General features: G+C 44.2%; 2 protein-coding genes across 3 annotated transcripts; one reads left to right on the plus strand and one right to left on the minus strand.

Moving 5' to 3' along the window:
• Positions 1-6,052: 6,052 nt before the first annotated feature.
• LOC107326422 (uncharacterized) lies at positions 6,053-13,498 on the plus strand. Of its 2 annotated transcripts, XR_015797787.1 has the most exons (3): positions 6,053-6,455; positions 8,247-12,049; positions 13,106-13,498. XR_015797787.1 is itself a non-coding variant. In XM_088150385.1 (2 exons), the coding sequence occupies exon 2, from the start codon at positions 8,465-8,467 to the stop codon at positions 10,334-10,336; it is 1,872 nt and encodes a 623-aa protein (XP_088006511.1). In that variant the 5' UTR covers positions 6,053-6,455; positions 8,247-8,464; the 3' UTR covers positions 10,337-13,498. The 2 variants fall into 2 exon arrangements, 1 of the variants encoding a protein (XP_088006511.1); XM_088150385.1 differs by having other exon boundaries at positions 8,247-13,498.
• Positions 13,499-17,222: 3,724 nt separating this feature from the next.
• Positions 17,223-40,250, minus strand: GHRHR (growth hormone releasing hormone receptor). Its single transcript, XM_088150518.1, has 13 exons — positions 40,191-40,250; positions 35,312-35,414; positions 34,077-34,184; positions 32,399-32,496; positions 29,024-29,121; positions 28,386-28,518; positions 26,920-27,073; positions 24,474-24,534; positions 23,058-23,127; positions 22,084-22,175; positions 21,078-21,207; positions 19,058-19,099; positions 17,223-17,935 (listed from the first exon to the last, which is right to left on the minus strand). Exons 1-13 carry the CDS (start codon positions 40,248-40,250, stop codon positions 17,801-17,803), a joined length of 1,284 nt encoding a protein of 427 aa, XP_088006644.1. The 3' UTR covers positions 17,223-17,800.
• Positions 40,251-57,156: the final 16,906 nt, after the last annotated feature.

Genomic DNA, 57,156 nt, shown 5'->3' on the forward strand with positions numbered 1-57,156 from the left:
CAGAATCCAGGCAAAGCAGGGCCCCTGGGGGTGCCTCGTCTGTCTGCCGAAGCGAGGCTCCTCCTGTTTTGGAAAAGGTTCCATCGCCCTAAACCAGGGCTGTGCAACATCTCAGAGGGAGGAGGGCTACCAGATCGGGACCGCTAAACTCCTGATGACCTCTAAATGCCGCAGTATTCCTTTTATACCGGCAGCCCCTGGCTTCCATCTCAGTGCGGCTGATCCAAGCTGATGTCAGAAGGTAGGAATAATAACCTATCCCCCAGATAGACTGCTACTACTCCCAAGAGGCTCTTCCAAGCAAGTTGGCACTCTGTAATTCTCTAACCTCAGGTGGACCTGCAGACCAGGCAGGTCTCAGAGCTGGAGTAAGGGTCCAACAGTGGCGCAGTGGAGGATGGTTCCAAGAAATGTTAGTCTGATGCCATTAGACCAGATGTGCCAGGCTCTGTACAGAGGACTGGGTCTTTCTCCAGTCCATACAAGAGGATCCATCCAAGGGGACCCTAACAATGGCTGAAGATAAAGAAGTAGACGATCTGGTGTAGAAAGTAAGGAAGAAGACCTGGACAGATATGCAGAAATATGTAGAAATCATTCCCTAGGCAAAAGGGGCTGAACACTTTTTAAGTCCAGAACAATAAGATAATATTCGGGAGTGGCCCCGACAGACACCTCCCTAATTCTTAAGAGTATAAGAAGGGGGAGAAAGCCCAGCACAATCCAGCTTGCAAGATTCTCTGATTCCAGCCAACCTCAATAAAAATAATTTGAGCCTTCCGGTGGAGTTGATCTCCTGGTCAGGGACTGACACCTGATGATGTAATGTGACCCACTTCCAGAAGTGCACCTTCCAGGAAGGGAGGAAAGAGACTCCAGCAACCGGAAGACAGATCATGGTTTCTGCCCAAGACAATCTGATTTCCTCTGAACATTATAGACTCCACAGAATGATCTATGGGGGACGGGGGGTTGATATTTTCTTTCTCCCCTTCTTCCTCCCTGTTGCTTCTTCTCTTCCTTAATGGCCCTAATTTCCCAAGTGGGCTTTTTTTCAAGAGCAAACCGTAAGTAGCTTTTAACTGCTGGCTACATTTTCATTTACCTGTCCAAGTTTTAAAAGCTTTAGTGAGAGGAGAGAGGAGAAAAGGGGATGAAAGAGGAGCTTTTAATAAAGGCGAGACTATTGGAACGATATTCATTTCCCTTTCTCTCTCGGCTTCTTCCACGGCTGTAGAGAGCATGATTTAATTTGATTAATTCATAACTCAAGAGGCAGGGAGCCTTCCCCGCACCCCGCTTGGCATTTCCTTTCACAAAATATCTGAAACAAGGGTGGCCGCTTTCTCTCCAGAGGGCTGAGGACCAAAAGTAGGTCTGGTTGCTCTTCTGACAGCATATCAGGCAGCTAAACCATTAAGAAAAGGGAAATGAGCTTGTAAAATAGCACAAGTAAGCTCGATTTGGGATAGGGGTGTTGGAAATTGTGCAACCCCCTTAGCCAGGAGTCAGGATTAGTAACTAGTCCTCTACCAACTGAAGCATCTATGACAGTTTCTCAACCTTGGCCCCCTTAAGATGTGTGGATCTCAACTCCCAGAATTCCCCATACAAAGGTTGGCCTATTGGAGTGATGTGACATTCCCACCATCTTGCAGGTTTTGACCTCTGAACATCAGGTTTTGTTGGCCCCGACTAGAACATTCTATGAGAAAACACCAATCTGGGGCCTAAATGTGTTAGTTTTCTCCAAGGAATAAGAGTGAAAATAGTAAGAAAGGACCACCAAGGCAAATTGACCCTCTCCACTGAGATTCCATCTGTTTTTGAAGATTTGGAGGAAAGAAGATTGAAGGGCCGTAGGATGACACTCTTCCAGGACCTGAAAGAATGTCACACAGAAGACGTTCAAGAGGTTCTCTCTTGTTCCAGGGCCCAGGACATGGAACAATGTGATTTATATGATAGGAAGAGAGATTCCAGTTGAATGTTAGGAAAAACATTGTAATGAAAAGAGCATCTCAAGGATCCCTTCCAACTCTAGAATACTCTCATTTTGTTCATGCAAGGCTCAGAATCATGAAGGAAGGGAGGCTATACAACAGTGTTTCTCAACCTCAGCAACTTGAAGAGGTGTGGACTTCAACTCCCAGCATGCCCCAACTCTTCAAGTTGCTGAGGTTGAGACACACTGCTGTACAGCAATCTGGCACACTCCTTTTTGGTCTTCTATAACAACTAGGCATGGCAAAGGAAGGTCTGTGGAGATCTAAGAAGCATGGTGCCAGTTCAAGAGACTTCCCTTCCTTTTCATGCATTCAGTTGGTTTGCAAGATTCTGTTCATGTAGCCTTACAATAAAGTAGAATTAGCTCATCTGGTTGTGTTTCCTGTCTGGCTACCTGGGAAGGCTGATACACACATATCTGCCTTGAATCTATCCCCAGGATCTAAGTATGCAGCTTTAAATTATGAGAAGAACCTGAAAAGACTATAGAAATAGGTTTGCTCAAGCTCTGTTTACCCATTTAATATTCACCCACCTTTCCACTCCCAGGGAAGGCACCATGTTATGGTTATTGCCATTTACAAAAAAGTCAACAGGAAAAAAAATGGGGGGTTGCACATTACTGGTGTACCCAGTTAAGGAGTTCCAGGGTCCTCTTCAGTCCATCTGTCAATTTATCTCCCTTTCCTTTTTCAAGTTCTTTTGCAAAAGCTGGTTCCAAACTAGCTGCCACCTTGCTGAGAGAGAAACGCGGTGGCTGTCAACAAATCTTCACAAACCCACAGGTTGCTGAGCTTCAAGGGACAGGTTGCCTCTCTCAAAATCTTACCAGTCCAAGGGTTCTCCTTGAAGAACAGACCACGTGTTGTGCAGTACGGTTTTAAACACAATCTCCGAAAAGAGTGAAGGCTTTTTCTGGAGACCCGATGCAATTTTAAGGAGAAGCCTTGGTCCAGTTCTTCTCTTGCCTTCTCTAGGCACTTGGGAATCAAGGGTGGGGAGGAAAGATCTAGCATCCTCTCCCACCAGGTCCTCCATCACTGACTTTCTTATAGCAGTGGAGAAAAGATCTACTGTGAAATCATAAATATGTTTAGCTCAACCCAGTTGAAGACTTCTGCACAACTGGGGAAACATTGGGCAGGGTGAAGATCCAAGATCTGTGAATGCCCAAGAACCAAATGAAACTGCCAAGAACAAGAGGCTATTCCTCTATAGAAGGAAATTGGAGTGGACCTCAAGACCCATAGACAATAGGCTAGTGGAGTGGGTGGGACTCCCCTTGATTCTTTTTTCTAACAGCAGGGCCCACCTTCACAAAAATCTATCTCATAGTTCAACCAAATAGTTGTAAGGTTTTTGTTCCCACCTTGCTCTCCAAACACTGGACATCTGAAGCTGGAAGAGCATTTCTGTATCTCTTCCTCCTATTGCTCAGTGGTAGATGGATTTGGAAATGGTTTTGAGTTAGTGGTGTTCTAAAAATCATATGAATTTATTGGATTGTCCTGCCTGCTTGGCCTAAAAAAGAACTTCTAACTTGGACTTGTTCTATTGTTGTTATTCAGCAGGCATGACGATCTTACAATCTAACATTCAATTTCAGCATTGCAAAGAGAAGAAAGGAAATAGTGGTTGGAGAAAATTAGGACAAGCACAGGTGGGGGTTGGGTTTTTCTGGACTTACATATGCTTATGGTTAAGTGGAGAAGAAGAGAACTAGATCATCTGGTACCCTCAATAACTTTTGAAGCCGAGGTCCCATCAGCCTCTGGCATGTGGCCAACAGAAAATAATTGGGAGAATTGTAGACTAAAGCAAGTGGTAGATACCAGGTTTCTATCTCTTGAGTAGATTAAGTGAACTAGTCACTGAAATATATACTTTAAGGAGAGAAGTAAAAAAATCATCTTTCTATAGATGTGCTTGGAGGACATTTCAAGTGTAAGGCATGGCAAAGGGAAAAGGGTGAAGTCTTCTGAAGATGAAGAAGAACGTCTAGTGACACTTCTAAAAGACAAGTGGACTAACTAGAGGTATGGTCATCTCTTTACCACCAGCCTATAGAACAGGGATGAAACACCCAAGAACAGATAAGCTGTAGGAGTAGGGGACATCTGGGAGACAGTCAGGAGAAGGGTTGACCCTTTCCAATAGGGTATCCAGTATTGGTAGCCACAATCCACTCAACCACCCCAAACTTGCAAGAGCGGCTACATGAAGTCTGCTCAGAGCTCTAAGGAAGCATGGAGGTAGAAGGTGGGATTCTCCAACATTTGTGAAGACATTGGTATGCTCTGAACTTGTAGCAGGTTTGTCAAACTGTGATCTTCCTTAGCAAAAGGTCTCTGAAAAAAAGTTCCCTATGCAGTTTTTCATCAAGTGAGGTCAAGAAGATGGAAAGAAAGTCCATAATGCATTTATCAAAGTGAGTGATTGGCTCTACTGGTGAAGGACATTTTTGAGAACTGAAAACCAGATGTGACCTGGAGGCTGTGTCTTTGTTTGATTGATCAAGCCCAATTATTTCATTGAGTGGAAGACCAGTTCCATGCTCCTGCACTCATGTCCCAAGTAGTTATTATGAAGCCATTTGACATCCCATGATTTCTAAGAGCTTAATGCTTTTAATCAAAAGCGATTATCACTTCCAGCTCAACTGTCTTTGAAATCCTGCTTCTGAACTCTCTTTTCTGGGGGGAGAAGAGGATAATTTGACGGAAATGGCCACATTGTTGTTGAAGGGCCTGAGACCAATTACAGTTATTTTGCCAGTGAAAATGGGAAGCGAAGAGAGCATTTTGTTTCGTGGTTCATTTTATGGTTTTACTCATTTTGGCTGAACAGAAACCTTTGGGATGTTTTATTCATTAATTTATGTCAGTGGTATCCCCGCCTTTCCCCAAGGGGGAGGGAGGGTCAGTGTCGATACATCGCATCCTCCATGCTGTTCTCCATGGAGCTGCTGCCTAGTTTACTTAATGACGCTGCCTCCAGAACCTTCTCTTGGGGCCTCACAAGTGATACCCACTTAGGCGAACACAATGCAACTAGGCAGCTTTCCAACCACAGCTTCCAAAATGTGCTTCGGTCGCAGCTCTGGTGGGTCTCTGCGATACGAAGAAAACAAGGTCAGTGCTGCTGGAAGGCCAGAGCATCGATGGCGTCTACCATCCTTCGGGGGCTCGGGTTCAGCTGCCTCTAACTGGCAATTTGGAGTATCTTGCCCCTGGAGGTGCGATTGGCCCCCTCACTCCTGGCCTTTCGGAGGGATCTGAAGACCTGGCTCTGCCACCTGGCCTGGGGCGAGGAGGGGGATCATCAAGGGTGGGGTTGGCTAGTCCCTTAGTGGCCTGGCGTCGCTGCCTTGAGCCATCGGCCTCCTGGATTTTTTTCCCTTTTATTTTTGTGAATGTGAATTGTTATAGATATTAATTGTATATTTATTTATTGTTTTAATGTGTTGTGAGCCACCCAGAGTCCCCCAGCAGGGGGAGATGGGTGGGGGACAAATTAAATAAATAAATAGGAAAAGAAGGGGGCCTGCCTGAACAGATCGCCCCCAGGGTTGCTAACGGTCTCTCTTCAATCCTATTTCCAGGGTCCCTCGTTTTGATAGAACAGGGAGTTCTATCCAGAGGACAGGGGTGTTGGCAGAGGGAGGGGGTGCCAAAAAGTCAAGATGGCATTTGCAAGGGTGCAATGAAAAAAGGGGCATCCACTGTGCCCTTTTTCACATGCAGCACATGTAGAAAAAAGAGGCGGGCTTTGACCACGAGGTTGTAGCCCCCAACACCATCTTGACTTGATGCCCCCTAGAGATACCCCTGCCCGGAAGGGTTGCCAGGCGTCCGGCAAAAGGAGGACAGGCCCTCCCTTGTGTCCTTCCGTCTTCTGTCCGGCAGGCGTAGCCTTCAAATCAAACACTGTCCGGCTTTTCGAGTGTCTTTTTTTTTTTTTAATTGGACTATTTTTACAACGGTACGCACTCTGATTTTCTGTGTTTGTCTGCGTATCTGTCTGCGCAAATTGCGTACTTCTGCTTCGTGACCTTGTGAATTGGCGCAGGAGCGGGGTGGGGAGGCGGGCGCGCGGCCGCCGGAGCAGGGGGCTTCTCCGCCGAAGCCTCGCCAGACGCTCGCCGCTGCGGCTCGCCCAGCCCGGTGGGCGAGCGCCCGCGACGCCTCTGCGGGTCCCCGCTCGGCGAGGGCCTGTGCCCGCCTCTTCGGGGCCCTGGGGTGGGGCTCGGGCTCCCCCCCCCAACGCACCCCGGAAGCACGCTGGCGGAGCGGAGCGGAGGGCCGGGCGGCGGCCGGGCGGCCAGCGGGGCTGAGGAGCGCCTAAGCTCGCCGCCGAGCTGGAGGTGGCCGGCGGGCCGGAGCCAGGCGCCGCCGCGGGAGCCGCACCGCGCCTCCAGGCACCGCCGCTGCTTCCCTGGCACGCTGCAGGTTGGTGGTTCTCGGGCGCTGGATCCTCCGGAAGGAAGGAAGGAAGGAAGGAAAAGCAAGAGGAAGGGAGGGAGGAGTGAAAGTGACAGGAAGGAAGGAAGGAAGGAAGGAAGGAAGGAAGGAAGGAAGGAAGGAAGGAAGGAAGGAAGGAAGGAAAAGTGAGAGGAAGAGAGGGAGGGAAAGAGGAAGGAAGGGAAGGAAGGAAGGAAGGAAAAGTGAGAGGAAGAGAGGGAGGGAAAGAGGAGGGAAGGGAAGGGAAGGAAGGGAAGGAAGGAAGGAAGGAAGGAAGGAAGGAAGGAAGGAAGGAAGGAAGGAAGGAAGGAAGGAAGGAAGGAAGGAAGGAAAAGTGAGAGGAAGAGAGGGAGGGAAAGAGGAAGGAAGGGAATGGAGGAAGGAAGGAAGGAGTGAAGGTGAGAGGAAGGGAGGGAGTGAGGGGAAGGGAGGAAGGGCAAGCGGAAGGAAGGTAAGAAGGAAAGGAGGAAGAAAGGAAGGAAACACAGGAGGGAGGGAGGAGATGGAGGAGATGGAGAAGAAGAAAGGAGGGAGGAAGGGAAGGGAGGAAAGAGGGAGTGAAGGTGAGAGGAAGGGAGGGAGTGAGGGGAAGGGAGGAAGGGCAAGAGGAAGGAAGGTAAGGAGGAAGGGAGGAAGAAAGGAAGGAAATGCAAGAGAGAGGGAGGGAGGAGGAAGGAAGGAGAGGGAGAGAGGGAGGGAGGGAGGAGATGGAGGAGATGGAAAAGAAGGAAAGGAGGGAGGAAGGGAAGGGTGAGAAGAAGGAAAGGAAGAAGAAAGGAAGGAAAAGCAAGAAAGGAAGGAGTGAAAGTGAGAGGAAGGAAGGGAGTGAGCAAAAGGAGGGAGGGGAAGGGAGGGAGGGTGAGAGAGAGGGAGGAAGGAGGAAGTGAAAGTGAGAGGGAGGGAGGAAGGGTGAGAAGGAGGGAGGGAGGGAAGGAAGGAGGGGAGGGAGGAGAGAGAAAGGGAGGAAACAGTTTGAAGGGTCCTTGGGTGATCCTGGTAACTGATGCTTCTGGTGTATTTCACAGCCCGGACCTCCAAGCTCAGCCCCCGCCTCCCCTCCCCACCCCCGCTGATTCTGCTCCCTCTCCCCTTGCAGGAGTCAAGACAGTCCTTTGGCTCCAGTCGCTGCTGAAGGTCTGAGCAGGGCTGCCCCCCAGAACTGTTCTGTGGCAACAGTTGCATAATTATAAACAAAATGGAGGGTGCACCTTCCCCCCTCCCCCAGTACTAATAAGGGAATTGCAGCCTCCGAACAAGGTCAGACCCCCAGGCGTCTGGTAACCCTAAGCCCAGGGCGGCCCTAATAAGGGGGTTGCAACATAGTAACCAGCTGAGGAACCCCAACGTTCCATCTGCAATCAGGGACACGCCCCCCATTGTCTCAACATTCCGCCTCCTTAACAAGGGGCTTCCCCCCTCTGTTGCCCTCCTGAAGGGGCTGTTTTGCCTAAGCATAGAGATAACCCCAGATACACCCACAAAGACCTGCCCAGTTTCCCCAAAAATGGCCAGCCAATCAGATCCCTGGGATGTCCCACCTTGTAGACCTCAACTTGTATAAAATCTTTGCTTTCCCATTGTTCGGGGTCCCTCTTTGTTGTAAAAGCTTAGCCCCTATCCTGGTGTCCTCCATCCAGCAGGCACAGCCTTAAAATCGAATATTGTCTAGCTTTTTGAGTGTCTTGTTTTTCTTTCTGGACTGTTTTCACAACTTTCAAACTTCTATGTATCGTGACCTTGTAAACTGTCTGCTTCTTCCTTTCTCTCGTCCGTCAACAGACTCAGCAGCCTGGATTTACGTTACTTCATTTATTTCCTGATTCCAGTCACGGTCTTCAATCCAGCCCCTTCAAATCTACAATTTCTGGAGATCTCATGACTCGTCCTGCGTCTCTCGGGTGAAATTTGAAAAGCGCGTCGTCGATTCTATATTGCCGCTAGCCGTTTTCCTTTCTGTTAATAATAATTAGTATTTTTATACTGCCCTTTGAGTAAAAATGACTTCAGTTAAGAGAAAATGTAAATTTTCAGACAGTATGAAGAGTAAGTACCCCTGTTTCGTTCAAGGACGCAATGAAAACGAAGCAAAGTGTTTGGTTTGTGACAGCTACCTGTCCATTGCTAATAAGGGGTCTGCCGATTTGAGGCGTCACGTTGACACGGAGAAGCACATGGTGAGGGGTTCAGCTTCATCAAGCAAAATAGCATCATTTTTTCAGCCGAAACACTCAGCTGTATTTAAAAAAGTCCTCGCTGCCGAAGCAACGTTAGCATTTCATAGAGTTACGCATCTTCCATCCTACGAATCACTGGAGTGCGCCACTAGTTGGACGTGCGCGTTGTTGGGTGACGCAGAAACAGCAAAAGATAGACCATGCGCTAGAACCAAAATGGAGGCCATTATAAACCATGTCATTGCACCCCATACCATTTCCGAACTCCTAAAGGATTTAAGGGACATGACGTGCTTCGGAATTTCAACGGATGCCAGCAACCACGGAGCCCAGAAGATTTTCCCACTCGTCCTCCAGTACTTCGACTGGAAAGCCGGTGGAATCCAGACGAAAGTTCTCGAGCTCGACACGATCTCGCATGAAACGCCTGCAACGATATCACAGTACCTCTGGCAAACATTGGCGGGATATGAACTGTCCTCAAAATGTGTTGCATTCGCGGGGGACACTGTGAACGTGAACTTTGGAGGGGTCAGTAGGAAAGATGGTAAAAACGTGTTTTCATGCTTGAAGGAAAATCTTAACCAGCCTATCGTTGCTGTCGGGTGCCCGGTTCGTGTCCTCCACAACTGCATTCAACACGGTGCTGATTTGTTGAAAGTCGATGTGGAGGCCGTCGTCTTGAAGATCTTCAATTACTTTTCTGTATATACGGTTCGGACCGAGAGTTTGAAAGACTTTTGCGAATATATAGACATTAACTATCATGAATTATTATCTCACACTAAAACGAGATGGCTTAGTCTGTTTCCAGCCATAGAGGCATTGTTGGAGGTCTTCCCAGCCCTGCAGGACTATTTTCGGTCTGTAACCCAGCCACCAGTGACGATCCAGAATTTTTTCGAGAACGACTTTGCAGACGTTTATGTTTGGTTTCTGCACTCGTTGATGTCTGTCTTCCAGGGTAAAATTGCAGTGATGGAAAGGGAAGCATTGTCAGTCATAGAGGTGGTGAATCTCCTCCAGTCAACGGTTGAAGTTCTGAAAGGCAGATTGAGTGAGACGTTTATGTCTCTGAAAGTTAGAGAACTTGTGAAAAAACTGCACGATCAAGGTCTGGAGAAAGAGTGTGAATATTTCACCGCAGAGATTAAGTTGGTGTATGAAGAGTGCATTAAGTATTTGGAAAGGTGGTTAAAACCTTTAGATGAATTTCACTGTTTTTCCTGGATGTGTTTGGACGCAAGGAAGAACATCTCATTTGACGAGCTGTTACCGTGCATCCTGTATCTGAAGGAAATGGGTATTACTGTGGATGACGTCCAATTATTCGACCAGTACTGCCGTCTTAAAATATTTGTAAAGGAGCAGCAAGACCCCTTCTTTGAAGATCCCTTGCATGTACAGTGGTGCTCTTACTTCAGAAGCTGCAAAAATGCAAGTTGTTTCTCAGAGTTGCTCAAAATTTGTGAATTTTTCTTCTGCGTTCCTGGACACAACGCTAATGTCGAGAGGGTATTCTCTCTGATAAATGCACAATGGACAAAGGAAAGAAACCAGCTATCCATGGGTTCTGTTAAAGGAAATGTTCTGACCAAATACAACATGAAAAATGTTACCTGCGAGGAGTTCTACGCATATGTTCTTGGAAATGAAGATTTGTTGGACAAGGTTGGGTCTTTTGAAAAATATTAAGTTCCATGCGTATGTTCTTGAATAGAAAGATTTGTTGGACAAGGTTGGATCTTTTGAAAAATATTAAGTTCCATGCGAATGTTCTTGAATAGAAAGCTTGTTGGACAAGGTTGGATCTTTTGAAAAATATTAATTTCCATGCGTATGTTCTTGAATAGAAAGATTTGTTGGACAAGGTTGGATCTTCTGAAAAATATTAATTTCCATATTTATATTCTTGAAGAGCAAGATTTGCTGGACAAAGTTGGATCTTCTGACAAATATTAATTTCCATGCATATGTTCTTGAAAAGAAAGATTTGTTGGAAAAATATTGCGAGTGAAAACCAGTCTTTCTGATGCTAGAAAAAGTAATTGCATATACATGTAGATCTTATGTAGATCTAAGTTCATTATTTTGCAGTTTTTCACTGTAATTTTTGTCACAGACGCCAAAAAAGTTTGTGTGTTCTCCTTTTCTCCCCCTTTGTCCTCCTTGACTGTTCAGATATCTGGTCACCCTATTGCCAGGGGACTCTCTTTTGGCAAGACAGAGTTTAAAAAAAAAAAGTTTGCTCATTTTATTTTTAATCCAGTATTTTAGACAACAAAATGTTTTCCAAAGCAAGCAGGGGTCTTCAGATTCATCTCAGCTTTCATTTTAAGATAGGTTTAGTCAGATTCCTTAATGGGTAATCTATAGAGGTATATCACTTGATCTATCAATTATAGATTTATATGTAGAATTGTGTAGAATTCCTTATTAGGGTCATTGACCAACAATAGAAACCAATAAAGCACATAAGGTAGACAGTAGAGCAGTAAGACGACTTTTATTTGTATATTTGGGTCTTTCAGTCAGTCTTGACTCCTGGCCCAAAGTCACCTATAAGGTAAGATTAGCAGATGACACATATTCTGACATTAACTCATTATTAGCCTTTGCTGAATTTTACAAACTATAAGGCTAAAGTTTGCAATGTTTAGGTATTGAGTAAGCTGTGCCTACATTAACAGTGATTCAGAGGATTGGCTTTGGACCATGCTTAAGGACAAACAACATCTCTCTCCACTATTCCTTACATCAGACCTCTTTTTCAGCCCTCTATGTCAGCCTGAAAGGAAAAAAAGAAAAGATGTGTCTGCTGTAAGAGTCACATGACTTGGTCCATTAAAGCAGCCGTAGCTTTTTTCAGGTTCATATAGAAGACTGTGTCCACCGTTCCCAATAAAAGCTGGCTGTTTGGAAGGATAGCAGAGGTGCTATGCTTATGGCTACGTGAGGTGCAAAGCCCTTGCTCTGAATCGTTTTCAATAGCTCTAATATTAACCTGTGTCTCCATTCCTTCCCATTCCTTCCTATTTCTCCTAACATTGATTAATATCTAAATCTGTGTCCTGGGATGCATTTTCTCAAAATCTGGCATTAGACACAGCCTCCTTCAAATCAAGCTGGGTGCCTAGAAGCTTCATGGACATGTCCATGGAGTCCTCCTAGCATCCAGAAAGAAGTAGCTGGCCCTGCTTTCTTCCCAACTGTTTTTTGGCTTCTCCGGCTGGCCCTCATTCCTGGGATCTCCTTGTGGTCTCCCATCCAAGTTCTAACCAAGCCAAATCTGGCCTACCTTCTGATCCCAGACAAGATCAGCGATGTGCTGCCAGCTGCTCAGATGTCCTTAAACGTAATTTGCTTTTGGTGCCAGCTCCAGAGATACATCCAGGAGTTACAGAGCAGGTAAGTTTTCACTGGATTTCTCCAGGACATACTTTTTTCCAAGCTTCCTGTGTTGGGAGCATTTTGAGTTAGACGTGTTCAATATCTTCACAGTCAGTTTGATCCAAAGCCCATCTATCACTTCCTTTAAGTTCCAATTATTATTATTATTTGTCCTTTTTGAGACCATAAAAATACTTTTTAACCACACTCAGAGCAGCACTGAGTGTGTCTTTGGCTGGCCTTCCAGGGGTGGAGGTTTTCATAGGATGAGTCAGGAAAAAGAGGTAAATGACCCCAAACCACTAACCAAATAAATCAATAAATCCCCAGCCTGGCTGGGGAATTCTGGGAGTTGAAGTCCACTCATCTTAAGCTGCCTGAGGTTGAGAAACACTGAACTACATAGCAAAAGCTTGCACCCTCTGATTTCTCATGGAGGAGAGGAAGGAGGGCAAGAGAGGGCAGAGCACAGCGACATGGAGAACAAATCCGTGTCTCACAGCAAGAACATTGCCGAAATAATCTGAACGTTTGTCAGATTTAACGTTAAACTGTCTTAAATGTGCTAGATTCCATGCAAGATACTGAAAGCAAAGAATATTTGCCAGATGCAAAGTTGCATCTCAAGGCCTTCCTTGAAGAAAAGATCTCAGCTGGATGGCGATATAGGTTTGCCTGCCCACTGAACTTCCTTATTTCTAATCTGGGCAGTTTCCTGATGGATTTCAATTCCCAGAATTCTCAGCCATCACCAGGCTGGCTGGGGAATTCTGGAAGTTGAAGGCCCCATATGTGGAAGTTGCTCAGGTTGTGAAATTCTCCCTAGAGTATCCATGCTTTGTGAAATAAAGAGGCCCTTTTTAGAGAGAGGATTAAGATGGGGACAAACATCCCGCCTTGAGAAAATGGGGAAGGAAGATGGGTTTTGTGTTCCTTCCTCCTCTGTACCCCATTCCCTCTTCCCCTCCTGTCCCTAAGGATCCCCCAACTCACCAGTACCGGAGCAACATTTTCATAAGCCCAAGAAGCAACAGGAATTTATTGATAGCATTTCTGTTTTACTTTTTAATCCAGCCAACAACTGGAATTCTCCAGGCAGATCACAAAATGATTTAGACCACTGAAAAACAAACCTTGTGAAGCCCTAACAAGGAAGCAGATGGCTAAATAGCACAGAGAAGATTGGAGAATAAAGATATTTAAAAGCCACAGGAGCAGGATAATGACTATCAAAATGAATTATAAAGATGGTTGGGAGAAGAGTTTTCCCTTGTCTCGTAAAATGCCAACACACGTGCAGATGTTGAGCAGAGCACGCTGCAGAACTCACAGCTGAGAAGAGCCTTTTCTCTGTAACCACCCATTCAACCGGAGCTGGCAGGGACACCCAGAGAATTGCCCGAAAGGGTGACTTCAGTTTTTTGAAAACTAAAAAATAAACTTGAGCTTGACTCTTCAAAAATAGCATTGTCTTGTGCCAGAATGTTTTTGCTTGTCTGCAGCTGTGGGATCCCCTGGTGGTCTCCCCTCCAAATCTAGGATTTTATTCATTCAGCACTTCAATCTAACCAGATCTGACAGTAAGCGTTCATCACTGCATTTTTTTAGATTCAGCCGAGGTTGGCTAGGTGCTATCACCAAGCAATGTGCAAAAGGGCATTATTTCCTTCTGGAATGTCTGGGGTCCCCCCCCCCAATGGAAAGTACATGCTAGGGGCAATTCTGCTTCTAGAAATGAATCTTCCAAAACAGGAAGTGGTTCCTGGTGGGCTTTATTTTATTTATTTGTTTGTTCAATTTATATGGCCAGCCACTTGCCCACTCACTAAGGAACCTTTTAGGATTTTAATGTATTCAATGTGCCAGCCATAGAAGTATTGACTGGATTATACTACAGTGTTTTTATATGCTGCTTTGTCTTCCTAACCATTTCTGGAATTCATAGAGAGCAGCCAGACCAAGTTCCATTGAAATTAATTACTGGAATTAATGATTATAACTACATGCCTCAATAATTCCAGAGATAGCTTGCCCGAATCACTTAATTAACCGAGCACAATAGAAAACTGAAGCAGTTTTTCATGAAAACGGCTGATCTGGAGGAAAGCAACAGCTTCTTGAATAGTTTCAAAATACCAATGCCAGTTGCTTTGATCGAATTCAATTTGCTCTCCGCAGCTGGAGTGCCTTTTCAAATGGCAAAAAAAGTGGGGAGGGGGAGTTACGCTCCTTATTAACTTTAAAGAGGACACTACATTTTAAGCTCAAATGAGAAACCCTGAACATTTTTTGTGGGTTGGGGGGCGGGGGAGAGACAATTTCCCAGGGAACCCCGGCATGCTCCAAGAATGGGTCATGAAAAGAGTGATCCATTCGTTTCATTTAGCATCGTGAAATCACAGAGCATAAGAACATGAGCATAAAAAGAAAGCAGACACCTGAGATCATCTCATCCAATGTGTCTCAGCCTTAGCAACTTTAAGATGTGTGGCCTTCGACTCCCAGAATTCCCCAGCCAGCATGGGTGGACTTCAACTCCCAGAATCCCCCAGCCAGCATGAGTGGACTTCAACTCCCAGAATCCCCCAGCCAGCATGAGTGGACTTCAACTCCCAGAATTCCCCAGCCAGCATGCTGGCTGGGGAATTCTGGGAGTTCAAGTCCACGCATCTTAAAGCTGCCAAGGTTGAGAAACATTGCTCTAATCCAACCCCCTGCCCAGTACGAAACCAATGCTCCGCAGTTGACGGCCCCCAACTTCTGTTCAAGCCCCCCCAGCCAGGAAGAGTTCCTAATTTCTCAATTTGTAGAAAACATATGAATTGATCCCACCAATAAGGATCCTGTTGACTAGATACAGACATAAATCAGCAGGATATTCAGCAGTAAAAGTTGGCTGGCATGAGACGACATCGCCCCTCCAGGCTGGCCAATCAGCAACCACAGACCTCTGCGTCCTTAACCAGAGTCTGTCCACGCGTTCAGTGCCAACTACCTTTTGATATCCCCCAGAAGACACTGACAAAACATCACGCTTGTAATGTTTGTGAGCATTCCGTAACCTCCTTGCAAAGAAGGAACAATAAAGGTCTCGCCCCGTGTCCAAGGGGAGATCTACAGCAAAGAAAAAAACCAGCTTTTCATTCACCACGTGCATGTTAGATGAGCAGAAAGAATTCATCCGTGTCGGGTTTTCCAGCAAAAAACATTTACATCAGACATACATTTTATACGTGAAGATGAAGGGGTTTTTTCACAGTGTTAAATATCGGGTGCGCAGCATCAACGCCATATCCAGTTTAATGCAAGAAAAAAATAATAATTCAGCTAGCTTTTTAAGCAGCCCTGAAGTCTTGCAGGGGGGCGGGGGGGGGGTCCAAAAGAAGTCAAAATAGCGATTGTGACCATGTGATTGAAGCCCCACCCCCTTTTTTACATGCATCGCTGATTGGCCAGGCAGGAGAGCTGACACATGTCCCTGATTGGCCAGCCTGAACGCCCAACTTTATATATGTGCTGCATGTTAAAAAGCAGCAGGACTTCGATCATAGTCCCGGTCACCATCTTGACTTTTTTGACCCTGCAGTGGCCCCTGTTTGGCAGCAAGACTCATCTATTTCCTTGTAATAGCTGAGGTGAGGCAGACTTATGCAAGGCAACACGCATCAAAGTTGGTTGCACGGCTGGCGGTTCGCTCTCCGTTACGTCCTGGCTTGAACTTGGCTGAGTTCAATTCTGAGCTGGCTAAAGTCAGAAGAAATTTAGCAGAGAGAAAAAGAATCAGTACTTGTCAATAATTAGATTACCAGGGTACAATGCTATGCTAATTCAAACATACAAATCAAATTGTGTTGCGTTTTACAGGCAAACTCCCTCCCCCGGACATATCTCTACATTCAGGTGGTTTATAACAATTTGGGCCTTGTCAAGCTGTTAACCCTAACGTATCGCAGGGGGAAAATAATCCTATTGAAGTTGGATCATTTCTTTTTGCAGGAGTTAAAACTCAATTAATTGCCAGAGGGCATAGATTTAATCTGACAAGGTTCCTGAATTAATTCCTGTTCCTTCTACTTCAAACTCACATTATACAAGACCCAGGAAGACTCGTGTTTTCCTCCAAGATATTTACATGAACATGATCAATCTAATGCTTTCCGCCAGCCCAATTTACGCCATTGTCTTCCAGGCGTCAAGAGATGACAATTTTCCACCTTTCCTCCCCTCGTGTCTTCCTAATTATGATTAGTAGTCATGTTGTCTCTGCAGAAAAGCAGAAAATCCTCTGGAGGACACCGTAAGAGATGAGGTTTCCATAACAACGTTGAGATGGAATCCATCAATTCAGAAGTTAAGAAGATATTCTAGTTGCTTCTTTGCACGAAGAGCTGGCCATTCTACACTTTTGGATAGCTGAGAAAATACACGGGGTGACCAGACTCGTGGGAAACCTACTCATTTTAAGGCAATTTGCTCCAGGACCCTGTCAAGTGAGGGGTTCCTACTTCAGTTGCTATGGCTATTCTTGATTCTGCCCCATCCTGAGCATCAAAGATCCTCATGATACAGCAGGATCATGCGGATTCTCAACCTTCAGCTAATATCCATGACCCAGAAATCTTTTGACACACCTTCTGAAATGTTCTAGTAGATGTTGGGAAAGCTTTGCAGAAGGGAGGAGACCAGAAACGGAAGGGTCATCTATGATGTAAATGACCTCCCTCGTTCTTGGAATATACATTTATGGGACATGTGGTTTCAGATTCCTGCACCGCCTTTGTGAATCCCCCTCTATTGTCAAGAGTGACACTATCTCAATCACTTACAAAGGAGAACAAGCTCTTTTGGTCAACTTCTGCTCCACATTAAATGTATCTAGTGTTCATCCTAACGTGATAGAGCTGTCATTTTTGATGCAATCTTCCATCCAGTGGCATCATGTGTGGTGCGTTTGTAGGATTTACCAACTCAAAGGTGACATATTCTTCATTGCTGAAACACTGCACGGAAACCACCTTAATGCAACCGTACTTGTGAGTAATATCAAGGCTACTGTGTTGCAGAGTTTTACCAAAGTTACCTGTATACATCAAGAATACAACGGGGACACATGGAAAGCAACTTTCCAGCAGTTGAGTTTAATAAGGGTCTTTGGGGGGAGGATGGGGAGGAATATTTAACAATGCAAAGATGAGCTCTTCCACATTGTTAAAAATCACACAAAAACAGTCCGAACACAACCAGATTGACTACACACTATCAAGACTACGTTTTTGCAGTATTTATCAAGGTATACCTGTGCTTGAGTAATCCAGTGGGAAAGCATGGGTTGCAATGTTCTGCCTGTTGATCTACCCTTATATTTCCAACTCAGGCTGGCAGCTACACTAAAGCATCGACCTTTCCCATCCCCCTACCACTTGATCCTTTTAACAGAAGATGCCAGGGCCTGAACGTGGACCTTCTCAGGAGTAGATTTATGCTGCCCCACAGAGCAATGGACACTTCCCATAAGAATGTGAGGGGAACAGGGCTGTGTACAACATTTGCAGGTGTAAACAAGAACCATATACAATACTTAATGCACAACTTCAAAAATTGGATCAGGTGATTCAGACGAGAACTTCAGAAACATCTCTGTCAATGAGAGCTACAGCCCTGAAGAAATCATGATGAATCTCGGAGCTCGGAGATGAATCTGGGTGAATCTTTGTCCTTCCCTCACCCCAAATTGGGGTCTGCTATTCATACCTTCTATCACTTCACCAGTTAACTCTTAAACATAGAGGTGGTCACTTTGATTCCAGAACTTGAGGGCATCGTCCACTTTGTCTTCTGCCTCCAAACAGGCATCATAAATCCATAACCGTTGCCTCGCCATTTCCGGCAAATTTCTGCTTGAACCTTGAGAATGAAATTGCTAGCATTACTGAAAAAAATCATTATTGATTAGTTTTGAAAAGGTGGTGGGGGGTGACTTGAACCGATGACAACCAACCCCATAAGGAATTGGGCCAATGGATTGCAAATCAGATATTACACTTGGTTAATTCCCACTTTTTATAAAATTTGATTTGCGTTTTTAAAAGAAAAAAAAAAGATTCCAAATTCAGTTTCCAAAGCAAAAGGAAGCTTGGATATCATTCTGCAGTATCAGAAGCTGCCGTGAAAGCAAGAGATGGTTTGGTGGCACTCGACGATTTCCCTGGAAAACTTGGAATTTCTAGCATTCGTGCAGGAGCAAACAAGTATTATAACCTGCCACATTATTAAATGTGGACCATGGGGTACAAAACACAGAAATGCAATTTTTTCATCTATAATAATATCGACCCATAGAACCCAAGGAGAAAATTGTAACTAGAAGGGACCGAAGTTAAAAAGCAAATATGACTGCTTGCAAGTTGATCGCGTCTTTATGGACCACTCCGTCACTGAATTTGCACAACGCAGCTGATCTAGTTGCAATTGAAGCTCCACGTGTGTGTCTGTGTGTTTGTTTAACATGCAGAGCTTCATCAGGGCCACCATCTTGACCACACCCTGCAGAGACCCCTGAAACTAGATCAGCTGCATTGTGCAAATTCAGTGACGGAGTGGTCCATAAAGACGCGATCAACTTGCAAGCAGTCATATTTGCTTTTCAGCTTCGGTCCCTACTTCCAGTTACAATTTTCCCCTTGGTTTCTATGGATCTATATTATTATAGACAAAAAAAATGCATTTTTGTGTTTTGTACCCCATGGTCCACGTTTAATAATTCTGGGAACTGAAGCCCACCCATCTTAAAGTGGCCAAGTTTGAGAAACGCTGGCTCAGATGGATTTCTTAAGGACAATTTAATTCGCCCTAAATTCTTACAAGTGGAGGGGTCCTCCCGTCCCTGATCGCCCCAGGGACTGATAAATTCACAGAGGGGACAGAGCAACCATTCACACAACCTGCAAAGGGTCATATGGACGGAGAAAAGAAATAATAATTCTCTCTTGCAACCACAGACATTTCAAGAACTATTCAACCCCTTACCTCTTGATTTAGAAAACAGTATAAAACAGCCACAACGAAGCCCTAAACAAGAAAGAACACAGAAGTGAGAAGGTCTCCCCCTCCATCCACACCCACGGGTAGAGAGATAACACAAACACAGAGGAATATTTCTGGTCCTTCTTTCTAGTAATGGTATTGATCCATTTTGTACAGAGCCACCGAGATGAGTTTGGAGGAGTTACGCGGAGGCTGTTAACAAAGCAGGAAAAGAAGAGGAAAAGAAGAGAACGTTAGAAAGAAACTTGAAATGACTCTGCTTTGATTCTCTTTGGTGTAAGAGGGAGGGAAGGAAAATACCATCCAGCTTTCAAAATTCTGTTACTGTAATCTTTATCAATAAAGTAAAGTTCCAGTTATTCTTGGCCTACCTCGCAGGGCTGACATCGAACTTAAAAGCCCGATTGTGTTTTCCCTCCCTCCGGCTTATACCCAAGGCAGAACCAGTTTCTTTCTAATGTTTTCTTCCTGTTCCGGGCTTAAACCATGTTTATTCATTCCTGCCACATATATTCTCCAAGGTCATATCTGTGATTCAGTACAAATACCTAGCTTATGGTGACTTCATGGACTTATTACTCCTTGGCAGGAATAAGGAAGCAGATTGCTATGGGCTTCATCCAACATTTTCTTCTTTTACTTCCCAGTCGAGCCTATAACAGGTTTCCAGGTGGTGTCCCATCCAAGGATTATCCAAATCTGATTCTGCTTCACTTTTTCAGGATTGCAAAGGTCAACCAGAGGCTGCCATTGAAACAGGATAAATAAAGTGTCCCCTGAGTTATGTTCCACTTCATTTTTTCCCCAAGATTTTGCAGGTTTTATTTTTAACTTCCCAGACTATTCGTTGCTATTCCCTGATTATACACATAACCCATTTCAATGCTTCTTAGCTTTCTGAGACCCCTAAAATTAATTTCCAGCAATTATAGCGAAAATTATCTGCCTGGTTTCGATCCAGATCATTCTTACCCGAGAGTTCTCTAGATGTGGCCAGACTATAGCCCCCCATTTGTCCTGCCCGCTGGGGAAAATGGGAGTTGTAATCCACAACATGTAGGCTCTCTGTTGGGAACAGCACTAGATCAAACCCAGAAACTCAGAGCAGAATTTCATGGGATCTTAAGTGCTTTCTAATAAGAATCAGGGATCCTAGGTGGTTTATGAATTGACTGGGTTGGAAGGGTACAAAAAAGAAGCAAATAATCATGGTTCTATTAGCAGCCTTGAAAAATGGTTGGTCAGATGGTTAAAAAAACCACCTTTATATAAGCCTGAAGCATAGGCGTGAGAGATGGAGTGAAGGTCAACAAGAAGCTGAGCAATAGCCCCCCATCATAGATGTCTGAGGGGATGGGAAATAATGTCATGTGCATCATGATGTCATTGCGCAAATGACATCATTTGCATTATTTGTATGATGACACTTTGACACCCATGATGTCATCGTGGCGTCTCTGTTCCCCACCACCGGTTAAAAAGCATCAAGGATCCCAGACTTATTTTGATTCCCTGAGATCTGGAGAGCTGCAGAAATGGGTTAGGATGGCTGACAGTAGAGGAATCTGGGGGACAGGAGTCAAAAAAGACCAGATGGTGGCTTCAATTGCACAATTAAAGCCTCTAATGGTATGTGGGAATGACCTTGGGAGATAGGAGGAAGAGCCACAGACTAGACAATGGACAGATAAGAGGCAGCTGAGCCCTCAGCAGGAATGGGAGTGTGGAAAGCATCTCAGAAGGGACCCCCTCCCCCCAGTTTCTTGGATTGTAAAGGTGAGGGGGGAGATATATTCTTTAAGACTTGCAAGATTCTGTTAATGGAACCTTACAATAAAGTAGAATTAGCCCATCTGGTCATGCTTCCTGTCTGGACTACCTCACAAGGTTGTCAAAGCCCCCTCTCTTTTTAAAAATGCATTGCACATAACAATGCTGCTTTTTAGCAAGGTGGCCCCTTATCCTGCACAGCTTTCACTTCTACCTTCATTCCATACTTTACCTGAAATGATCCGAAGCATAGCTCCAAGTATAGACGGGCACCCATATGGGTGTATTCAGGCAGGAAGTTGAAGATGATGTAATGAGTTCCAAACAAGGGTATGAGAAGCAGAGTTGACTTAGAGAGGCGTCTAGGAAGTGGGGCGGGGGGAGGATTAGGGAAGAAAAAACAAAGTTTACAGCACCAAGGCAAATATAAGTAGCAATGCCCACTAGATGGCACTCGTACCATCTGATTTAGTGACCATCGTCTCATCTATCAGACCATCCTGCATACCTTTATTTTATTTTGTCTTTATTGAATAAAGCAATCTGTTGGTCTTCCTTCCTTCCTTCCTTCCTTCCTTCCTTCCTTCCTTCCTTCCTTCCTTCCTTCCTTCCTTCCCTCCCTCCCTCCCTCCCTCCCTCCTTCTCTCTTTCTTTTCTTTTCTTTCTTCCTTTTTCCCTTCCTTTTTCTTATCTTTTTTTCTGTTCTGGCAAAGAAAGAATGAATAAACAAAACAGTACACATAAAAAGAATGAAACAATAGTGAAAGGAAAAAAAGTACAGAAATCCATGCAACTTCTTGAATTCCTGCAGACTAAAGTTACGCGCTATTTATTTATTAGACGTTTATCCCGCCTTTATTATTTTTTATAAATGAAGCAGAATAGTGCACCTCGTTTTTTTTTCTTTCCTTAAGCCCCAGCCCATCTTTGCATGCTCATGCCAAGAGCGTTTCTCTTTCGTCTCATCTGTTCATCATTTTATATTTATTTGGAAAACGCCCAGCCGCTGAAGCTCTCTGGGTGGTTTGCAATATAGCACGCTCAAAAATACAATTCGTACAAAGACATGCACAATCCCAGCAAATGAACTGGAGAATGAACACACAATGCAAATTAGCCCCCGGCGGTTTTATAAATCTCAGCTTTTCCTCCAAGCTCTTTGGTTCCAGGAGAGAATTTTTTTTTGGAGGGGGAGGATTCCTCAACATGCTTTCTAGCCGCTCCTTCCACCGGCTTACCTGTACTGAAAGGAGTTGTTGAAATTGATTTGTCTGGGATTCAGTTTTTTCAGCAAGATTTGGATGATGTTGATAAAAAGAATGAAGTTGACCTGTTCCAGGGACCAGAGGTGGGGAAGAAAGAGGGAAAAAGAGAATGCACTGTTGGCAGAAAAAAGAGCCAGAGCAATGTTTCTCAAACTCGGCCACTTTAAGACATGTGGACTTCAACTCCCAGAATTCCCCAGCCAGCCTGGCTGGCTGGGGAATTCTGGGAGTTGAAGTCCACATGTCTTAAAGAGGCTCAGCTTGACCCAGCTCAAATGAGTTTTTCCTCTCCTGTGCATTTATTAATTTACTGAATTTCTAGGCTGTCGCCATCTGCCACAACTCTGGGTCGCCTGCAAACTAAGCCATTTCATTCCATTCTTCCTCTCAGCATCACATTATTTCCCCACCCACCAAAAAAACCACAAGTGAAATAAAAGGGAAGGCACAGGATTTCCATCACGCCGTTAGGCCTGCCATCTTGACTTTTTTGACCCCCTCCCCCTCCCACGAACACCCCTTCCAAATCCTTTCCTTTTCCCATTCTTTTTGCATGGCTCAGCTTTGGATCCAGAATCACAAGCACAGGGAAATTCAAATGAGAACTAACCCACCCTTGCTCATACCGGGAGGATCCGGGAAGGGGGTCAAAAAAGTCAAGATGGTGGCCCCCACCCATTGATCAAACCCTTGCCCTTTTTTTTTACAGGCATGTATTTTTTTTTTACATTTTTAAATTAAAAACTATATGTTTACAATTTTTACATGTGTAAAAAAAGGGTGGGCCTTTGATCACAGAGCTCTGGCCGCCATCTTGACTTTTCTGACCCACTTGTAGATACCCCTGACCACCACCACCATATCCCCATTGCTCCCATATACTGGCAGACAAAACCAGTTGCAATTCCCACCGTTGGTATAAAGCAAACTGGGACCCAGATACACACCGCGACAGACAGAATGATGGGTCCCTGGATGAGCCACCAGTAAGGAGAACCTTGGTTCGCGTCCCAGCACCTGGACAGAGACCCATGATGGTTAATGCAAAGGAACAGAAACAGCCTTGCATTTTCCTCCCCTTCTCCCAGGTTTTATTCCATGCCGGTTTGTTTTCAGGCTGTTCTGAACGCACCAGCCTGCAGGTGGGACTTGCTGTTCACGTTCATGCCATTTTTACGGCATATCCTAGACTACCTCAGCAGAGCAGGACAGTAATTTGATTATCATCGCTACTACTGTTAGGTGGCTAGCTAGGAGCAAAGGAACTGCAAATGCCTATTTCAAAAAGTGCAGGGCTTTGGATGGGGGGGTGCCCACCATCTTGAATTTTTTTACGCTGCCCCCCCCCCAGCTTCAAATGTGACAAAATATAGAGCCTTGTTCCATGAGATGAAAAGTTAATTTGCACCATTAATTTCCATGCCCACCCTTAGTTTGCCTCAGGAATGATTGTCTAATTCCAGCCTTTGCAATTTGGGATTCTCCTGAGTTAAATCTAACACATCAGATCTCCTCCCTCCCTCCCTCCCTCCCTCCCTTCCTTCCTTCCTTCCTTCCTTCCTCCCTCCCTCCCTCTCTCTCCTTCCTTTCTCCCTTCCTCCCTTCCTCTCTCCCTCCTTCTTTCCTCCCTTCCTTCCTCTCTCTCTCCTTCCTTCCTCCCTCCCTCCCTCCCTCCTTCCTTCCTCCCTCTCTCTCCTTCCTTCCTCCCTTCCTCCCTTCCTCTCTCCCTCCTTCTTTCCTCCCTTCCTCCCTTCCTTCCTCTCTCCCTCCTTCCTTCTCCCTCCCTCCCTCCCTCCCTCCCTTCCTTCCTTCTCCCTCCCTCCCTCCCTCCCTTCCTTCCTTCCTCCCTCCCTCCCCTTCCCAGAAAAGTATCAGAAGAGAACTACAGGGCTAAGTAACCTTGCGCACATAGCCATTAGATACAAATGTTCAGGTTCCAAGCAAGCTGGGCTCATGGAGCCCCTGGGCCACATTGACTGCTGCTGCCACCTCCTGACGATGCAAAGACTGGCATGTTTAGAATGACTAATTCAACATCTCCTCCCCGCTGCCCCCAGAACAGAGTTGCCAACTATAATCAGTTGGAAACGGCTAAGCTTCAGTTCAAAAATACCTAAAATCCTGTGATAACTATAGAAAAGCTTGCTTTTTTAAAGGTAGATAAAATGGAAACCATTTTTTATGTGGCCTTGATTTTGGGATGGTGAAGCAGCTTTGCCCCCCGCTTAGGTTTTGGCAGCTGGGTCAGTGCCTCCCCAGCCTTAGCCTAAAGCCACCCCTGACTTACAACACCCAAATCCCCCCCCGCACACACACACACATGCACACATGTTGCATGAATCTGGGAAGAAGGCCTGACTTACAAAATATCTTCAAAGTGCACTTTCAATAGTATCCACAAGGTGGTAAAAAATGTTGGGACACCTTTAAAATCAGAAAGAGAAAAGAGAAAGCTGGTTGTGAATGCATTCGTCTCTGCTCAGGGCGGGCTGTCCTCTTGGGGGATTCAAAAAGGATCTCTGAATTTGCAACAGGAACTGAGAAGGAAAAAAGAAATTGATATCCCACATTCTGCCTTTGCTCCTGGCAGACTGCAGTGAAATGTCTCCAGGACTACGTAGGGAAGGGCCCAAAATTCAGTGAGTTCCTCAAATAGGGATTGCTACGTACAAAATATCATGATTTTCACAAAGATTTCTCTAGCCTGGTCACTTGGTAGGAAAAGCACAGCTACTGACTGGGGCCAGAAAAAGCATCAACAAATAATTGGGGAGATTAATGCTATTAAGGACAGGAAGGCCTGGCGCAATATGGTTCATGGGGTCACGAAGGGTCGGACACAACTTAACAACTAAACAACAACAACAATGCTATTAAAAGACACAAAGTCTTAGAGGAACGCAGAATTCTTCCTGGCCTTTCTTGCTCATATTATTATTACCATTTTACTTTCTTCTTCTTTGCTTTCTATATTCACTATTCCTAACTACAGTGGTACCTCTACTTACGAACGCCCCTACTTACGAAATTTTCGAGATACGACCAGCTCTGGCCCCAAAAATTTACCTCTACTTACGAACTTGCCTCTACTTATGAACCAGATCCGCGGCCATTTTCCCTGCTGCCACGCGGTCGTGACTTCCTGTGGGCGAGATCGCGGTAGCAAGGAGACGTTCGGTGAGGCTTGTGGTTGTTTTGTGGCATTTGGAAGGTTTTTGTGGTGTTTGGAAGGTTTTTGAGGTTTAAAAATAAAATGCATATGTTTCAGAACTGTTTAGCCATATTTACATTGAACCTTATGGGGAAATTTGCCTCGTGGTGCGACCAAATTCAGAGGGCGAAACAGATTAACCGTATTTACATTGAACCTTATGGGAAAATTTACCTCGACTTGAGACCAACTCGAGTTGCAACCAGAGTCACAGAACAGATTAAGTTCGTAACTAGAGGTACCACTGTAACTGCTCTTCGCTTTATCTGTGTGATCTCATTTCTTCTGGTCTTGGACTGCAAATGAGATCAATACATCAGGCCAGCTTGCCAGCCATCTCTCTGATCCACATTATCCTTCATTCAGGATGTTTCTGACATTGGGATTTGGTTTTCCAGCCAGCAAATGATCATGGTAAGAGGGGGAAAGACATACCGTAAAAAGGCATTGGGTATGGGAGACTACTTGTCTAACATTAGGGGGAAAGAAATGTACCCAAACATGTGCAAGAATCCGCATCCATTTATTTCTCCTTCTTCAAAATCAGTCAGGAGCTAAAGAGAAGCAGATTAAAATGAGCCTCTGCTTGGAAAAGGGGGAACGCTTTAAAAACCAATTTGTCTGTTCCTGCCAATCCACTGTGAGATGCAGAAATGTGGATTTCATGCGCTGAAGCGGAGAATGCTGTTTCCAGTCATGAGTGAAAACAGCTATTAAAACCCCTTCTGTCTCACTTGGTTGGGCGGCTGATGGATTTGGGGAAAGGGAAGATAACACTGGACTTATCATGCTAACGATGTCCCTTCAGTGATGGTGGTTTAACCCCCACTCTTTTTTTTTTAAATAATATTTTTATTGAAGTTTAAGAATACAAAGAAAAAAAACTAGTAGAAACTAAAAAAAAGAAAAAAGAAAAGTGCAGAGAAAAGAAGGAAGGAAGGAAGGAAGGAAGGAAGGAAGGAAGGAAGGAAGGAAGGAAGGAAGGAAGGAAGGAAGGAAGGAAGGAAATATAAGAAAAAGGAAATATAAAGAAATGACTTCCTCCTTCATCAAGGCAAATGCAAACAATTTCAGTAACTTATCACCTTCTCTAACATTTCAGCCAAAGATCTCTTCTTCCCATATCTCCTCTCTTATATATAAACAAATAATAAAGCCTTGTCATTCAATCTTAATCAGCAAATATCCATTAAGAGTTACCAGAAATAACAGCATATATATTTTAACCTTAATCAAATCAATCCATTTCATATTCCTTTCCTTTCCTTTTAACACAATAACTTATCATTTTCTCTAAAAATGCCAAAAAAAAAATTCTTCTTCCCATATTTTATCTCTTATCTCTAAATAAATCTTTAAAGCCTCATCATTTGAACTTAATCAAGAAAAATCCATTAAGAACTACCAGAAACAGCAACAAATCAAACATGTTGATCTTTAATCCCTTCAAATAGTCTCCCACAAGTTAATTTCTTATCGTTTTCCCTTTGTCTCCTCTCAGAAACTCCTTCGCAAGTTTAACACGTACTAGAAATAACAACATCTATATTGGCCCCCACTCTTTTAAATAAGTGGTGAAGAAGATCACCCCCACTTACCCCATCCAAAGAGAACAAGCCACCAGTAGTATCTTCTTCCATGGGGAAAGGACGAGAGGAGCAGGCAATTGAGGTACAGAGCTTCTGCTAACAACCACATGAAGTTGGCCATGGTGAAAAAGTGAAGGAGGACCACCGAGATCTTGCATTCAGGCTAAGGAAGAAGCAAGAGGAAATCTCAAAGAACCTTCTCATTTTCACAGATCAGTGAAACCTTATTTCTGAATGACACCCTTGAGTTTCTCCCCTGAATGAATCAAAGCCAACCAAACCATCCAGGCTTGGAGGATCTACACAAACTTATTTTCCCATTGGATTTGGGCTAGGTTAGCAAACTCTCAGTGCCCAGGGGATGCAGGAGGGTGGAGGAGAGGGTGAGGAACAGAGAGGACAAAAGAAGGATGCAAAGTAGGCAGAGCTATGATGGGCACAGCCAGGATTTCCTATTTTTTCTAGTGTTGGCTTGTTTGTTCTTCCTGCTAAAAAAAATGGAGGGGAGTCATAGTGCTGGGTTATGGCACCTGTGCTTAGACAAAGCCCTGAGATACTTGTAGATTGTTTATAGCTGTAGTCACTCAGCATGTCCATTCTTGCTCTGTACCAGTGTTTCTCAACCTTGGCAACTTGAAGAGGTCTGGACTTCAGCTCCCAGAATTCACCATCCAGCCTGGTGGATGGGGAATTCTGGGAGTTGAAGTCCAGACCTCTTCAACTTGCCAACATTGAGAAACACTGGTCTATGCAATCAGTGTTGTCAAATGGATTCTCCTGACATTTGTTTGAAAGTTTTGTTTTGTTAGGACACAAACACTAGAGTTGACCATGAGGGTCCCATGTCAGAAATAGTACCATTCATCACCTCCTGAAAATGACTGTCATCTTTATGTCTCCTTTGAGAGCTTCTCAAGAGTTTTGGAAGCTTGCAAAGTAGAGGTTCATCCTCCTCTCCTGGCTGAGGACCACACATGGCATTGAGTAATATACCAGAGGCTGCATTTCCAATACTGGGTGGGCTGGAACTAAAATACAATTTGATCATCTCTAGATTTAAAATGAAAATAGATGTTGCAGCATTAAATTAGTTCACTGGCACTTATTTAAATAAATGTGACTGCTAAGATGATTCCTTCCTGCGTATCTAATCACTTTCTTCTTCCGCTGCTTTGAACGTTACAATTCAGTGGTAACTTTTGGAAGAACTCTGCAGGATGGGAGAAGACCTAAAGGTGATACCTGGGAAAGATGCATATCCCCTTTGTAGAGAGATCCACAAATAGAAGCAGAATATGGGACCTTTGATCTTTTCTGGTCCTCTATGACTTCCTTTGGAAGCTCCCCTGAGTTTTAAATCTAGTTTGTAGCAGGAGCAAGAGAAAGCATGACCCAGAACAAAACAGCTAGGTCACCATGATTCTTTCCACCCAAGCAGGAGAAGCAACGAGACCCCTTTTCATTCCACACCTTACCGTGGAGAAGCTGCAGTATTCACTCCCTTCACTCTCTAGAAGAACCGCATCCTTGATGAAGATAGCAATGGCCTTCAGGATGAAGGTGAGAAAGAGGTGGACATGGATGTAGTTCCTGGGGCAACGGAGTCTCCTGCAGGAAGAGAGAAGGCAATGGGAATCCAAGAGGACAAATCCTGCGTATGTTCGTTGTTAGCTTCATTGAAGCTTACTATCCCTTCTCTGTAAGCTGTCCTTGGCTTTTATGATAAAGATAGGACTTAAATGCAATAAACCAATTTGTCAAGAAATCGTGCTGGTTGGGGAGGAAACTGGAACCATCGGTCAGTCATTGCATCCTTAGCAACTTAGGAAATCTTTGGTTCAGTTCTGGCCTTTGCTCCATGTTCTTCAGGCATCACACTTCCAGTTACTCACCGGCACAATGGGGATAAGGGCATTGGTCAACCCCACAGAGTTCTTGCAGTAAGTGTGCAGTCTACGTGCTGTGTCGCAATAAACACATAACCCACAAGTGAAATGCATTTGGAGGAAGGTATGTTCCTAATGTGATACATATGCAATTAATGAGGGTGATGATGATGACGATGATTCAAATGCTGCCCAGAGTTCTACTTCCCAGGATCCTGTAAACATACCTGAATGCAACAAGGACCAGGACTGCCATGACAAGAGAGGTAGCTGAGATGCTATAACCCACTGTGTAGATGGTCTGGATTGTTGAAAAGAAGGAGAGCTGGAATGAAAAGCGAATCAACCGTTCAGTTGAACTTTTGAAACAGATCGCACGATTCTACAATGATCAAGAGCATTCCTTATAACCCTGTTGTGCCTGTTTCATGACCTGGCCTACCTCAAAGAGCAGGCATCAATCTTGAAAGCCCATCCAGGTCTCTCTGTCCCTCTTATGCTAAACAAAATCAAGGTGGGGTTTCTTTCTCACACTTCCCTCTTTCTCCAGATTGTGTCCTCTGTTCCCCAAAGCCCTCCTTAACATCTCGCTGTGCCTTCCTAATTCTCAAGGTTAGCTCTATGTTCCCTGAACTGGTGGACTGGGAGCCAGGGAGAAAGCAAGCCAGAGGGTGGTACCATGAGAGACAGGACATTCCCACCCCTCTTGCATCTGTATCTCCCATGAGTTCCAAAGATGGGACTCTGACTTAGTGGTTACACACAGCATGAGTGAAAAATCCCATGCCTTGGGATTTAACTGAAGCAAGAGAAGCTGGGTCACAACTACAGATGAGTTTGCAACCAAGTGATGCTCGTCCATAAGGTCATGAAATGGCCATAGAAAGAAATCAGCAATGATGTGCTTCCCATTGCAGAGTCCTATCAGTCTGCCCCCAAAGTCCTACCCTCATTTTTAATTAGCTGAAGCATGGAGATACCCAGCGAACCTTTTTAAAGTCACTTATCCCCACGATCTGGCCTTTGCTTCATCAAATGTTTTGATTTTAAAGTAGTGTTTTCCCTCTTCCTTTGACACAAGTTGTCATGCACATGACAGTGCTTCACGGACAGTGCTGCGGATGATACAGTCAGGATCTGGGATCTGTTGAGCTCCAGCTGGTGGCTTTAGACTACTGAAAGTATGTCCTTCTCCCCCTCTAGTCAGAGAGGTTTTCTCTTTCTTTCTTTCTTTCTTTCTTTCTTTCTTTCTTTCTTTCTTTCTTTCTTTCTTTCTTTCTTTCTTTCTTTCTTTCTTTCTCTGCACACGGGTTTAGGGTTCTTCCAGAAGAGCACTAGACCTGTATTTAGAAATAGTTCTAGTGACAGGTTGCTGATGTGGAGAACCTTCATGCTGGCAACTTCTCATTCAAACAACTTGAAAGGTGAGGAGTCCTTGGAGTACTCTGAGCTTGGTCATTTTCTTGCAAACGTTTCGTTACCCAGCTAGGTAATGTCTTCAGTGCTAGAATGGAGTGGGGTTTGCAACAACCCCCACTCACTTCTAGCACTGAAGACGTTACCTAGCTGGGTAACAAAACGTTTGCAAGAAAACAACCAAGCTCAGAGAACTCCAAGGACTCCACAGTTCAACCCTGAGCTACACATTTTCGCTTCTATTGGAACCTGAAAGGTGGCTAAAACCTCCCTGTAGATGTCCATGTCTGCCACACCACACCTCTAAGGACAATTGATGGTTGGTTGGCGATGCTGGGGATGGTTGGTGGAGAAGGTGCAGCTAGGGGACTCTACCCATTGCCTCCCTCACATTGATCTGTTTTAAACCTGTAAGGATAGCATCATTTAGGACTGGGACATTGAGTGTTGAGGTAGTTGCCTGGTTGTGCCCAATGAGAAATGGAGGCAGGACCAATCTGCTGTTCATGGAGGTATTGAAAGGGGCACTTCACTCAAGCCTCCATCAAGGTCAAGTACCTCTTCAAAGATTGCACAGCCCTGTTGTTCACTGTTGGGGAGCTGATTGCATGAGGAAGGCCAGGGTGTTAATGCTACATCTCTCTGTCACTTGTCATGAAATAAATATGAGTACATCATGCTCCAGCAAGGAGCATTTCACCGATGTTCTGTTCTCCTTTGTAAGGCACTTCCCGCAAATTATATTCCACTAATTTGAATTGAAATCCCACCTCCAGGAGAACTTTACCATCATTCTGTCTCCTTGGGAAGAAATTCCACACAAATTCTCTTTCACCGATTTGAATGAGAAGCGGGCAGGGAAAAGTAGGCAGAAGAATTTCTTTGCTCAATACTAAAATAAACTGCAGATGAGAATACATATGTGATTCTCAGCAGTGATTCGTTTAGGATTAGGGAAACAGCATACAATGATGTGGGTGACAGTTCATATACACGGAACTGTGCACACAATTTATAGGAAATTTAATGCAGATCTTTAATAAAATTGCAACTGGAGGGACATCAGACAGTGAAAGCTTTCACTCATGAAAACAAGAAGAGAGAAAATTTGTCCATCTTTGTCTAATAATGCCAATGATTGAGGTTGAGACTTCTAACATGCAAGATACATCTATTCTGCATTGAGAAACAATCTTTCTCCTATTCCACAATGATTCAGACCTTATAAGAGGTCTTAAAGAGATGATTGCACTGTTGAATGGCGAACCCAGTGTGGTGTTAACCAACTTCAATTAAAAATGCATGCCTGAAATCCAAGAGTGATTCAGATCTGAAATGCAACTGAATTGCATAACTAATCTTGTAGACTGAGAACTCTAGCCATCTGATGCCTGTCAACCTGTCAGATGAAATCTTCTGAGAATAGAGTGCCTTAAGAAGTTGTCTACGTGAATCTTGGAATAAAAAGATACTTCTGAACAAACAAATGATCAGGAGGTCCAATGAAACAAGTGGGGCTTCCTAAATATGGTTCAGGTTTTGTCTTGGTGTGTCATCACAGGTGTCCCTTGTTCTTCACTGGGCAGCCAAATTGGTTGGTAACTGCAACACGCATATATGCACACACTCCCCCCTCCCCCCGTTGCACATTACACTCAGCAGAGTAGATATTTCAGTCATCAGAACTATTTGGAGGTAACTGTGCCACTGAGCTGAGAAACTTGAAGATGATCATCTGAGCTTTTTTTCACAACAAGTTTGAGTTTTGCAGCAAGGGTGCATACAAAACAGGGTTACTGAGCAACCAGATTTCCCCTCTCAAGCAAAACTCAACCAGATAGAAGAAATTAGAATAAATTACACTGGGTTCCTGACTCAGATGTCAAAATGAGACTGGATTTGGGTCTAAAACAAGAAGAAAGGTCCATTTTTTTATGAGACAGCACCCAAATCACCAATGGACTTTCACAGAAGCATTCTGGACTTCTTTGTGGATGTCCAGTCCTAGTTATGTTGCAGAGTTGTACCATCTAAAGAACATCTCTGATGGGCCAACCTGGAAGATCATACCAGCAAAGTATGGTTATATCAAGACCATCTTTACGAAGCAGAATTCCTTGCTGTTTCTCTTCTTGTAATTTAGCCTAAGGGGTGTCAGTCTTTATCTCCCACTCCCCCCAACTCACTTCATCAAGAGAGATCTCATCTTCAAATGAACATGCTATCGAATAAGGAGGAAATGGATCAGACCAGCCTTGTGCTGTGCAACTTCGTTTTACCTCACCTATGAAAAATAAAATCAGCAAAATTAGATTGAGCTATGGTGTTGGGGTCCCAGGGCCAATGGCACAGGGTCTTCGCCCTTCAAAGTGGTCCAAACAAGAAGCACATCCATGAGTACTAACTCTGTCTTTATTGTAAGGTTACATTAACAGAATCTTGCAAGACTGAAAGTATTCCTCCCCTCCTCTCCTTTTACTCTCCGGAAAACTATGGAGGGTCCCTTCTGAGATGCTTCCCATACCCCCCTCCTTCTGTGGGCTGAGAAATCTTTTATGTGCCGGTTGTCCCATCTGTGACTCTCCCTCCCATCTCCCAAGGTCATTCCCACAGACCATTACACAGGAGGACCCAAAGATGACCCTTAAAGGAGAATACAAATCATTCACCTCCTTCATTTGTATCAACTTCACCGATGGTGCAAAATACGACAAAACGAATGAAAGTCACCAGTTGCTTTCAACCATCATGCTCAGCCCTGATATGGCTTCTCTGATTTTTTAGCTGAGCTTGATACGTGGATTCAACCTTACTGTTGGTTGGTTTGGTGCCATTGAGTCAGACCTAATTCCTGGCAATCCAAGGGACAAATTTTCACCATCATGATCTGTCCCCAGCAACAACCATAGCAAGAATGGATGATTAGGTGGACCTCTTCCATCTGTTTTGCCTGTGGTCTTCCCTTTCATTCAGCCCATAAACTTAAACTTTGATCTATAAACTGTGGTTTATGGCAGAGGGGCTCAAATGAGTCCCAGGTTCGTACGTCAGTCCCCCAAATCTTGACCGTGGGCTCCTAGAATCTCTCCCCATTGAGTTGTAATAATATGTAATGAAAGGGGTACTATTAAATACCCAGAAATGACTCCATTATTGCATATTCTTGATTTGACACCCCAATACAGGGAAAGGATGTTCATTAAATCCAAGTGTACATAATTGACAAAATTGCACTATTTGTGTAAATGCCTATCATTTGAGTAAATTTCTTTCATTTGAGTAATTACGTAATTGATGTCATTTGTGGAAATTGCCGTCACTTGCAAACTGTGAATAACATAAATTTACCCAAACAATGTAATTATGTCAATTACATAATTACTCAAGTCACATCAATTTCCACAAATGACATCAATTACATAAATTGACCCATTTTGAAAACAAGAGATGTTATCTGTTATTTGGAAATGAAGTTCCAATGCTAATTTTGTCTGTTGATTTCAAAATCCTGCTAAATTGGGGGTAATTAAATCAAGGTTTTAGTCTAATTGTATTGATTTTAAAAGTATACAAAGAACAACATTTAATTTTTTTCCAGGACCAACCTCCTTTTTGGAGTGTGATCACCCCCCCCCACCCCAGCACATCTTTCAAAGGTAGTAGTGACTTACTATGGCTTATTGTGAAGTGTGAACCTAACTAATCATGGCTTATTTAACAAAAAGTGGAAAAATCAAACCAAGACTTTCCATGAAGTATATTCTTGGAAGTTCTGAGAAAATAAATGTCAAGGACTAGAATACAAACACATGGGTACAGGTGAGGGCCAAAAACTAATAAATCACGAACAGGTTGGTTTCTCACCTGATTGTTGTGTGAAGTGGAGAAGGATACCTGGGCAGGTAAAGGTAAGCGTCTGTCCTGGATTTGTATCTGGCCAACATAGAAGTCGGTCCCATATTCTCTTACAACCTTGCAAATGGAAGAAAAGTTCATTTAAAAAAAATTCCACTATCCTTGGAAATGGAAACACAACAGCAGAGATTGAAGTTCACTGACACTTTGAATGAACCTCGAAGTTGCCCCTTAATTAGTGGAACATACCCTTCAGTATTGCTGGTATGGTAGGGTTCCAACCCGTAGTAAATGAAATTTCCAAACTGAGTACAGTAAAATAATGCAATGGGTGGAGGATGAAAATATATGAACCTGCCTATACTTTAGATCATTGGTGGAGACCATGCTGTAATGTTTCTCACCACTTAGAATTTTGAGGTTGATACTCAAGAACATTTTTTTGTTGTGGGTTCTCCAGTTGTGGAAAGGTAATTCCTTCCTTCCTTCCTTCCTTCCTTCCTTCCTTCCTTCCTTCCTTCCTTCCTTCCTTCCTCTCCTCCCTTCCCTTCCCTTCCCTTCCCTTCCCTTCACATTTTCCTTCCTTCTCTCTTTCCTTCTTTCCTTCCCTCCCTTCTTCCCTCCATTCCCCTTCCTTCTAACCAATTAACAAACCAAACAACCAACCTAAGAACCAGTGAATCTTGTTCTTATTCTCAAGCTTTGCTACTGCAAGATACATTGTCATTTTAATTAAAATTATATATTTCTGACATCTGCTTTGCCAAGCCTTGACATTTCCAAGAAATTCTCAAGATGATTTTCTGACTACGTTCTTCTTTAGAGGCAAGTGTAAGACACACAGGGATCAACTGTCCTTAACTTTTCTAAAACATGGACAAGCCTTAGTAGATATAGTCCTAACCCTAGAATCCCAACTGCCCGGGAAACACAGAGGGGTCCTTTTGGGTTCTTGATGTTCTCTGAGCTTGGTTGTTTTCCATCAGAATTTCATTACCAAGCCATCATCAGGACCTGGGAGAGTAGACTTAGCTGGTTATTTATATAAACCACCAAGCTCAGTGAACCAACAATTCAACCAACCAAACAATTCAACCTTCTCTACTAGAGGTATAGTAGTGACACTCAATATTATAGACATGCAAGGGAGACTTCAACTTATTCAAGGAACAAGAGGAAAAGGCACATACAGAAACCATGATTCCCAACTCCTTCCCTTTCCCCCTTCCCCCTTCTGGATATACCTGCTGTTTCATTCATGTGCTGCTGGATCTCTTGTAAGCAGTCACTTTCATTCTGCTTCCACTCTGTGATGGGGACACAGTCTGAATGAACCAATCCAAGGGCCTAGAAATAGGTTGAAAAGAAGATAGCTGACATTCCAGCTGTATCCTAAAACACAGCATATACATGGGAAGGAATAAAAGCCATTTAAACAGCATACATTTTCTGGAGTCCTAGGTGCTCTCTGAGCTTGGTTGTTTCCTTGCAGACGTTTCGTTATCCGACTAGGTAGCACCTTCAGTGCTAGAAGGGAGTGAGGTTTGCTCTCTGTTTATATGGAAAGCTACAGAGAGCAAACCCCACTCCCTTCTAGCACTGAAGATGTTCCCTAGCCGGGTAACAAAGCATCTGCAAGAAAACAGCCAAGCTCAGAGAACCCCAAGGACTCCACAGTTCAACCCCAAGCTGCATATATTCTCTTCTATTCATAATTATAAATTCTACCCATTGGTTCCTCACCGCTGATCCGAGGCTGCTCCGTTTCTGCTGGAATGTAAATTATCATTCCATTGTCAAGAAACTGAGTGCATCTGAGATTGAGCAAGTTCAGAGAGCAACAAGGGTGATCTGGAGGAGAGACCTCAGAATCTCAGTATGTTTATCCTAGAGGAAAGAATTATTCCACAACCCTATTTGTAAATGTACCATTAGAGTTCAGCACTCAAAAACGAAAAAAGCAAAAACAAACAGTTACGTCGTTTTGGTCTGCTGTACCTCCCCTTCATTTCAGCCTATTCTATCAGGTAAATGACATTTTCTTTCTGCAAGAATCCTGCAATTGCTAGAGCGTGGCTTGCATGTGTTCAGCAACCCCAGTAGACGGACTGTTCAAAGGGAAAGAGATAAGTAAGCAGCAGAAGATACAACATCCATCCATCCATCAATTTTATTCATTGCACCCTTTACCCAACAAAGAGGAAACGCAAAAGGGAAGAGGGAATGGCCCGGCCGCAGCCAGGATCAAGGCATTCCATCCATTTCTTCTAATGTAAGGGGAAACCATTTTTAGACAGCTTTATGTGACGCCGGTGACGTGGTGTCCTAACCAAAGGGAACGGAGCTGACATTTTTTAACTTCTTTTTAAAAAATCATTCTGTTTCTGTTAAGCCTATCCACCCTTCCATAAGCCATTTTTATTTGCTTTCCTAAGAAAAAGGGCTGAAACTACCGTGCAACTGCAGCGCAGACCTGGGAAGACCCACGGTTTCTCTAAAGAGGGGCTGATAGGTAGAGAAAGCAAGCAGGCCCAGGTTGGATCTGAAGCACCTTTCTTGCTTCGGATCTGGATCCTGCGTTGCTTTAGTCAATAGCATCACCAGGATTTCCATGCCTGGAGCAGGTTACATTTTTCCTGATCATCAGAAAAGTCTCCAATTTAAAGAGTGGACGTCCCAGGTGAGATGCCCAAAAGTGTGAGCCATGAGTCCCCTTCGGGTGGGGCACCGGCAAAGCTCTGCCTGCTTTATAAACCAGACTTTTTTGACCATAACCTGGAGACATCTCTAGGTGTCTCATGCTGCATGGACAGAGACAAAGGGGTGCCACCTGATATCCATGGGCATTGGTTTGCTTGTGCAGCACCTGTGCCCTGTTGGTGCCCTGGCAGCGATCTGCCCCGGCATCCACTTATTTTTAAGAGCAAAGGCCTTTAGATGCATCTCTATTTCTCTCCCACCGAGTGCCATAGAAATCCTTAGAAAATACAAATAGTTCACCTAAATTAGCCGCTGGGGCCAATTGCTTTATTGGAAGTGGGACGATCTTTCCAACCCACCCCCCCCCACAAAAAAAAAATTATGCTGCAATGGTGAAGAGCTAGAAAGGAGAGGGGGAAACAGCAGCCTCCCCGTGTTACTTTCTGGCCAGTGGGAAAAGGGTTGTGGAAGGGATCACAACACACTCCCCAAATTTCAAGGGTGCCCGTAGAATTTCCTGCCCTCCTCTGAGCTACCAGCTCTCCCCAACCTAGCTCAGCAAATCCTTCTCCTCGTAGCTTCTACTCCATCCTCCTCTTTCATATTCATGGCAGGATATCACCGCATCTTTTATGGACGAAAGAAATAATAAGACTAATAATGAAAGCAGGAAAATCAGACCATGGGGAAACTAAGCTACCCAACAGGTGGTGAGGCTCAGTCCTGCCAGCTTATGCCCAGGATAAATATTCAAAGAAGTTACAGATACTCTTCACTGCTTCTTTTTGGGTGGCACAAACTGCAGAACACCGTGGTTTAAACCTGTGTTTCTCAACTTCAGCCGCTTTAAGATGTGTGGACTTCAACTCCCAGAATTCCCCAGCCAGCACGGGTAGACTTCAACTCCCAGAATTCCCCAGCCAGCATTCTAGGAGATGAAGCCACTCATCTTAAAGTTGCTGAGGTTGAGAAACAGTAGCTTAAATAACCTTCCAAAATAGCTGCAGGTTCATTGGTTTCCACCTTCCCAACGCAATTTCTACCCCATCGATTTCCCTCATGTCTCTAGTTTGATGGCAAATTCTCCATCTTCATTTGCCTTCATTTGATCTTTTTTCAGCTTTTTGTCTCCAACCATATACAGCAGGCCACCTGCTTAAGGCTGCCAAGAAGGCAATGGTGAACTAGGATCCCTAACTTGCTAGGTTTCTACCCAAAGGGAGGTGCTGTTGCTTTGTTTTTTGGTCCATTTGTACTTCTGCAGGGAAATTCACAAAGCAAGACACTATTACAATGTTTCTCAACCTTAGCAGCTCTAAGATGAGTGGACTTCCACTCCCAGAATTCCCCAGCCAGCCATGCTGGCTGGGGAATTCTGGGAGTGCAAGTCCACGCATCTTAAAGTTGCCAAGGTTGAGAAACACTGCTCTATTAAATTAATTGATTTTAGTCTCTGAACTTTAAAGCTTACATTTAAACTTTAAATTAACTTTAGTCCATTAAATTCAGTTTCATCCCATTTCTTAATTCCTGATCCTTAACTTTTCTTTGATCTGTTTCTATATCAGTTTGTGTATTTGGGCTAAAAGAGAAGCTTGTAAAAATGTATATATATTTCCATGCCCATTTCTCCAAAGAGCTGCATTTTTGTACATGTGTCTTCTAATCCACACACTTCCAAGGGGCATTATTCCTTTCACTTAATTTGTTTTCTTGTACTTTCCTGTAATACCTTTTTTAAGCATGTATTTCTTTTTGTGACTAGTAAATTGTTGCAAAACACTGAAAAGTGAATATCCTGGCATAGTGTGCATATTTTGGGTTCTTTATAACTTTGGGCACTGGAGCAAGATGTTAGTAAATGAGATTCTTTTCCATCACCTGCTATTTGATTAATTCTTGTATATGCCAGGGATTAAAGAGTGGTGGCTTCTTCATTTGGGAATGGTTCTTCTACCAATTCTGATCCTTCTCAAAGTAAGACATCTCGTTTCCTACTATCATAACAGATATGAAGCCCTCATTTTTTTTCTTTTTCTATCTTCACATCCATATTATGAGAGAGGTTGCACTGATGGACGGTGAATATTCCTCCATATCATCCTATCAACATCATGGCAATATTCCATCAGACCTTTCTTGGCCAGTTGTCCCATGTCTGGAGGACACCAGTGAAGAAAGCTGGTTTCCAAACATAGACATCTGGAAGAAAGTGTCGCAATTCAGGCAAATGACAACATTTGCATCTTTTGCACACAATTATGTCATGATACAGAAGATGTCGCTTGCTTCCTTCCCTTCTCCTGGCATCCATGTTTTCAAGAAGGACTCATATACAATCTAGCAAAATTAGTAAACACAAACTAAAATAGGAAAAAATGAAGCTTCCTGATGTTTTAACCATTTTATCTGGACCTATACCCCCACCCCCAAAGATAAAATCCAAACAATATGTTACGTCATTGGAACATTGGTCAAAAAATGTTAATGACAGTTTTGGTTCGTAACAAGTTTCACCTATTATTTTTGATTCACTGAGATGCGCTTGGAGGAACAAATTAAACCTCAGCCCCCCCAACCTGAATTGCAAACCAATTTACTAATATGAAATAACACACACACACACACACAAACACTGGGAAGATTTTCAACAACTTTTTCCCCCTTCAATCCTTAATCTTACCCCCACTGGGAAAAAAAACCCTGAATTTTTGAAGATTTTATATTTCAGTGCTCTCAAACTAACTGATCTCTTCTTCCCCCTAGTTTTATTCAACATAAGTAGACATGAAGGTGGAGTTTTTAAAAAGAAATTGCTCCCTGTTTCCGTCATGCATAGTATTTGATGGATATTTCAAACATGTAGCCTACTTTTGGGAGAATAAGAAGCTATTGGGGTTGTAGCTAGAGAATTGGGAGTGTGTTCATCTGGCTCTCCAGCATCCTTGTCAGAAAGAAAGCATTTACACCCTATAATACCACCATCATTATCCATGTTATTTAAATTGGGGTCCTTTGACCAGCAAAGCAGATACTTTCCCTTTTAAGTGCTAAATTAGCAACAGACACAAGGCATTCAAGCACCAAATCTTTCCAAATTCTCATTTTATCCTGACCTGCTCTTTTCTAGACCCTTGTTCCCCATAGCCCCAGAGATTTTTTCCCCCAATTGTCTTCCATCTGGGACTTCTGGAAAATACACGTAGCGCTTTCTGTAGAGGAGTTTAAAATATTCCTCGGGATGGAGGGTCCACGGACCATCCTTGTAAATCTTGCCTTTTTCTTCTCCAAGCAGCCTCCCGGAGTTTTTTCCAACACATCCACCCACCAAGAGGAAACGATGTATTCTGTTCTCATGCTCACCTGCCAACAGAGCCCCAAGGAAAGAGAATAAAAGGAAGCATTTTAGAACTTCTTACTTACAAGAGACGGCAGAATCAGCAGGAAAAAGATGCAGGAGCACCGTTGCTTTCTAGACTTCATGTCACCCAAAAGGAAACCTCCCACGGGGAGAATTTTTCTCTGCTCTAATTCGGCCCCTCGCTAATCCGAGGCATGGGTCTTTTGGTACACAGACCACCTGAAGGATGGTGGCTGGGTCTTATTCACAACTCCCTCAACTGCCGCTGACTCGCCGTCCACCCCCGGTTGTGCTAGACGTTCTGATGGATACTGCCAAAGAGAGCGGTTGAGTTTCTCTAAAACACCGCATGAATAAATGATCAGGGCATGACAAGCAGACCTGGTTGAGTGAACAGGTGTCATTTAAAGCTAGGCAACTTCTCCAAAGCAAACCCAGGGTGTATGCAGATCAGGAGCTGCTGGTTCAAGCTTTCTAAGAGTGATACAGCAAGAGGAATTTGGGAGGAGCTGAACTGGTCTGTGTTCAGTTTGTGAGCAAAGATGGCTTTCCTGGTGAAGCTTCGGTTGGTTTTTACCTTTCAACCTGAGCATTTCTCAGGGAGGCCTCTATCCCTGGTCACTGGATAGCCTGAGGCCTCCTGAGATACCCAGAATGGCCCTTCTGCTGATGGAGATCTTTCTTGGAGCACTACAAGTTCCAGGGTCCCACGTGATTGTATTTTTCTTGAGGTCCTTTCAATTAAAGGGGGAAAGAAGGGAGGCTAACTTTGCCAAACGAAGTCCCAGTGTCAAGAATCTCCTTTCTTTCCAAGAATGTCCCACAGTAACATTCTGGGAAAATAAAAATGGTAGGAGAGATATCACCCAGTACACAGTTTCCCGTGGAAGAGAAATAAACAGAAGTAAGCTGAGCTAGGAGAAAGCTAGGAGGTCAGAGAGTGTGGCATTCTCTGTTTGTCTTCTGGAAAATGGGTATTTCTTTTCTTTTCTTTTCTTTTCTTTTTTTGGTCTGGCTTGGTCTGCTATGTCAGCTCTTTTGGGAGAGCCCCTCACATGTTCTCAATGTTCCAGATGTGTCCATCGGCCCAAAAGAATAAGGAATCCTCTTATAAGGCATTAATCATAAAAATGACAGGGTAGGGGTTAAAGGTTTGGCAAGACCCAGGTTTAAGTGCCCATAAGGCAGCTCATTGAATGATCTTTATTACAGAGGAGGACAGAGATGGCCTTAGAGAAGATACATGGAAACCATTTGCCAAACTTGAGTTCAATCTGGGAATACAGGAGAGCATCAGAAAGAAGCTAAAGATTTCCCCGCTTTGACTTGCTTTGGTATAAGTGGGAGGGGAGGGAATATGCCGTCAGGCTTCCAGGGTTGAGGTCAGCCCTTCGAGGTAGGGCAAATCAGGGAAAAGACACCATAAGATATACTAGAATCTACTTTATTGACACAGGCCCTAATAACAGAATCTTGAAAACCTCACTGCATTTTCCCTTCCCTCCCTCTTATCCCAAGGCAGGGCAGTCCTGAGTTTCTGTCCCACACTTTCCTGTTTCCCTGGACAAAGCTCAGCTTTTACTAATGGTTGCCACATATTTTCTTCAAGGCCATCTCTGTGCTCCTGTACAGCAGTCATCATTCCTCAATCCACGTTCCTCCCTGAGGGTTGAGGATCACAAAGCTGCCCTCTTCAGATTCAGACTCCTGCCAAGACATGCAACCCATTTGACATGGAACAAAGTTGAGCCAAGTGAATTCATTTTCCATCTGCTCCCTCCCCTCCTCAGCCAACCAAGAAATGCTCCCGTTGATTTTCAGACAACTTTGCACAACGTGGGGGTCAGAATGGATGAATCCCTAAGCCCGCCACAGGATAACAGCCTCTGTCCATATTCCTTAACTCCTGTCCTTCCCTTCCAACGCGCCCCATCTTATAGCAATCTCCTGGAATGCTCAATTTTATTATTATTATTATTATTATTATTATTATTATTATTATTATTATTAATAATAATAATAATAATAATAATAATAATTCTTAAAGTAGGTCAAGGAGCCTGGGAAATGTTACTTTCCCAGGCCACCTGCCATTCTCTGTACTGATGTAAAGTGCTCTGGAAACACCCTAAAGATGTGTCGTGAACAATACCAGATGTTGTGCTAGGATATGTGTTTCCAGTATATCTCATGTGCATGCATAATCGGGGTGTGTGTGTGTGGCTTTTGGCATTCATGGCCACACCTACATTGTCATTTTGGGGGGAGAACAAGAGCTTCAACAGGCAGGCTGATCATGAAACCATGAGAGCCAGTTTGGTTCCAGCGGGGAAGGTGCTGAGTTAAAAACCAGGAGGCTGTGAGTCCTGCCTTAGATCAGAAGCCAGATAGGTGACTTTGGGGGCCACTCCCCCTCTCTCAGCCCAACCCACCTCACAGGGTTGTTGTTGTGGGGAAAATAGGAGGCAAGAGCATTATGTATACTACCTTGACTTGTATAAAATAAAAGTGGGATATAAATCTAATAATAAAATAAATACAATTTGAAAAAACTATTTGGGACTACATCTTGATTGATGATAATTATGTGCCATCAAATCGGTGTTGACTCTTAGCAACCGTATAGATAGATCCTCTCCAGGAAGTTCTGTCCCCCAGTCTAGTCCTTCAGTTCTCCCAATGGTGCCCCCATCGCCACTGTAACTGAGTCGATCCACCTTGCGGCTGGTCCTCCTCTTCTTCTCCTTCCTTCCACAACATTATGGACTTCTCCAGAGAGCTGGGTCTTTGCATAACATGCCCAAAGTAGGATCATTTGAGCCCGGTCATCTGTGCCTCGAATAAGAACTCTCGGTTGATTTGTTCTAGGATCCTCTTGTTTATTTATTTGGCTATCAAGGTATGCTCAAGAACCTCCTCCCACAGCAATATTCAGAAACATCAATACAATACTCTTCCTATCCTGATTCTTCAGAATTGAAGGGCTACATTTAACACATGGGATTTTGTGTTTTCTTGGGTTTTATGGGAGAAGAGAGAGAGAGACTGTGTTAGAGCATTCTGTACACTTCTTTTTCCCAACTCAAATTGGCAGGAAATCATAGAGGCAGTTTTGCTGTTGAGGCCAACAGGTAAGCACAGAAGTGGGATCAGGGCTACAGGAAGACCTGGAATGCCAAGTTACCAACCCTGACATAAAGGATGATGAGTGTTCAGGGGAAACCTTCATTTCCCAAGCTCCATGGGGCCTAGAATATTGTATTTCTTGAAGAGAGAAGGGAAAGATGATGAGAGGTGATTCCAGTTGATGTATGACTGGGTAAATGGTGGACTTTTATGTCTTAGATTTCACTCTAAACCACAGTAAGGATCTCTGGTCCTCATGATCTGCTGAGATCAGGTGGAAGCCCAAATGAGTTGACGTTCCACAGTTTGGCCACATCACTAAGAGCTTATCCCCATTTCTGAATTTCTCCACCCGTCTGTAGGTTGGCAGTCAACTAGACTGTGAAATGCGTGATCCAAGTGGCCAGCCCATCCTGTTTTCTACTGCCTCTGTTCCCATTCCCTGCCAGTCTGCTGGGGCAAAGGCAATGGATAGAAAGTGCCAGCACGTGTTTGGGCCCTGGTTAAGTGAAGATGGGGAAAGACCCTTCAAGGGACCAAGCTGAGCAGATTTTACATATCTGGAGGCTGTCCGCAGATAAGCCGTTGGAATAAGGCGTTGGAATAAGAGGGAAACACACACCTTTAACAGCAGGATAGCTAAGGATGATATTCACCTCTATTGGTACAGCTAAGGATGACTTTAAGCCTGTCTCATTCATGGCAGCAGAGTGGGGACATAGAAGAACCAAGAGGTTGCCAGGGGACAAATTTGTGTTGTGGATAGGTGCAAACTGGAATGCAACCCTCACTCAAAAACTGCAGTGTATGTGACTCACAGTAATTCCCTGGAGATCCCAAATCAGATTGTTTCAACCAGAGGTGGTAGTGGTTCAATGTGGGCATTTTTTCCAACAGAGCATCCTATTCTGCTCCTGAAATACTTTGCAGGCTGTTTATCAGTGGATCAGCCAACTCCTGGTAGCTCAACTGGCCAGAAAAAAATAATTAAATGGAGCAAAACATTAGCCCAAATAAATAAATAAATAAATTACAAATTAATTAATATCACATACACTCATACACATACCATCTCCTTTTTTGGATTGATGCTTGCAAAACCCAATTAAGGCTCTTTGAAGGAGACGTATTCTAGCCTATTCTGCTTCCCAAGCCTACAGGGGGAAAAATGGAAGGCAATAATTTTATTTTAATTATGTATTAAACTGGCAGATGTTTTTTGATGAGATGGAGAACGAGCAACTGGTGGCTGATTCGAGGAAATGCTGAATAGGAAGCTTTAGGTCATGCTTCGCTGAAAATAGCTGTTCTACACAAATATAACTGTGTATGCATGTGAGGAAAAACAAAAAAAGACAGTGTGTGCATTTATGGGCATTCAAGCTTGTTTTTATTATCTACAGCAAAATCGATTTTGTGCCTTCATTTATCATTGTTTAAAGGATGGAAACTGGGACACCCTGCTTTGCAAATTTCCCATGTGGTGGTTTTCTTTTTTTCACAATCTACACATCTGAATTGGTTAAAGAGTAAAATCCTTGCGGAAGAAAAAAATATGGGAACCACACGGTGTTGAATGCAAAGTCTTCCCAGAGATTTCTCAGTTGTGGGTCTTGGTTTATAGGTACCGCAAAGACAGAGGGTGTGTATTTGCAATAGGATAGGTGTGTTGGTTTCCTAAGATGATGGAAATTTCAGAGATGGCTAAACTGGCTTCCTTGATTAGAGATAATATCTACATTTATGGCTGATTGGACACCCCGATGGACTCTGTGCATGAAACAGAAAAAAATAAACTTATGATTTGTGGTTTCGATGATTAGGGGAAAAAAAGAAATAATAGAAAAAAGTGAGCTTTTCTTTTTGTAACCATAGAGTAAGAGATCATTCGGTAATCATACTTGTATTTGCTGCAAAGAAAATCAGAAGCTTTTTCTTTCTATTTCTTTCTATCTTTTCTTTTTGCACGTTTGCCTTTCCTTTTCTCTTTCTCTTTTCATTTCTTCTCTTCCTTTATATTCGTTTTTGCTAGTTTTTATCTTCTTTTTAAAACTTTTAATAACATTTATACCAAAAAAAAAAAAAAAGGATAGGTATATTCTATCTACCTATAAACCTAGGTATTTAACTAGGTTTATAAGGAGCTTCTCCCATCAACTCTGAGTCTGAGAGGCTTACAGACCTCCCAAGCACTCATCAGGTGAAAGCAGAACACAGCAGTGTACGTGCAATAATATGATAAAAAATAAAATTGTATAGACTGACCCATATGACCAAGGAAAAAATCATAATACCAACCTAGATCAGGATAAACCAAGATAACCCTTCAGCACCCAAAGTCCTGCTGAAATAGCCTGATCTTCGTGGCTTTGCAAAAAGCTAACTGGGTTAGTGTCTGCTGATATTGGGGGGTGGATTCAGTGGTGTTCCCGAGAAGGGGATCAGCATCTTTGTAGATGACATTTCCTCCTTCTCAGAAGGAGCCTTCACTTCCATCTCTCAAGAGATGGGGACAGAGACCTCTAGAGAAGATGATCCCCAAGATATTCAGATTGTTTCTCTAAATCCAAGATCTTTGGTCAAATCCGATGGGAAATGACAGCCTTAGATTTCAGAAAGACATCCAGACTCTTGATCACTGTTCCTCACTACAACAAACCTTAAGGAGCTGTTTTGCATGCAGTGGCTGAACTTGGCCAGATATCTCGCTGCCAAACATGAACGTGATTTAAATTACCTGGTTAAGAGTTATGTGTTTATTTCCAAAACTCTCCACTCAGGAACAGATGGGTCTCTCTGTTTCACTAACGACAACGTGATCCACATTTGTTTTTGAGATAGATGAAGGCCAGGGGCCAAGCTGATCCAGTAGAGTGATTGCTTCTATGCAAAAATGTTCCTCCAAAGTTATAAATAAGCCAGTTTAGTATTCAAGCTACTTACCTCCATATTGATGGGTTCATGAACTACCTGTTTACCGCACTCATAAATTTATGCCCAATGCATATGACACCTGAGAGGAGATCTGGAGGACGAAATTCTCTGAACTCAGACTGGCCTACTTAGCTTACCATTGTTATTGTGGTTGCCAGTACGATGATGCTGAGGGCAATTTCACTGACAAATGATGCTTCAGGTTTACAGTGCTGCGTATGTTGGCCCCTTCTCCAGTCCTATGGGGGAATGGAGATGACACAGTTTCGCCACCCTCTCATTGCAGCCACGACAGTGTCGGCTGGCATATATCTCCTTCCTCAGCAATTGAAGGTGGTTGACACGTTCTCCATGAAAAGTTCACTATAAAGAGGATCCAGAGAAACATTATTTCAATTTGGAACAGAGTTTTTTAAAAGGATTCTTGGATTTAGACAGCAACCACAACACTTCGTTGGTACCAGAGAGAGAGCAATGTGGGTGCCAGGTGGGTGTCCCTGGGGAGAGCATTAAGTCAGTTGGGGTCTCCAAGCAGGTGCCCAACTATAGAGCCCACCATTCCTCAGCAGATACAGTAAGTTTCCAGTGATAACTGTTGTACCAGGATGCAGAGGTTTCAAGATCAACCTCAACGGTTTGATCTGTATCCAGAAGCAAAGGAGCTCGCACATTTACATCTAAAGAACTGTATTTGGATAGTTTGGCTTCAGGTATATGGCAAAAATTCAGAAAGTGTTGATCCTGTTTGGTGGGCAGTAAACTTCCTCTCGGTAGCTGAGAATCTTAGTGCAAAACAGCCCCTTGAAGGGAAGAGATTTCTACAATGGTGGTCGTTCTGCTCATCGGTTCCTAGCATTTCCAGCTAAAAGAAGCAAGAATTCTTCACTTCTTTGGCCATTGACACATGGTCCTCATCTTTGATGTCAGGAAAATGTGCCTGACAACTATTCTGAGAGATAGAAAGAGAGAGACTTTGGTTATTTTTAGCACATGGGCTTTCAGGAGTACCAGTGCATATAATGAGAATCAACAAATTGATCCATTGTTTGGGTGAAACGTGAGCTTGCTGGGTGCATTCATTCTGATCTTTATTTCTTTAAACCAGAACCTGACCTAATTAAATCTCATTGCCTGTTCAAAGCACACGGTCCCTGGAGGCCAAACCGTGCCACATGCATCGTTTAAGTAGGGGCCTATCATGCCTCCTGACAACTGGATCGAATCTGCTTCTCAGTCATCATCCCAGAGCAAAAATGGAAAATGAAGAAGAGCTAGAAATTTGGCAGTGGTCAACGGTCCACCACTATTCAAATGCACATGTACAAACACACATGCACGGACACACACATACCAACTTGCACCCATGGTGGGTCAAAAAATTCAAGAAGCCTCACCTTTTTTCACACTTGTTTTTGTAGGTACATGCAAGGCGCATAAAAAGGGGGTGAAGCTTCAATCATGTCGTTGTGGCTACCATCTTGACACACACACCCCACCCCAGGATGCCCCTGTGGTCAACCACAAAAAAATAAACACCACGATTCCTGATTTCAGGTGGGGACTAGGTAACACTTCCATGCATCAACATAGCCTGCATGTTGGAAGCTAGCCCCAAATGAAAAAGTTGAATGAGTCAAACTCTCTTCCTCTTCATCTGTCAGCCTTCCCAGGTAGACCAGACAGGAGACACAACCAGATGAGCTAATTCTACTTTCTTGTAAGGCTACATTAACAGAAACTTGCAAGTCTGAAAGTACAAATCTCCCACCATCTCCTTTACAGCCTGGGAAACTAGGAAGGGTCCCTTTTGAGCCTTTTTCCCCCATCCATTATGCAGCTATGGGCTATTCCCTCTCTTATCTGACCATTTCCTAGGCTGCATCTCTTTGCCCTATCTCCCAAGATCTTTCTCACATACATTATCTCAACTGTATGACCACTGTGGTTTTCTCTTGTTTGTTCTAGCGTAGTCTCTCCAGAACTAAGGGCTCCCCACCCAAATGTCTTACAACCTGGTTTGCCAACTCGTTTTGGACTTCACCATGGCACAAATGTTCTCCTCTGTACAGCATGGCTCGGCTTAGGACAAAACAGAAGTTGTGGGTTTTCCCCTCTTATCTTTCACTGTAGCCAAGCGGAGTTTTCCTCTATCAGTGACAGTCAGCTGTCTCAGATGCTTTAGTGTGGATTCCTGCATGGAGCAGGAGACTGGCCAAGAAGCCTTCAGAGGCCCTTTCCAAATTTAGAATTGCATGTATCTATAAAATACCTCAATCTCTGGACTTCATTTTTGAAGTGGACCACTTCCCTTTCCTCTCCAGAAGGGCTGCATCCATTGCTTAAGATAGCCAGTATTTTCAGGAGAACATAGTCTTCTCTGGGCCTTCCTCCGTGGCTGAGTTACAGCATTCTCCACCCTTCCTTGACTTGGCAGAAAACTGTGTCAACCAGAATGTTCTGCCACCATTGCTGATCCTTCTACTGCCTGTTTGGCTCGGTCCCAAATCTTTGCAGCCACCAGCTCTTCTCTGCTGAGTGTCAAACCCAGAAGTAGAGGCTCCTTCAGCACCAAGCCAAAAGGTTATCACAAGCACATGAAAAACAAAAGCTGGCCACCATTAATTCCCCTTGTGATAAGAGTTTGACGTAGCAAAAGTTCTCATTCCCAAAGTTAAAACTCAGTTGTTCCTGGATTTGCGCCATTTAGAGAGGAAAACAACAGATTTGTCTTCAGGTCAGTGTTTCTCAAACTCGGCAACTTTAAGATGCGTGGACTTCAACTCCCAGAATTCCCCAGCCAATTCTGGGAGTTGAAGTCCACCCTTCTTAAGTTGCCAAGGTTGAGGAACACTGCCCTAGAGGGTCATTAATAATTTGGGAGGGAGGGAGCACCTCCCTCCTTTAAGCAGACAGAGTTTGGAGGGCTGGCTGGTAGCTGAGATTTTGCCCAAGGTCTGAGCATCCTATGGCTGGTAAGTTGCCACAGACATGAATGTCAATAATAGCTGTTCCTTTAGAGCACTGTTTTTCAACCTTGGCAACTTTAAGAAGGGTGGACTTCAACTCCCAGAATTCCCCAGCCAGCATGCTGGCTGGGGAATTCTGGGAGTTGACGTCCACCCATCTTAAAGTTGCCAAGGTTGAGAAACACTACTTTAGGTTTTTGAGTTTTAGAGCTACACAGGTTCTTCTGGATTTAGGACCTGTCCCTTAATGGAGGAAGAGGTGGTGGTAGAGGAGGAGGAGGAAGACAAGGACAAGAAGAAGCAGCAGCTTACAAGATTCAAAAATTCTTTTTATGGAGGGTGTCTCTGTGTGAATATTCCTTTGTGTGTGGCACTGTTTCACATTACAGCTAAGCACGCAGATGGCACGTGACCAGACACATTATGGAGACCTCACTGGCCTACTCAATCCACCTACCTTCCCCCACCACTAACATGGATTCTTTGAAGGCAGTGATTAGTACCATGGCCCACAACCATCTTCTAAGGGCAAGATTTGAACAATCTCACCCCAAAATTGCAGGCAAAAAATGCCTACATTTCATGCTTGGGGCTTGGAGTGAGAAGGCCAAAGTCTCACGCACTGTTTTTGTAATCTTTCAGGGTTCTGGGGCCATTGTACAAGGAAATACCATGGTGCCTTGCCCCCTTTGTTGGAATGCATATGTTCATCCATTCCCACCTCCAATAATCTGGGTTTTGATTAGACTCAGCCTCTTCAAGGATTCAGTTATCGTACGTATGGAACTACAGAGGCACACTTTGTCCTAATATTATTGGGGAAGGTTTAAAGAGCAGCTGTAGGGTGAGAGCCGTTCTTTACAGAATCAGGAATGAAGATGCTAGGTTGATGTTAGATGCCATCTTTCTACTAATTTTTCCTTTTTTAAATTAAAAGTCTCTAAAGGAAATGAACACCATCTGGAGCAAGGACATTGGTAGCAAAGGTGCAATATGCTGGCACCTAAAGGAACTACATTACCTATATCCAATGTAGTCTATGAATGCAACAGAATATGGAATTCACCACATTTTTTCCACCCTATTTATAGCGAAAGAATAATTAGCATGTGAGATAACTGGGAATCCCAAAATCCATAATATCAAAATATTTGAGGGATACCATTTACCAAGAAGTAAATTCCAACCAACTCTGTAAGCCTTAATACTGAGTGAATGAGAAAATAAGACCATCAGAAGAACCCTGATGTTAGATCAGGTCTTCAGCCCATGTAGTGCATCATTCTGAGTCCCACACTAGCCAATGAGATGCATTTGGGAATTGTACAAATGAACCATTATATTATTATTTTTATTTGCCATAAAGTCAATGTCAGCTCTTACTGCTAAACAGGATCTTCTCTAGGATGATCTAACCTGGTCTTTCAGGTCTCCCAACAGCCCCCCTATCACCACTGTAGCTGAGTCCATCCACCTTGTTGCTGGTCATTCTCTTCTTCTCTTTCCTTCCACCTTTTAGAAGCCTTTTCCGGAGAGCTCAGTCTTTGCATCATGTGTCCAAAGTAAGATAATTTGAGCCATTTGCGTGTCAAGTGAGAGCTCTGGGTTGATTCTTCGATGATCCATTGTTTTTTCTTGACTACCCATGGTATTCTCAGGAGTCTTCTCCAACTCCAAAGTTCAACGGTGTCAACAGTCTTCCTATCCTGCTTCTTCAAAGTCCAACTTTTGCTTCCATCAGGGGTCACAGGGAATACCAAAGCCTGCACCCTTCTGATCTTTGTAGGTAGAGACACATTATGAAATCTGAATATTTTCTCCAAAGCCTTCATGGCTGCTGCACAATGCGTTCGTCTACAGCATATTTGGACATAGCTGTGTCCCCATATTCCTAACATCTTCCTCCCTATAGCTGCTGATATTGCTGCTAGCCTACCCACTCCCCGTCTTCCCAGCATCTTCTCACTGGCCTGCCCACACCCAAATCTTTCCTGATTCTTCCTGACTACCCACCGCCTCCAATCTTTAATTGTGCGTTTTACAACAGTTGTAGAAATTATACTGTATGTTTTATTCAATTGAGTGCAGAGTGACAAATGATGAAATGTAACCTGGAAAAAAACATAACCAGCTTGCCAGAATCAGAATGATTGAGTAGATAATTCCCCTGCTTCCCAGCAACCAACATTTAAGGGTGTTTTCTGTCATTCAAGAGGGAGTCAAGAACTACCAATATTAGTGGCCACTGATGGACTGATCCTCCAGGAACGCATCCAGCCCCTTTTCCAAACCACCTAATGGTTCCTGTTCCCAATCAGAGAATTTCACTGTTTAAGTCTGTGTTGTGTGCAGAGCATTTCCTTCTACCTATACCTGACTCTCCCTGTAAGGTCACCTTCTTTACAACAGGTGACCTCAAGTTCTAGCCTTATGAGTATGCTGGAAAACACCCCTCACTCCATGTTACGTAGACCATGCATGACTTCAGCGCCCTCAATTTTATCTCTCCCTTCCTTCCTTCCTTCCTTCCTTCCTTCCTTCCTTCCTTCCTTCCTTCCTTCCTTCCTTCCTTCCTTCCTTCCTTCCTCCCTCCCTCCCTCCCTCCCTCCCTCCCTCCCTCCCTTTTCCTTCCTTCCTTCCTTCCTTCCTTCCTTCCTTCCTTCCTTCCTTCCTTCCTTCCTTCCTTCCTTCCTCCCACCCTCCCTTCCTTTTCCTTCCTTCCTTCCTCCCTTTTCCTTCCTTCCTCCCTCCCTCCCTCCCTCCCTCCCTTCCTTTTCCTTCCTTCCTTCCTCCCTCCCTCCCTCCTTCCCTCTTTCCCCCTCTCTCTCCTTCCTTCCTCCCTCCCTCCCTCCCTCCCTCCCTCCCTCCCTCCCTTCCTTCCTTCCTTCCTTCCTTCCTTCCTTCCTTCCTTCCTTCCTTCCTTCCTTCCTCCCTCCCTCCTTCCTTCCTTCCTTCCTTCCTTCCTTCCTTCCTTCCTTCCTTCCTTCCTTCCTTCCTTCCTTCCTTCCTTCCTCCCTCCCTCCCTCCCTCCCTCCCTTCCTTCCTTCCTTCCTTCCTTCCTTCCTTCCTTCCTTCCTTCCTTCCTTCCTCCCTTTTCCTTCCTCCCTCCCTCCCTCCCTCCCTCCCTCCCTCCCTCTCTCTTTCCCCCTCTCTCTCCTTCCTTCCTCCCTCCCTCCCTCCCTCCTTTCCTCTCTCCCTCCCTCCCTCCCTCTTTCCCCCCTCTCTCCTTCCTTCCTTCCTTCCTTCCTCCCTCCCTCCCTTCCTTTTCCTTCCTTCCTTCCTCCCTCCCTCCCTCCTTCCCTCTTTCCCCCTCTCTCTCCTTCCTTCCTCCCTCCCTCCCTCCCTCCCTCCCTCCCTTTTCCTTCCTTCCTTCCTTCCTTCCTTTTCCTTCCTTCCTTCCTTCCTTCCTCCCTCCCTTCCTTTTCCTTCCTTCCTTCCTCCCTTTTCCTTCCTTCCTTCCTTCCTTCCTTCCTTCCTTCCTTCCTTCCTTCCTTCCTTCCTCCCTCCCTCCCTCCCTCCCTCCCTCCCTCCCTCCCTTTCCTTCCTTCCTTCCTTCCTTCCTTCCTTCCTTCCTTCCTTCCTTCCTTCCTTCCTCCCTTTTCCTTCCTCCCTCCCTCCCTCCCTCCCTCTCTCTTTCCCCCTCTCTCTCCTTCCTTCCTCCCTCCCTCCCTCCCTCCTTTCCTCTCTCCCTCCCTCCCGCCCTCTTTCCCCCCCACTCTCTTTCCTCCCTTCCTTCCTTCCTCCCTCCCTCCTTTATTGCAAGGTAAGAACTCCAGTGGCTGCTGTCTTTCCTCACAGAAGCTCGAACCCCTAATCATTTGGTTTCCTTCTCTATTTTTTTACCCCTTTTCCAGGTCTGCAATGTTCTTAAGATGCCAGGATCAGAGCTGTTTATTAAGGTGGTCTTAAAGATGCAACACAAAAAGGATGGGGAGAGAATGTGTTAGTAGCGAAGATGGGGAGAAAAGTTATGGCTTTCTACAGCACAGACCTCAGGCCTACACCTCTTTCACTCAAAGGGCAGAACATTGATTATTCATCTTGTACAAGGCTTATAAATAGACTTTGATTGTGTCTCCTTTTTGTCTCCTTGGTTCCAGACTAAAAAAACCCAATTGCTGTAGTTTGTCCTCATTCCTTGGAGACTTCTCTAGCCCCCTAATCAATTTGGTTGCCATTTTTTTGCATCTTTTGTAGCTCTTGATTGATTGGTGATATGCCATCAAGTGGGTGTCAGCTCTTAGCAACCATATAGTTTTTCTCCATGACGATCTACCCCCAACCTGGTCCTTCAGGTCTTCCAGTGATGCCGCCATCGCCACCATAACTGAATCTATCCCCTTTTCAGCTAGTCATCCTCTTCTTCTCTTTCCTTCCATCTTTCCCAAGTATCCTTTTTAAGGTGTGGTGACCAGAACAGTGCACTCTTCTCCAACTGTGGTCTCTTACTTGAGTAAGGTCATTATTATATCAACCATTCTATTTTCTCTTCTGCCCAAGTCCAAGCACCTTTGTACAGTAGGTGATTAATCTTTAAAGGCTTTTAGAGAAGCATATTTTCCATTCAGAACCCTGAGTCATATCCTTCTCTCATCTCTGGATAACTGGCACGGACCAGAATAATCCAGCATCAACAAGCTGAAAGCTCCTTGAATGTAGAAGAAGACAATATGGGTAGTCATTGGAACTAGAGTTCATTTGACTTCTTGGTAAGGTCAAGTGAATCAAATTCTTATTTCTTTGGCTTTGCCTTCCCTGAATCTGGGGGGGTCCCCCCCCTTTTCCCCCTTCCCTTAGCAAAATAACTTTTCTACACAGCTTAGGAATGAACCATTGGCAGCCTTCCAAAGAGAGAGGCCAAGCCAGACCCAGTTTCAGAAACGGCACAAGCTTTTGTGCTCCAAACAGGAAAGGGAGCCCAAGGAAGACTTTTCTTGTCATTTTGAAGGATCCAAGGATTACTTCACTTCCATAGGAAATCTTGAGCACTTTCACCTCCAGAGGAAAGAGAAGGTTCCTTGGTTCCTCAAGCATTTAGATTTTGTTTTGCTTCTCTGTTTCCATGGATTATTTTTTTTAAGCATCTCTGCAAAGAATTTATCCTCCCCCAAGTAACCACATTGACTCAAGGAGGTGAGATCCCTTGAAATTAGGCTAAACCTGGGCAGCTCAAGCTGGCTTAGCATGACTCACTTCTTTGCCCCAAGATTCAGGAAGAAAAGCAAATATTTAGTGGCTCTGGTTTCCTCTTTCTGAGAGGAGAAGTGCTGGACTGAGGTTTGGACTTGCTCCCTGGAGATTTAACCTTCAGCAGAGCTGAGAACATAGCAAAGTGGTCTTGTGGGAGGAGGAAACCCACAGATGGAGGCAAGGCTTTGGCTCTGGTGAGTGGAGAAAAGGGAGCGTGGGCTTTTCCCGGAGAGGTTCCCCCCTTGGCCATGGAAACACCAGGCAGGCTTCGCATTAAAATATAAGCCAAAGTTTCATTGGGCTGCTCAGAGGAAGGGGGATGAAGCCTTTATTATTCAGCTATCTAATAAATGGCAATTCTGAAGCACAAATTAATCCGTTCATAGGCCTAGTTTAGGTATTTCTTTTTGGGAAGTAAACTTGGAAGATTTCTTGACTTGGAGCAGTTTTCCGGATTTCAGTTTATTCTCAAGCAAAAATGCACTAATTTGCCCTTCCCTTCTTCTTCCTCCCTCCCTCCCCCTTCTCTCCCTTTTCCTTCCTTCCTTCCTTCCTTCCTTCCTTCCTCCCTTCCTTCCTTCCTCCCTCCCTTTTCCTTCCTTCCTTCCTTCCTTCCTTCCTTCCTTCCTTCCTTCCTTCCTCCCTACCTCCCGTTTCCTTCCTTCCTTCCTTCCTCCCTTTTCCTTCCTCCCTCCCTCCCTCCATCCCTCCCTTTTCCTTCCTTCCTTCCTTCCTTCCTTCCTTCCTTCCTTCCTTCCTTCCTTCCTTCCTCTTCATACCTACCTCCCTTTTCCTTCCTTCCTTCCTCCCTTTTCCTTCCTCCCTCCCTCCCTCCATCCCTCCCTTTTCCTTCCTTCCTTCCTTCCTTCCTTCCTTCCTTCCTTCCTTCCTTCCTTCCTTCCTTCCTTCCTTCCTTCCTTCCTTCCTTCCTTCTTCCCTCCCTCCCCCTTACAAATTTGGACAAACTTCATACCAGGCCAGAAACATGGGCACAAGAGCCAGCAGTTAACATTTTTAAAAACAACTTCCGTCAGAGAACATTCCCTGCAAGGGGGAAATAAAAGATGGAAGCATGATTTGCCTTTTTAAAACATCGATAGGCAGCTTATATTAGCAAGGGAAGCATCAGGGTGTTGTGAAGCATGTGAACATTTCAGAAAGTTTCTGCTAATAAAAATGCATAGGAAAAACACTCAGGACTCAGCAGTGTCCTAGTAATGCCACGCTAAGTACATTGATGGCAATTCTCCATCATCTCAGCTTCTTCTTTCATCCCCCCAGATTTGGGTTCAAATCCTCCTCACCCCCAGACCTCGATGGTTAGACAAGGGGTAATAAAGCATGTTTGGACATTGGCCTTTTTATTCCACTAGAAACCAGCCTGTGGTGAGTTCCCCATCACGAAGGGAATCATTAAATTGGGCCAGAAAGGTGAAATAATTAGATCTCCCACCACGTTTTGAATCAATTCCCAACCTGAGCGTACTGATTCTTTAAAGAAAATTCTTACACCAATCGCAGGTTCAGGCACGCTTTGTCTATTTGACTGTGACATGAAGCCCCATGTCAGACGCATTTCAGAAATAATAAGGAAGTTTCCTTCCTGCCGCTTCATGTGGAATTATTGAAAAACATTTCCATCAGCCCTGTTTAGATCCCAGTTGCTTCGTGGACGCGGGGCGGATGAACTGAAATTGATTTTGGTTTCTCATATCACGCTAAAATTAGTTGCCGGCCACAAACCGAACACCCGGTTATACAGGGGTGGTTGGTTTCATTCCAGATGGCCACAGGGGGTTCCACAAGGGCAAAAAAGTCAAGATGGCCACCGTGCTCCTTTTTTACCCATGCCACACCACAAGCCCGTTTCTAAGCCTGGGCTAGATGGATTAAAAAGCCGATTTCTGGATCTGAGAAGGAGTTTAGGCAGCGGAGTTAAAATAAGGCACGCACTTCTCCTCACTTTTATGTATTTATGAGGAGAACAGGATATATTTATGGCAGAGCAAAACGACGTTGGCTTTGGCCTTCACGGCTCTTGAGGGAGCTCCTTGAAAATATAAAAACTTCCGCCTGAAAGAGAAGAGACGGCAAAGTCTACTTATGAGCTCCCTTTACAGAAACGTAGCTGCCCGTTTTCCATGCCGCACAAACTTTTGAGGAGTTTTTCTGGAGCCCGGCGGGAGATTTCAAGAGGCCCATCAAATCTTGCAGGGGAAAAGCACGTTTCTTTTTCCGCCGCTGCTGAATTTTCCCTCCAGCCAACGTCTGAGGCGACTGCCAAAAGCTTGGAAAAAACGGTGGAGACGTTTTGCCGTGAAAAATTTTAGACGTACATTTTCAGACAGCAGCCGGTGGGACAAAGGCAATGATGCCGTGACGGCTGGTTTAATAACTTTCTGTTAATTTCCAGGTTCGGTTTCTTTTGGGCCTCTGGATGTGGCCTGTAATTTTTCTCACAAAACCAGTTTGTGTGTGTGTGTGTGTGTTCAGTGTTTCTCAACCTTGGCAAGTTTAAGAAGGCTGGACTTCAACTCCCAGGATTCCCCAGCCCTCATAGCTGGCTGGGGAATCCTGGGAGTTGAAGTCCACCCATCTTAAAGTCACCAAAGTTGAGAAAGATCTATTCTATTAATGCAGAACTTCTATTCCACCTGTTTCCAACATCCTATTGGAAGCTACAGCCATTATGTCAGCCCAACAAGGTAGGCCAGAGGAAGAAACCAACTCCACGTAGAAGTCAGGACTACTTTTTCTGTAACACTATAGTAACAGAGTCTTGCTAGTCTGAATGTGCTTCATCCCTCCCTCC

The sequence above is a fragment of the Python bivittatus genome, unplaced genomic scaffold (assembly GCF_059951505.1).
Source record: "Python bivittatus isolate LINGU-HERP-01145 unplaced genomic scaffold, Pbiv_v1 ctg000610_np1212, whole genome shotgun sequence".
Taxonomy (NCBI): Eukaryota; Metazoa; Chordata; class Lepidosauria; order Squamata; family Pythonidae; genus Python; species Python bivittatus.

Coding starts and splice junctions, on each gene's coding strand:
- LOC107326422 (XM_088150385.1), top strand. CDS start 8,465: ATGACTTCAGTTAAGAGAAAATGTAAATTTTCAGACAGTATGAAGAGT.
- GHRHR (XM_088150518.1), bottom strand. CDS start 40,250: ATGAAGTCTAGAAAGCAACGGTGCTCCTGCATCTTTTTCCTGCTGATT. Junction 29,122..32,398: donor ATGAGATCTCTCTTGATGAA/GTGAGTTGGGGG, acceptor TTTTCATTCCAG/CTCTCCTTCTTTTCAACAAT. Junction 23,128..24,473: donor GTGCACTTTGAAGATATTTT/GTAAGTCAGGCC, acceptor GTCTCTGTCCAG/GTGCTGGGACGCGAACCAAG.